We start from the raw sequence: 72,089 nt of genomic DNA, 5'->3' as shown, positions 1-72,089 counted from the left end.
TATTTTCCAGTGGCCCTCTTGCTTGCAGGTCTCAAATCCCCAGATGCTGACATAAATCAACCACAGGGACCCCCAGGTTGTATCCAAGTCCTGTAAAAATCCCCAAACCCATCTGGCTCAGCAAAGCTCAGTTTATGAGAGTCAGAGCACAGTTCCTGACCTGGGTCTCACTGGGAAGCATCTGCTGAAGGGTTGGCCTTACATTTCCCTCATATTCAGTAGCAGAAATATTTTTCAAGGTTGCATGGAAACCAAGTTCCAAATCTCTACTCTTCAGCCTGCCAGCCCTACCTGGGCGCCCATCACCCCTGTGCATGAAAACACAAGCCAAGAGGACGTAGGAGGTTTGAGATCAGGCTTTCATAGTCAATTGTGCTCTTCCTTTAGCTTTCTTTTAATGACAGCTCCTCTTTGAACTTGCCAGGCTTGGGCACCTAACTCCTCTGTCATGGTTTGTGGGTTCCCCAGGGCAGCCTGCTCCACTGGTGAATTACCCCCTAAACGTGCACCAGTTGCACCAAGTGCAATTCCTCCTGCTATTTCATTTCCACAGACAAAGCAGGAACCAGCAATACTTGGACACAGACCGAAGCACAAGAAATCAGAAGGAAACGAGAGGAACAGAGTGGGAAAGTGAAAGCACACTGCACTAGATTGCACTTTCTTTTCAGGTAACTTGGGAGCTGTATTACATTCTTGAAATGGGTTGGGTTTTTTTTTTCCTTCAAATTTAATTATGGGTAAACTTGAAAGAGTACAGTTGACTTAGATTTTAAAAGTTCATCTTCCCTCCTCTGCACCCCCCTGTAGAACAGCAGTAGTAACTCTTCACTGACACAGACCAAGACATCCCAGCTGCCTGCTCAGCCTGTAGGCAGCACAGACCTGAGCTCAGACCCTGTCCCACAGATTGGTCTGCTGCTCCCAGGGAAGGGCATTCAGGAGCAGCAGAAGGCTGCAGGAATTAGGACTTCTCTGTGAGCTGGCCCCTAGTGAGAACAGCAGCGGTGTGAGCTGCTTGGGCAAAGGAGATACCATGCTCACCTGGCACCTGCACTAGTACCTTGCAGATGAAAATTAAAACTTGGGTGAAAATTGATGGGCAACAATGACCAAATTCAAGTGACATCTTCTCTTGACCCCAGAGGTCAGGACAGAGCAGTCACAAGGAATAATTTCTTGTGAAACCTGTAGCATTTGGCAAGTCACTCCGCTGACCTCTCGGGGTCTGTCTTCCCTGTGTGTGTCTTGGACAAAGTTTGGAGTCACACCAAGATGTCATCTGGTTCTCATTGGTTTCTTCCCATCTGCAAGCACTGTTCTCATTTTGAAAAAAATTCCAATGGCTCTTTATTTCCTTGCTGTGCTTTGCCTCCCTGCAGAAGCAGCATGGCACAGCAAAGCATCCAAAGGCCCTTTGGGCAGTTACCAGCTCTGACTGCAGCCAGAATTACTGGTGGAAGACAGGAATCCCCCTAGAGCTCTCTGGGAGTGCCCAGTGCCATGCTCAGGTTACCCAGAAATGCCCCTGTTGGTGTAGTGCTGCTGTCCCAGCACGGCTTCAGCCCTGACTCTCAGTCTTTTCTCCTCCCCAGCTCTCTGTGGGTGACAATTTGAGTATATTGTGACCATTTACCCATATTTCAATCATGCCTTGCTGCTGAAAGACTTGAGCAGCAGTGGAGGTCATACAGCCATATAGGCACGTGGGCTCAGAATAAACCTGGTTGCCTGTGTGGGGTGAATTTATGACTATATGGAAATTAGCTGTAGCAATGAGACCATTCTCACATTTTTGTATTTTTCTAGCCTTTAACTTGAAAAATATTCAGTGGCAAATCATTGCAGTGAATGTTCAGAGCTAATCTCAACAAAATCATACTTTGCTGATTGCTGGCCTAGCAAATCTGTGGGTATGGCTGCTGCTCTAATTGGATTACTAATGTGCCTTTGCAAACCAACACACGTCTGCAGTGTTACATTTAAATAATACAATAAATGCTGTGTTACATAATAAATTCAATTAGGAAAAATTACTACTTGACTCACACAGAATAAATAATGAAGGGTGCATTGCACATTGTACAACCAGTATGCAATTTTTAATTTTTTTTTTTTTGTGAATATGTTCATATTTGAGCTCAAATTGGGCTTTCATGAATGCTAGGAAAAGAGAAGCACTACATTGTGGAAAATAAAGGAAAGCATGGACAATTCCACTGAGGTTTGACACAAAGGCTATGCATGTTAGCATATACACAGTAAGTGGTTCATTATGCATTATAAATGCCTTGTGTAGCAGTGGCACTGAGGAAAAGAAACTACTTTAGTTTACATGGCCACAGTCTGAATGCAGCTACCAATAAACACACATACCTTTTTTCTTTCTCTCTTTTTTTTGCTAAGTGGCTAACATCCACCCTTTAATTTAATTATATCTTTAAATCCTCCAAAAGAAAATGCAATTGCCCTACATTTTGCATAGGCAGAAAGGGGTCTAAGGTCAAATCCAAACTTTTAACTCTAAGGATCCAGAGTGGTGTGGTTTAAGCTTTGAAGTGGGGCTGCAGATGTGCAGCCTTCAAATATATTGTGTTTCACCCTTCCCTGGGAAAAAAAAAAAGGAATAAATATAGATACAGTTTACTGCAGATTACCCAAAAAAGTCTGGCAATTTAGCATGAGGGGGAAAAAAATACAGCAGGAGTGAAAAGCTTGGGGAAAGGGAGAAGCTTAGAAGTGTTCTCCAGCAAATGCAGCAGAAAACCAAAGAGTTGCTTTGCATCCGCTCGTGCGTTTATTCCTTGTCACACAAGGCTGTGACACTGCCACCCCCCAAGGAGCTCCTGGGGCACCGTGGGCTCAGCCACCCCGTCTGGAACGTGGGGAGAGGTCTTTTCCTATGAGAAATGCCTTTTCCTGTGGGAAAAGGGACCCCACAAGTCAGTTGCCCAGCTTTTACTGGGAAAGCAGCCGTGCTGGTCCCTGGCAGTGATGATCAGTGGTTTGGGAGTGTCAGAGGTGCAGATTCCCATGGCTCCAAGCCCTCCTAGTGCCAGGGCTGTGTCACACCCAGGGGTGTCCCAGCCAGCTCCCAAGCCCAGACTTGGCATGAGGATGTAGCTGGGTTTGAAAGTGTGTAACATCCCAACATCCTTCCATCAGCATCCCAAGTGTTATCAGGATCAGACCTTCAGCAGGTGATGCTTTTTCAAACCTAAGGAATACAAAGAAGTCTCCATATTCCTTTTGTACTTTGCAGACCATAAGAGTACTTTTTAAAGCCAGTGAGTCAATGCAAGATTAATGCTTTTATAATAACATACATAAACAACATGAAAAAATTACTGCTATTTCTGACAATGTGCAAATCAAACCCCAGGTTTTCTCAATGGGTATAATTTTCTATTCCATGCAAGTAAAATTATGTCCAGGAAATTTTTGCTCATAGTGTCACCCATGGGCTGCACAGGCAGTGCAAGAATTCAGTTCCAGTTTTATTGTAAAACCTCAGTATCTGAAAGCACAACATCTAAAAAATGGTTTGGGGATTGTTTGTGGGGGGGTTTTGTGTGTGTAAACATTGTTTATTTACAAAAATAAAAATAATAACATTCTACATATACAAACCCATTTTTAGCTCACTAGAATTCTACTTTGTTGGATATTCTCAGCAAAAACATTCGTTCCAAATTTCCAGCCAATTTAAAGTACTTGAGTTTCAAGATAACCTGTTGAAAAGTATTCCTGTTTATTTTGTTCCTGTTTGAAAGGGCACAGCTTGGTAGATATCTCTAGCTGAGCTGGCTTTGCTATCTCCTACTACAAACCTCAAGATTTTACTTCTGCAGCTAATTCCCCTGGTTTTGGTATTTGTTCATTTCTGCATTGAATTCTAGAAGGAACGACCAGTTCTGTGCTGTTTTCTGGTCGGTATGACTTTCCTTTTTGCATTGATTTCAAATAGCTGAAATATGAACACCAGCAAATACTCCCAGACGCACCAAAATGAGTCACTTTTCTGAATGTTTTTCTTTTTTAAGTTGTTTTGTAAAATCTAGAATCTGATTGTAAATTATGTCACGGTTGGAATTAGCAAACTGAATATTTGTTCTACCAACAGAATTACTTGACATGAATTCTGTGAAGGATGCTAATGATTCAGTTTCATGTAAAAAGACTTGCCTATTTCATTTGCCCATTCCATCTAATTTGTTTCAAATTCTCGAAGTCAGAAGTATGTAAGTCCCATTTGGAAAAAGCCCTATGCTGAACATTTGCTCCTGTGAATAGAGCTTTTAGAGGGATTGAAACAGAGCCTGCCTGATTGCTGCAAACAGAATTGCATGCCTAAACCTTCAAAACCTGAATATTTGTACCTATTTGGCCATTGCAAACCAAGGGCATGCTCATATAATTCCAATTCCAGCAAAGAAACCTAAATCACAGGGCTCAACTGGCTGCTAACCACTTTTATCAAAAAGGCCACAGAGCCACAGGGCCAAGGGTGATGGATGGACCCTTGACACACAACAATGTTATTTTGGAGGTTGGTTTGGTGCCTGGGCGTTGGCACTGGGGTGGTTAAAGCAGCTTGGCTGGGTGGATCCAGGCAGTTCCCCTTGCTGAGCCACAAGAGGTGTTTGCCAGTACTAAAAAAGTAAAAAGAATAATGGACCTAGCATTGAGCCTCTCTTGAGAAGCAGAGCAAAGTGCTGTAGCCTGTGCTAGGCCGTTCCTGGCTCTGGCCACCTTGGAACCCTTGGCTGTTCCTAAAACTGGAGTGTTTGGGACACTCCAGTTTGCTCTTTTCAGTGTCTCTGCAATCCTACTGTGATGCTTCTCTCCTCATAAAATGGATAGAGAGATTTGTTTAGACTTTCCATATGATGACAGCATATATAAATATTACAAGATGAATCAATTGCTGAATCAATTACTGGCTATATTTGCTAAGAAATCTTTATCAGTAAAAACATGAAAAATTTTCGTACCACTACAGTGAATCAGCAAAAGTAAGTGGTGTTCTGAACAGAAAGTAAGGTGCTAAAATATACAATTGGACCCCAAAGCTCAGGCATGTGTCACAAAATTATCATTCTTTTCCAGTGCTCAATGCACCTGTGTCTTCTGGGAAAAAGCCTTGGTTTCTGCCTGCTCCAGGGCACGCAAGACTTTTCTTTATCTGTTAGAAAGCAAAATGTATCTGAGGACATGCCTTGGTCTGCACAGCTCTCATGAATGTGCTTGCCTCCATCCCCAAATTTAAGCATGCCCATGGACCATCAGTACTGGTCCAGCCCCCAGCAGAAAATGGACAAAATGTTCCTGCTTTGGGGTGTCTGTGGTTTTTGGAGAGCAGCTGAAGGTCGTGGCAAACCACAGCTGCCTCCTCCAGCCAAGCCCTCGCCGGGGTGGGATCCATCCCACTGCCAGCCCCTGGTCTGCAGCCAGGGATTGTACTGCCAGGAGAGTGGTGCAAATCATCAGCAATGTGCTCTTATCCCTGCCTTCTTAATGGGCTAAAAACAGTGGAAAACAGAGAGATCATTTTCTATTTTAATGATCAAAAGGGTGTTGCCCATTATTCACAGCCTACACACAAGATGTTATGATTTTCAATTTTCCTGCACTGATCATTCAGTTCATTTGGCAGCTGACCTTCAATTGGTCATGGTTTTTTAAAAGAAGGAGGAAAAAACTCCAAACAGAAAACCCAAACACCCATTATCAGCATTTCAGACAAGTGAATGTGCTGCCTTAGTTTGCAGCAGCTAGATGTTTTCATGGCAGTGGGGGAAGTTTGGGTTCAGGAGAGAATCAGATTGTTGGTTGGGGTGCTGAACATTGCCCTACAAGCAGCTTCATCACCAAAATGGCACTTTTGCAACAAATTTCTGCATCTGTTTCTACACTGTTAGGGACACTTCACATCCCTGCTACTGAAATCAGAGGATGGCAGCAAATGTTACACGAGCGATTTACTGTCACATACTGTGCATATGGGTATTAGCCAGGGACATTTTTAACAACCAAGAGACATTTTAGCTGAGTGTTGGTCAGAAAAAAAGGACATTTTGCCATCCAGAAACAGCTGCAGCAGGTCCCAGTGCCTGACATCACTCAACACACTCCCAAAGAGCCAAACCACGCAGAGATTACCTAAATAAACCAAAAGAGATGGTAGGGTCTAAGAAGCAAGTGTTCCTGTGGCTTGAATCTGGAGTAACTTGGTTGAATTGCAGGTAGTAAAGAGCCTAATTAAATAGATGTAATGACTTAAATGCCTGCTAGAAGTCAAAAGGAGATGCATGTATTTTTCCATCACAATTTTGATTGTGTTTACCAAGTTAAGAGGTGAAATGAAGAAACATAAGTTCCTGTAAATTGTTGATTGGAAAACATATCTTTTTACTCTCTTTCAGATAATACTTCCTTGCAAAACATTAAACTGGAATAAATTTCAAGATTGAAATCTGTTTAAACAAGTGTCAGTTTTAAAAATGCTTTAATCCTGGGTTGATGGGAACTTAGGCTCCAGCTCATACCATAATTGTGAGTGCTCTTAACGAGTCAGTCCCACTTTTGATGGCAGCTCAGGATTTTTCCACTGTAAGATCTTTGAATGAAGAGGACTAAAAGCCATAAACAAGCCAATCAAAGGCGGATCACGTTTCTGCTGGTTCGTTGTGTACAGTTTGTGAACACAAATGGGTATTTTGGGCTTGGCACCCCTTCATTCACAGAAACATGGCTATGGATCCAGGAGGCAGAGACAGCTGAGGTGCAGAGGCATTGGCAGAGGTTGTGTAGAGCTGGTGGTTTAGGAGACAGTGGAAGAACCTACTGCTGGTGTCCAGGGAACATTCCTGTGTGTTTTTAATGCTGTGAAACATAATGGAGTATGAATTCTCTGCATCTGGGAGGATGTGAAATTCCAGGTGATGTTTGGAATGTTGCAGTTGAGCTACTACAAAGACTTTTGAAATAAACAGGACAAAAAATGTTGCCTGGGATGTGCATGTGAGTACTCTTGTCTTTTCTTCTGAGCATGGAGAGTGGGAGGTGAGGCACAAGCACCTCCTGGGTGAGAGACCCCCTTGGAAATGGATGGAGACCTCAGAGCCATATGTATGGAGACCCCACAAGTCCCTAGATGCTGGCTAAACTGTGTATGGTCAAGCAGAGGCAGGAGGGATAACAACTGGTGGGATGTGCTTCTGATGTACCCCATGGTCATCTGTTAAATTCTGCAGCTGAGTGATCCTTTGCTTTGCAGTAAAATAGAGAGCAGATGGAAACTGTTTGCTCTGTAAACAGTTATGAGGAACTCTCAATATATCCCCTCTCCATGACTTCCATTCTAATCAATAAAAGCCATCTGTCCAAGGTATTAAGATAAATCTTGGGAATTTTGATATTGACTAGAAAAGCACTTAAAAGATCAATCACACTGCGAGCAGAGAAATGTCACTGCCCCAAACGTGGGGGCTTGCTAATCCTGCCAGGTAACACAGACCCAGAGGGCAAACCTTTCTGGTTTATAAACCCAGGCAAAGCCCTCCCTATTGCTCTCCCCATCTCCTCAGCTAAATAAAACAAGTCCCAGCAAGAGCTGGTGCTGGGCATATTCTGGCTGCAGCAGTGTCCAGCCAGACACAAAACCTGCCAGGGCTGCTGTGACAGCCCCTGCCTACCAAAGCCCCCACAACGTATTTTACCAGCAGAAAGGATAAGGGTGGAAGAGTTGTAGCCACCAAAAATTATGCTGGGCCCAGCAGTGAAGGGGAGAGGGAAATTTTTGGCTGTTTAGCACTCATTTCACCCATGTTGAGTGTCCCCAAAATTGCTATGCTGGGAATCAAATTCCCCTGGTATTTATTCAGGGTCTCCCATGCTTCAAAGAAGATTTTCAGATTCTTCAAATCTTCACAATCTTTCAAATTCTTCACAATTCCATCCATAAAGTTCTCTACCATAGAGTGTGGTGGGAAAATCCTACTAATCTGGTAGATATTCATAATTACAGAAAATCAGAAATCTTTTGTTTTAATAATTACCCTGTTTACACCACTACATTTTGATGTTACTGCTCAAGTGCCTTCCTGATTTGCAAATATATCCCTGAGGAGTCACCAGCTACTTCAGCTCATTTCCTTATGGGAAAAAAATAATTCACTGAGCTCTGCTCTCCAAGAAGGCAACAAAGCAAATGAGTGGAAGGCAAAACTCACCAGGATGAGCAGCACCAGCAGCTCCCACAGCTGCTCCTGAGGTCTCTCAAGTGGCTTGTCCTGGCGTAGGCAGAAGGCTTCTGTGGAAGCATCCAGTCTTGGTGCATGTCAGGAGGTGGAAGAAGGCAGCAAGTTCAATGGGGACGGTTTCAGGGGAGATGATTGCCCTTGTTCCTGCTGCTGCTGGGAAGCTCATCCATGCTGCCCTCAGGTAAGCCAGGGCTGGCTGGCTCAGATGCTTGGTGACCCCTCTAGGAGAGGACACAGGGCTGCCAGCACCCAGCCACGACATGCATCTGTCTCCAGGCCCCCAAAACCCTCTCCAGAGAGAGAAAATAGCCCTTAATCCAATTGATTACAGCAGGACCCAGCCCTCCCATAGGGGCTGCATTCATATTTACAGTACCAGAATGATGAGGCTGCCTGGAGTTCCCAGAGGTGTCTCTGGGATTTTATCCCATGCTCATACCAGCTACCAGCTCAGTGTCCAGGCTGCCTGCTGGCAGGTCACTGCTGTGCCACACTGGGACAGAGCCTTCTGGGACCCAGGACATTCGTCTGGCTGCCCTGGGTGATTTGAGACCCTGGCTGGGGGCTCAGAGACCTTGGCACAAAGACACCTGTGCCTTCCATCTTAGCCCATGGAAAAAACTACCAACGTTGTGTGAAGATTTACAAGCCACAAGAGTTTGAGTAGAATGATGGTTAATATGTCACAGGGTGAAAAAGCAGAATTTTGGGGTTTTGGAATGGAGGTTCAAGAGGCAAGATGGAGGAATCTGGGCGTGTCCTGTCCTTCTTCTTCTTCTTCTTCTTGCCCTCCATCTTCTGCTGTGATGGGGGCACTTCTGGATTGGTTTAGAGTAGAGACAGACTGTCTAACATAGGTGATAGGTGTTGGAAAATTATTGTAAATAAAGTACACGTTGTTCATAGTATCAAAAGCTAACACCACCCCAAGAGCAGCAACCGACCTGCTGGACAGATCTCAGCAGGTCAGAGAAAGAAGGTAATAGATAAGGGAAAGTAAACAACCTTGAAAAGCACAACTTGACTTCTTCGGTCGTGGGGCTGGGAAAAAAGATTTTCTTGGGAGTTATGTCAACCACAGAAGCCCAAGAAGAGCCCTGCACAGGGCTGGTGTTTAGGGGATGAGGCAATTACAGGTGATTCATCAGGCATTGTGCACTGAGATTTGGGGGCTTATTGTGTCTCGGGGTTTTCAGTGGTTCCAGACACCAAGCTGGGAACTTCATCGGGATGAGATGACTGCTGCTGGCTTTTCCTGGGACTGGGTTTCATTGTCCTTCCGTGTCCAGCGGGCGCCTGGTCTCACACACACCCAGAAACACGCTGACACCTACAAAATGCTGGAGTGAATCCAGAGGATGAAGCTGGTGAAGGGTCTAGAGGGTAAATCCCATGAGGAGTGACTGGGGGAGCTGGGGGTGTTTGGCCTGGAGAAGAGGCAGCTCAGGGGTGATCCTGCCACTCTTTCTCTACAACTCCCTGAAAGGAGGCTGTGACCAGGTGTGAGTCGGGCTCTTCCCCCAGGAAACCAGCAACAGGAGTAGAGACACAGCCTCAAGTTGTGCTGGGGGAGGCTCATGCTGGACATTGGGAAGAATTTCTTCATGGAATGGGCTGCCCAGGGAGGTGGTGGAGTCACCATCCCTGGAAGTGTCCAAGAAACAACTGGACACGGCACTCAGTGCCATGGCCGAGTTGATGTGGTGGTGTTCAGTCAAAAGCTGGGCTGGGTGATCTCAGAGGTCTTCACCAACCTGACTGATTCTGCAATTCTCCCAACACCATATCCCAAAAGTACATTTTGTGCAACTGTTGCATTTATATGGGAAGATTATATAAAGGTTAAAATCCACCTCACCCTAGTCATGTAACCAGTTATTTTGGTGGAAATGACGCTATTTGAATGAGTGTTCCAAAAAAGATTTCACCTGAAATACCCTTGAAATGTGCTGTACAAGTCGTTAAAGCCCTCACCATGCCCACTGTTTTTCTCTTTGCTTTTATCCATTTTAATTGGAATCTTACCCCATTTATTCCTCTGCCTGCTTCCAAGTCCTCTGTTTCCTTCCCACTGCTTTATTCTCCCAAGCTAATCCAAGAGCTGTGTGTGACCCTGTGACCTGCTGAAATCAGTGCCAAAACCTCCATGGCCGAGCTGATCACCACACCAGCCCTAAAAATGAATCACACCCTCACATCTGCACTAAATGTCCTTGTTCCTTGTTCCCCTTCCCTCCTTCATGCCTTGCCCCGAGTGATTCCTTCAAAGGACAAAATTCTGTCACTGAGGGTAATTAAAAACAGTTCATATACTGCTAGGATTACAGGTTTAAAAATCTGAGTGCCAGGGAATCGAGGCGTTTGCTGTTTTTGGAGGAAACCAACTCCCACAAGAAACATATAACTTAATTTTGCTGTCAGATGTTCCCACAGACTCCTCTTGAAAGTCAACCAAAGCTGTATATATGTGCCTGAAGTCAGTTTTAAAAAAGAAATTACATTTATATTTAGATTGTCACCCTCCAGTCATTCAAAATGGTTCATGTGGGAAGTTTATAATGCTGTGATCAAACCCTTCATTTTGGAATTTATTGACGTTTGAGCGTCTCGGGTCTTCTGCATGAGAACTTCTGATTGCCTTTAACACACACATCGTGTTGACACCAAGAGAGATGGTCCTGGGTGACCCAGCCCTGGAGCACTGCCAAACTGGGGACAATTTCCCTTTGGGACTGTTGGCAGAATGAGAAGAAGGAGCCCCCTTCCCTCACCCCAACAGCTGCAGGTGGATGCCTGTTGGGCAAAGTTTTATGTCCATATGTCCTTCACCACCTAAATGTCAATCAGTTGGCAAAATCCTGCATGTATGGCTCCTTGGCCAAGGAAACTATTCTGCCCTTCTCATGCTCCTGGTGAGCCAGAGGAAGGAACAACAAAATACTTGGTGGGGAGGATCCAGCGCAGCCATAACTGATGTGCCCGGGTTTGCTGTGCCAAGAGAGGCCATCTCATGGCACCTCTCTGCTTTCAGAACAGTTTGGTCTCCTGCCACACATTACACCAAGGGCAGGCCTGTGCACTAGAGGCACGTGGATACTGACAGGTGAGTTCTGTGCTGTTCCTCTGTCTCCCAAAAGGGATAAATTCTCCATCCTCGGGGAGCTGTGCGCCAGTGGCCATCCCTACCCCTTCCTGGGGAAATTATGTGGGACAAGTGACTCCAAGCCTCTGCTCTTTTAGTAGGAAATGTGGCAATTTGAGAGTGTCTTTCAAATAAAGGATTTCTGCTAACCTGTGATGTCCAGGGAAGAAAAGCTATTCAGCCAGACACACCACTGCAGCTTAATGACATGGAAAGGTAAGTGGTGAAATCAATGGAGGGACCAAACCAGAAGGACTCCTCCGGGGTAAGATGAAGGGGTACCTTTGCTTTATCCATGTGCTTCAGGCTCTCCCCAGCTCACTCCTGCCTGGTCAGACAGAGTCAGAATTCTTCTCCTGCACTCCTGGCCAGAGCCTTGTGCATGCCAGGAGCTACAGCAGCCCATGTCTCATTACATCAACTGTATTTGCAATGCAAAATCCAACCAGTTAATCTGAATTGTGCAGGGAGAGAAACACTCATCCCTGAAATCTCTGCAAATCAGGTAAAAAACCATCAGCAATGGGAAAGGAAAAAGCCAATATGGACGAGATTATTCATACCCATATAATCATGTTGACTTGTACCAATATTTATTTTTATCACTCATCTTTCAAAATGTAGGTATAATTAAGCAACCCCTCATGAGCATCATCTGTGCTAGTACTGAAGAAGTGAAATATTCCTATGTAGATCTAATAGTTGATGGTAAATGTTAGCATATCCTTGAGATTTGCGAGATCATTAAAGCAGAAATTATCTCATATTAAAAATGGTTATAGGCAGTTACAGGCTGTATCCACAGCCCTTTAGAGAAAAAAAATGAACCATTGGGGATAATTTTTTAGTCATTGTTTCCATCTGAAGTGCATTACCTTTTTTCTAGCCCCTCAGAGCATTTTCAGTGATGAGAAGCCTATGGATGAATCAGAAACTCCATCTTGGCTCCCTTCTGTTGCTGGTGGTTTCCAAGCATCTCGTGACCAGCTGTGGGCTTCTCCACAAGCCTCTGAATGAGACATTTTTGGCATCCTCATTTCACATACATTATTTGATGGTCTCGTGAGTCTTTTCCAACCTGAATGATTCTGGGAGTCTATACATAGAAATATACAACAGAGTCAAGGACTTGTCCACCACAACATGGGAGACCTGTGCAGGAATGAACAGCAAATCCTTGAGTCCCAGACCAGTGTTTTAGGCAGCACATTTTTCTCCTGAAAATGATCAGAGTCCTGACCCTACAAATCTTGGGCACCTTGGCTCCAACAGAAACACAGAGCATTCAGCAGTTTCTGAATTTTTCACCAGACCAAATCCCTTGTGTGCACCAAGTTGGTGAAAGTGGACACCAGGCCACTGACATTATTATTATTATTATTATTATTATTATTATTATTATTATTATTAATATTAATATTAATATTGGAAATTGAAAGAGCTGAAAGCAGATGTTGCCACGTAAAAAGCTGGTGGGAACAATTCCTCCCCTTGTGCAGGTATCAGAATTAGGGAGCAGGAATCAGAAAAACAGCTCAGCTCAGTGGGATTGTAACAAAACATCCATTTATCAAAGCAGTTCTAAAAAAAGCATAGCTATAGGTTTTGAAACTGCTAGTGAAAAGACAGCTGCATCTCTCAGCAATTTTTAAAGCTATCCTAAAAATTACTTCATTTTTGCTTTGTACCTAGGCACTGAAAAGTCAACGAGCTTTTTTATGGTATCACGTTCCAGCCTAAGTGCATTTTGATCTACACTGCAATGCTGTAAAAAAGTTACATCAAAAGTGCAAGTGAAAACAATCATGAGGGATTGTTCACTCTTTTTGACTGGTTTCACCTACAAAGAGCAGAGACTACAGAGAAACCTGAAGCCACAGACAGGCTCTGCTGGGAAGTGCCCAGAAATATCACAGCCCTTTCTTGCCAGAGCACGTCATTTTATTTTCCAAAGCAAATGGAAACATAACCAGTGCAAAATCCTACCTCGTGCCACAGATGCTCTTGCTTGCTTTTCCACAGAGGGATGAAGATGGGTACGGCCAGCACCTACCATCAGAGAGGGCTCCTGCACCCTCTGAGCATCTCCACAGCAGAAAATACGACTTACCCCAGGCAGAGGCAGCAGCCAGTGCAGGGGGGACAATTCCCTGAGCAGTGCCAGGAGCAGTGCCAGGTGCCCAAAGCCCTGAAGCCAATTGTGGAGAGATCTGGGTGGCTCTGGGGGAATTTGGGCTGCATCTGGGGGCTGTCCAGCATCCATCTCAGCAGACCCTTCTCCCAGGGCTATTCCTGCACAGCTGAGAGGGATGGGGGTGCCATGGGGGTCTCAGCACATCAGCTGGGTTGTTTTAACCATTTCTCACCTCCCTGCCTCTCACTTTGGCCAGGTCTGCAGGACACCTCGGGATCCAAGCTCTGAGCAGGGGAATGGGTGCCACCACAGTGCCCAGGTCTCCCTGGCAAGGTGGTTCTTAGGCACCTGGATAAGCTGCAGTGCCACAGGGCCCCAGGTGTGGCAGCTGTGCAGACACTGTGACACTCAGCTCCCTGGTCAGCCTGGGCAGCATCCAGAGCACAGCCAGCATCCCTCCCCTCTGCAAGCAGATGGTTTGGCACTGGTGCCCAAAGAAGTGCTCCTGGATGCCCTTCAAGCAAATAAATATAACTCCAGCAGAGGAGATTCAAAAGCCATTTTTTAAATTAAGAATATAATTTTATTTAAGGGTTTTAAACACATTGTCTTTTCCCAACAGAAGGAGAGGAAGGCTGGTGGGTTGGCAGGAGCCTGATGTTCAGGGTGACACTGCTGCTCACAGGGGGTCTTTCAGAGAATTCCAGAATCATTAAGGTTGGGAAAGACCTGTAAGATCACTGAAACCAACCATTAACCCAGCACTGCCAGGGCCACCACTAAACCATGGCCACATCTACATCACTTTTAAATACCTCCAGGAATGGGGACTCTACCACTTCCCTGGGCAGCCTGTTCCAATAGTTGACAACATTTTCCATGAAAAATAATTCCCCAATTTCCAACCTAACCATTTCCTCTCCTCCTGTTTACCTGGCACATTTCCTCTCTGCCCATCAGCCTTTTGGCTCAGCAGTGGCACCATTCCCACTTCTGATGAAAATGTGGTGCTGACATGGAGGCTCTGCACAACCCCCATCAAGAAAATCATTCCAAGGCACTGCTGGTACCCACAGATGCCCAGGGTTGAGGGGGATTCTCAGGGCAGAGATGATTTTGACATGCTCAATTCAGCACCAGTAGCACCCCATATAGTCAGGAGAGGATCATGCATTCCCTGCATCATTCAGCACTGTCAGTCATATTTTAAAATCTTTTAAAGATTTTAAAAGTCATCTAAAATCTTTTAAAACTCCAGAAACTGCAGCTGGGTGTTATTAGCATCAGTCCTATACCCTCCAGTATTTTTCTAGTACCCCACAAGGATTTAATATGCCATGCTGGCAGCTCTGGGAGTGTGGGAGCATCATCCTTCAGAGAGCTTGCTCCAGCTTGGTTCAGTGCTTTCTTGTGAGGGCAGGAAATTTGTTGTGGGCAGAACTAAAGCACCTGCAAGGCAGAAGTTGAGACCATGAGGAGAGCTCTGAGTGGGCAATATTTGCTTTGGGAGTGGTGTGGTGTTCAATTCAAACTGCGAAGGTTTCTCTGCTCTGATTAAATGACACAGGCTGTGGAGACACCCCAGGGAGGGAGAAGTGACAGGTCCCCACATGGATTTTCTTCCCCTGCTGCTGAACAAATTCAGTCATTCAAATCCCAATATATTATCAATAGACAGGCTCATATTTCCAAATGGACAGGCTGCAGAGTTGCAAGTCACTAAAAATAAGGGTTAGAATAAATGGTGCTCTCCCCAGAGAGGGGCTGAGTGGGGAGGTGAGGGTGACACAAAAGTGGTGCTTTATTTATGGTCCCCCCTCCTGACTGATGCTTATGGAGGTTTCTTTGAGCTCCCTGGGAAATGCATTATTGGCTGCCTGCTCTCTACAGACCAGATGCATTGTAATTATTTTCTAGACTAAATTTTCTCATTTGGATCAAGATCATACTTGGGCAGGCCTCATAAAGGGATGGGCCCAAAGCAGGCACAGCAGCTCAGGATTTCACACCAGGCATCCTTCCTCTGCTGTGTCCTCCTGGAAGGGCCAAAGAGCAAGTTTTCAGGCATTATCTGCAAATGCCAGATTACTGCACTGGTTACCATACTCCCCCAAAAATCTCCTTGTTCACATTAAACACCTTCAAGCAGCCTGATGTCTTGCATGATATCCTTTGATGAGGGTAACAGGGAAAAAAAGTCCTAAGTGCATGCCTCAGGATGTGTGGGAGGTGCAGCAAAGCCCTGGATGGTTTGATTTCCTCTCATGTGCACAGGATAAATAAGCATCTAGTCACTGATGAAGATCAGTTCTCATTCTTGAAAAAAACCCAGTAAAACTGAACTTTGTAATACTAATGGGCAAGATACTCATCAGCTTTCCAAGTTTTCCAGTAAGATAATTACACTTTTATCTACAAACTACACTCCAGAGAGAAATTAAACCATTGAGAACTACTGAGAGCACAACAGCATTAGCATGGATTCATGGGCCAAATCAACAGCCAGTTAATCTCAGGGTAAAAAAAGCATTTACTTCATGCAGCTCCTCTGATTCACACTGAATGAGCACATCTCTTACAAGAGAGATTACAGAGCTAATCCTGAGTCTCTCTACAGCACAAAGATAATCAGCACTGCAGCTTTCTTATAACCAGTGTTGTATCATCCTACATGGCGCTTGATATCCCGCCACAGCAGTGCAGAAAGAGAGGCTTCTGCAAGGTTTCCCTCTCAGAAATTGATTTCCTTCACAGAGTCCCCCAAAAAAAAAAAAAAAAAGAAAGAAAGAAAGGAAAAGGAAATAGAAATTATGCCTTTAAAAGGCTACTGTAGTGGAAATTGGAATATGACTCAGGTCTGCTAGAGCCAGGTCAGCTCTGCTCCAGGGCTGTGTCACTGCACTGCAAGGGCAGGTCCAAGCTGGAGTCTCACAGGAGCTTCCCCCTCAGAACACCAAATATTTTAAGCAAGCCACCCGGCCATGCAAGTGTTTCATAGTGCTGCTGACCCACTGCCTGCTTTGCCAGTGCTGCTCATCTTCTGGGGCAAACTCAAACTAAAACCGCTGGTTTTAGTCTCAGCTGACTTTCTCTAAGTTAAAGGCAATAACCAGAGCAGAACAGCAGTGGCCAAACAAGTGCTGCAACAGCACCTTCCAGAACACTTCTGGAGAAAGCCAGCCTGTGCTGGGGCCAGGGCTCCTACAGCAGCCAGGGTGCCCCAAACTGGACCAGAGGAGACCACACCATGGATTCTGCACTATTTGGGATGCTCCCAGCTGGTGCAGTCACTCTTCTCCTCTCAGGCTTCTGTGCCAGCATGGAGAAGGGCAGCTTTTAAACCCTTGAGTTTCACTGGGGATGTTCCCACAGAGAGAGGGAACATCTCACAGAGCTCTGTGCACCCCCTGATTTCCTGCCCCTGCATCACCAGCCTTGGGTGTTATGAATAAAAAGAGCTGCCCATTTATTAAAAAAAAAAAAAAAGATTGTAGAATTAGGAGTTGAGCCAGTTCTGGTAGAGGAGAGTTCTTTGTTAGCTTCATGTTGTAATCACCTGTTAAGAGTCGGTCCTTAACTCCCTAGTGTTGAGAATTCCCCTTTTTGTCAGTACCACCCTGCCTGCCGCCAGAAGGATGGCACCCCCCTGGACGGTGGGAAGGGAGGGGACCTCAGAGGACATGCAAATAACCTCGGAGCCAGGATGCAACGGGGTAAAACCCCCACCAAACTCAGCAAGTAAACCCCCCAAAAACAACGAGCCAACCCAGAGTTAAGAGATCAAAGTGATGTCTGGGTGTGAGGAACAGAATCCAGAGCCTGCAGAGATGCTGAGACTCTTTTTTCCCCTGACCATAACCTAAAGGTGTTGGTTGGACAGAGGAGCTCAAATGTCAAACGAGGAAATTGGGAATTTCTGGTTGCTCTTGTGAGGACAGAACTCTCAGCTCTGCTCCTGGACTGGTGGACAAAGCTACACTTATCCTCTTCCTCTGCAGCACTTCTGGGAGCGGTGGTGGCATGAGTGCTGACCTCACACTGCCCTGTCAGTTCCCTCCCACCTGAGCTGATCACTTGTAATAAAGGCATTAAAAAGGGAGGAAGATCTCCTGCCCTATTTATTTCATTGGGCATTATCATGCCCATCCTCTTATACAGCAGGTACAAAGTAAGCAGGCTCCATTTTTTTGTCAACCTTTTAATGTCATTGACTGCCACCAAGGTGGGAGTGAATTGCTGTGGTGCATCCCAGTGTCCCTGAATGGAATGAATGATAAATGCCACAGCAGAATGAAGATATGAAAGATGACTTCCTGCAAGCAGAAAGGGAGTGTGAGCTTGAAACATCTATTACTGCCCAAGGTGAAGAGTCAGTAGGTACAGAAACCAAAACTCCCATGCTGCCCTCCCAGCTCATGGCAAAAAAAAGACTGCAGCCAGAGCATCTGCGCTAAAATGAGCATCAGAATCATCTTGCTGGTAATTTGGATGAACATTGACACGAAGTTTGGTTTTTCATTTTTACCTTCTTCATTAGCACATGAAGGAAACTACCTGCCATTATGCTGAGACCCTGAAAACCAAGAAAGGGACACTCAGGTCAGCAACAACCTCCAGCAGAAGGATGAGGAAGAATTACTGCAAATATCCAGCAGAAGGGAACTGCTTCTGAACAGCATTTCCCCAATCACCCAAAACCTGCAAGGCTTGCACCATGGTAACACATGCTGTCGTTCCTTGCAGGGCTTGGGACCACATTCTGGCAGCTACATTTCTGATCCTTTGTAGAGTGTTTTTTGTTGAACCACAGGCCCTGGAGAGGAGGTGCAGCACGTGCAGCAAACGCGGCACAGTTTGCTGGCTCTGTCTCCCTGTGTGAAATACAAAGCTGTGTTTTGTGTCAGGTACATACAGGCAACATGTGTATTTGTGATTGTAATATGTGTAGAAACCAACCATGGGACAGTTATAAAGATGAGTTCTAATAATGACTGAGAAAAATAAAGCATGGAAGAAGGCCTTTGAACCTATCCTTTGTTTGCAGTTAACCTTTATAAGCCTTGAGTTGATTTAGGAGCATTTGAACTAAAGCTTTAAGAATCTTCCTTTTTTACAGGAACTTTCTGATTGTAGTTAAGCCTTGAAGAGTTTGGCAATAATAACCTTCTGAAGTATAATTTTAGAATATTGCTTGCAGTAAGGATCTTTTGAAACTATAGCTTTAGAATGTATAGAAAGGAAACCTGTTTGTCTCACGCCTTAACAGAACAGTGAAAAGCAGCTTGAGAAAGGGAGATGGACATCAACTCAAGGATAAATAGCCTCGACCAAGGGAAGCTGGACATCACTCTTATGAGATTTATAGTCCTTGTAATTAAAAGGTGGACCCACATCTGGAAGCTGGACTTCACCAGATGAAATGTGTGAAATACAAAGCTGTGTTTCGTGTCTGGCACAGAAAGGCAATGTGATGTGTGTATTTGTGATTGCGATATGCGTGACACCGACCATGGGACAGCTGCAAATTCTAATAATAACTGAGGAAAGTAAAGCATGGAAGAAGGCCTCTGAACCCAGCCTGTGTTTGCAATTAGCCTGGATTGATTTAGGAGCATTTGAATTACAGCATTCAGAATGTTGCTCCTTGCTTGTAGTCAGGCCCCTTAAAGAGTGCTGCAATGGTAACCTTTTTAGGTATAATTTAAAAATATTGATTGTATCCTTGAAACTATAGCTTTGGAATATATAGAAAGGAAATGTGCTTATCTCACTCCTTAACAAAACTGAGAAAAACAGCTTGAGAAAGGAAGATGGACATCCTCTCAAGGATTTACAACTCCACCAAGGGAAGCTGGACATCACTGATAGCCCTTGTGATAACAAGGGGGACCCACATCTGGGGAGCTGGACTTCACCAGATGGGATTTGTCATTATTCTTGTGGAAACTGGACCAACATCCCAGAGGCTGCCACCACCATCTGGGGATCCTCCTTTTTGGGACACATCCTGAGAAAAACTAGATCACAATAGTGTATAGAATTGTGATGTAAACAAGTAGAAATAGAAACTGCTGAGAGAGCTTCTGAGTACCCCTACAAATACCTGTAAGTCCAAATATCGGTGTGCAGTCGGAGGGAAAACTGCCTCCACTGTACCCAGAGCTGTTTTGCTCATACTTTACCATAATTAATTAATAAATTGATTGTTGCTTGAATATTGGCCTAGTCAAGCTTCTTATTTGTAACACCTGCAGTGCCACTCTGGCTGCACCTGCCCAGAGAGAGCAGGTGCCCAGGCAGCTCTGGATGGGGTCAGGTGGGTGCAGAGAGGTTTAAAAGCTTGGACTGTCTTGGACTGTCTGCTGTCAGAGGCATCTGGGAACAACCACACAAGGGAAACCACCAGGCATGCTGAAAGGACTGACAGTCTCTGGTCTGAAGACTGCAGCAGTGGATGCTTCCCTGAAGTTTTGTGCACAAAAAGGGCAGGACAGAAGATATTGGAAAAGCTCAGTATGAAAAAAATTCATGTTCTTCAGGATATAAAGCAGCATCTTCAGGCAGGCACAGACACACTTCAGGAGTGCTGCCCAGCTTCCTGCCTCCCCCAGAGCACGTCCAGCAGCGGGTTGGAGATGGGACCAGCCTGCCACAGTGATGTGCAGCTGCCCTCCCCGTGCAGCTCTGCTCTTTGCCATGGCCATGGGCCCATTGCCAGAGCCCACAGCAACTCACAGGGGAACAGCTGCCCAATTTCTGGAGAAAGAGTGAGCATACTGAAGTTACCTACCCCCAGTGCCTTGCCCTGACAAGCCAAGCCTTTGCAGCGTGCAGCAGGACTGGATCACCAGGGGAAATGTTCTCATAAGCACAGGCTATTTATTTATTCACTGCTTTTCCCTCAGCTCTCCTTGTTCAGCACTGCAGTTTGCAGTTTTCCAACCATCCCCATAAAGGCAGAATGATCACATCCTTAAGGAAACTGCCACAGAAATCAAGCAGCTCAAAGCAGGTGCCAAGGCACCTTTTCCCCACAAAGGCAAAAGAGCAAACACATTTTCTCACCTCTAGGAAAGCACTGCTGCTGCAGCTGGAGCAGCAAACACAGCCTGTCATCTGCTTTACAGGATTGTTTCCCTCAGCTACAGGCACTGCTGCTGGGTCAGGGGACAGGGGACACTGAGTCAGGAGGGTGAGTCCCAGCTGCCACTAAAAGGGATCAGAAATTGTCACTTCACTCTTCAACAGCAGAGGTTGGTCCCTCTCAATTTGACTGGCAAAGCAGCAGGTGCAGGGATGCATCTACCCAGTCCCACCCCATGCAAATAAAAATCTCTGCTGGCAGCTGAGAGAGACACACACACACACAGAAGCTCTGGATGGTTCTCCCTGTGTACAGGAACAGTGCAGGAGCTTGGCAGGAACAGGGAGAGGAAAGGCAGCAGGCTGGGAAAGGCAGCTGCAAGGCTGGGAGAGGAACAGGAATATCTGAGAGACAACTGCTAACAAGGCTTTTTCAGCAAACAGCATCAAGAGCCAAGTTATACCTGCAAGGGTTGCAGCCATCTCAGGAAGGTGACAGCGCCTCTCCCCTTGTATTTTAAGGCTTCAGGTTCCTGAGGCCATTTCTTTTCCTTCTTCCCAGGTCAGCAAGAGGCAAAGAACTCAATGCATGACCTCACACTTCTTCAGATTCAGAGCAGCAACTGCTCTCGTTGATTTTTCAAATAAATCTGCCTCAGTGCAGAATAGCAAGACCAACTGTCTCACTGCTTCATAGCCAGAGAAATTGTGTAGTGGCTGGGTGTTCAAAAACTCATTAAATTAACGCCATGAAAACCAGTTTAAACCAGCATCGTGATCTCGCACCAAACCAGATGAAACTGCTCACGCAATCCCAGAGCTCAGCAATGAGCTCTCCCCTAGGCTCCCCTGGATCTGGAAAAGTCAGACCACGAGCCCTCCCAGTACTGACAGGGTGGCTGCCAGCCCAGAACAGCTACATGCCCTAAAGTCGGAACTCAGCACATCCCTTTGGGAGTCCGGAGTTGCTGGGACCCCTGCCGGGGGGCTCAGAGCCCCTGGCACACAGCCCAGAACACCAGGGGGTTCAATTATGGACTGTGGAGCAAATTGCCAGCTTTGCATGAAGATCTAAAAGCTGCAGCAGTTTAAATAGTGGAATAATAAAGTTGTCACAGGGTGTAAATGCAGATTTTGGGATTTTTAGTATAAAGGTCGTGGGGACAAGATGGAGGGACTTGGGCATGTCTAGTCTTTCTTCTTCTTCTTCTCTACCTCCATCTTCAGTGGTGATGTTGGCACTTTTAGATTGGTTTAGAGTAGAAGCTCACTGTCTAACATAGGTGATAGGTACTGGAAAATAATTGTAAACATGTTATACGTAGTTTTTAGTATATAAAGATAACACCGCCCCAGGGGCAGGCAGAGTGCGTGGGACTGTCTTGCTGAGCAGACCTCAGCAGGACAGGAGAAAAAAATTTTATGGATAAGATTTAATAAACAACTCCAAGACCAAAAACTGAAGAGCTTTGATTTATCCTTTGAATGCCTGGGCTGAAACAGAGACTTTAGCACATCTCGGGGTGGCAGGGCCCAGCAACACCCCCAGACCCTAAGAGCCGATGCAGAGTTGCTGTGCTCTGCAAAGCCAGGCCACCAGCGGGGATCCAAAGCTCTCCAAGGACTGGAATCTCCTCAGGCAGTGTCAGTGCAGCTCCAGTGGGCCAGGACTCACCTCAGTCCTGTTCTGCCATTTCTGATTCCAGAACCACCTCGGCTCCCGGGGAGGAAAGAGACACAGGGCCACTTGGTGACTGCATTATTATTTGAGATGAACAGGCAGAGCTGAAAGCTGGAATGAGCAGAGATGAGCCCAAATCTGGCAGGCAGCATTCCCTTGATCCCTGGAGGCATCCAACCCTAACTGGAGCCTTTGACCACAACCCCAGAGGTAAACCCAACACTTTCTCATCAGGCTGGCTACCAGGTGTTCCTGATCCCTAAAAGAGCAGTGAAATCACCAAAGGAAAATTAATTCCTTCAGTGTTTGCTCATGCCCCCTCTTTTGTTTTACCCCATCTAATGCAGTTTTCTTCATGAAGAGCCTTCTAGATGAACAGTAAGAGCAGAGACCAAAAAGACCACTTGCCTGCAGCACTCAGTGCCCAGCTTTCTCAGATGAATGAGCAAAGAGAACCTTGCATCTTTATTGAAGGCTAACACTGCATGGCCTCATGGCTCCTCAACAGCCTCGTTAGTTTCCTTTGGAACTTGGACAATCTGCATCCCCGGCACAGCTCTGCAATAAGCAGACAAGTTGTGGAATTGCTCCTGGCCCATAGGTACACTTCTGAACAAAAAGCTAAATTGGAACCAGCAAAAATAGCCACCCCGCCTGCTCAGATGAAATCACAGTACCTGTAACCCACTTTGCCAGCAGCACTGGCATATGGAGACTTAACCCTGCCTATATCCAGCAGCAGAGGGAGGGGGAAGTGTAGTGTAGAAGAGAAAAACAGTTCAAAAGATTACCTTTAAAATCTTGTTAACTTGCACCTTTCTTCCTTGCGAGTGTTGAAGGGCATGAGAAAACTTGAATCTTCTTAGCTGCAGACACATGAGACCCTTTCTGAAGCACACAGAAGGTGTGCCCCGAGCTGGCCCATCACTCCTGAGTAACACATGAGCACCTTTCACCCTCAGAGAGGCAAATCTGGCCACACAGGAACACCTCTATCAGCCTCCAACTGCAATACAAAAATAGAAGCAGCCTGTCCTCAGCACACTGCAGACAGACAGAACTGAGGCACTGCACCCAGAAAGGGAAGAGTGGACACAGAGAACAGAAAGGAGATGAGGGAAGCAGAGATGTGGCCCCTCTTGCTGGTGGCAACTCAGTGAGGACCTCCTTGGCTCAGCAGACACCTAAAAGTGCACACAGGGTCAGAGGGACAGCAGAGAAATTCCTGGAAGAGATGACCTCTGGTGGTTTTATGCCTGTTCTCTTGGTGACATGGACATGACATTGAGCAAGAGGCATCTCTGCTCAGACCACAGGGATCTCAGCATGCACAGGAAGAGGCTGTCTGTGCCAGCCACTCCGGTCTCACAGGAACTGCCCCTTTCTAGCAATACCTAAAGCAGTTTGAGCCAACATTTTTTGGATACTTTGGGGGTTGAAACAATCAAAATTGCAAAAACATACATTCTTACTTTATCCAACTGATTTTTTCATTCTGATGCTCTTCCAGACCATGCATTAACTGTGCCGTTTGTAAATGCAAATCTGTTTTTGTCTTTGTAAGCAAAATGCATTTTAATTTAATGGCCAGAAAGGTGTTATGCAGCACCCCAACCTCTCAAACAAGCCTTTAGTGCTTTTGTAAAGCAGATCTAATATGTCCCAGTCCTGGTCTAAGTACAAGCATTATCCAACAGCAAACTGAACATCACACCTCTTTTATGACTATTTAAATGTTTAAATGCAGACGACTGCAACACACTAATCCCTGACACAGCACTATAGCACAGCTTTAACAGCAGCACTGCTGTCCCCAGCACACACCCCCTGATGCAATCTCTGAACACAGCAGGAGTCTGCCTAACATTTTCAGCATGGTTTTATTTCTATCATCTCCTGCGACAAACAACTTTTCCCATTAGTCTTTCAACGCTGACAGTTTTAAATATAGGTAGTATTCTTCAGTTACAATTTAAAATGCTAAATTTCAAGGAGAAAATAAACTTGTACCAGCATGCTTTCAAACTGCCTCAACGAGAGAAGCATATCAGATAAAAATCAATGTATTCTTACTTTGCAGACAGCCTTCACTAATCATGATCAGCTCAGATGTTCCAGCTAAAATGTAATTTCACTCCAGCCCCTGCTGCCATTATGAAACCACAACTCAGGCAGGAAGAGCAGGCCTGTAGTGTATTTGACTCAGGCATTACCATTCACCACATAGCAAACAAAAGAAATCCCTCCCACCCAATCACCCACCTCACCCCTCCCAAGACCTGTGCAGGAACACACACAGAAAATTCCTGACAAACCACAGAAACATCTGGTTGGAAAAGACCAAAGATTATGGAATCCAACCATTAACCCAGCACTGCCAGGGCCACCACTGAGCCATGTCCCTGAGTGCCACATGCACGTGTATTGCCAATACCTCCAGGGTGGTGATTCCAACACTTCTCCAGGTGGTCTGTTCCATGGTTTGACAACCCTTTTGGGGAAGTCTTTCCTAATACCCAATGTAAAACTCCTCTGGTGCAATCTGAGGCTGTTTCTTCTTGTCCTTTCACTGTTACCTGGGAGAAGAGACCAATCCTCACCTGGCTACACCCTCCTTCCAGGGACTTGTAGAGAGGGATAAGGTCTCCCTTGAGCCTCCTGTGGTCCAGGCTGAGCCCCCCCAGCTGCTCCTCATCAGACTTGTGCTCCAGACCCTTCTCAAGCTCCACTGCCCTTCTCTGGAGTCTCTCCAGCACCTCAATGTCTTTCCTTCCTGAGACACACAGAACTGGACACAGCACTGGAGGTACAGTCTCACCAGTGCCAAGTACAGGGGGACAATCCCGCCCTGGTCCTGCTGGCCACACTCCTGCTGATCCAGGCCAGGATGCCACTGGCCCTCTTGGCCACCTGGACACACTTAGATGGATTTTTTCTAATGGAGCACTAACATAGAATTAGTAAATCTTCAGTGAATTAATTAATGTAATTGCATCACACAAAAAAGAATCATGGCCTAGGACAAAGATTTTGTGTACATACCGCTGCTTTCCAAGGCTCTGGTAACTGTTTGACACCTCAGCTGTTAGACTTTCTAGCACACTTCTGGAAAAACATTACACATTCTGTTTGTGCAGTCAATAACACTCAATATGAAAAACCATTTTATTGCAAACTTCTAAAAGGACAAAACGATCCCAACTAAAGCAGGAATCTGGCACGTAATGTGCTCAGAATTTTTTACAAAATAATTACAATCCAAGAAAAAATGACTACATAAATGAGCACAAGTATCATAAAATATAAAAGCTACAAGACAAGAAAATTGTAGTTCTTTCAATACAAAATATGCTTCAGGAGCTGTATCCTGTTCTTGCACATTTCATGATGTAACTTTCGTTCGAGAAATTATTTCATTCACAAAACTGTTGTTCTTTGCCAGCACATCATTTTTCAGCTGTTTCAACTTGACTTTGATGTCTTCTTCTGACATATCTGTCAGGGGCAATGCTTTCACTTGACAAAGAAAATCCTGAATTATCTTTTCACCTTCCTGAAATGGAGAGAAGAGAAGGAAAAGAAAACAGAAAAGGCGTTTAGATAGCAAGCAGGAATTTTCCAAACTCCCTATAGATACAAAGTACTGTTCATCAGCAGAAACTCAGTGCAGGCAAAAATTATGGTTATTTTTGTCCTTGCTATCAAGTTCTGAACACCAGAACAATGCACTTACACTGGTACCAGAAGTTCTTTTTCCACCATGAGCAAAAAGCACCAGCTGATCAGCATAAATACAGTATTTGACATTGTAATCTCCTGTAAGTGTTCCACACTCAATTCCAGTGTGCAGCAACATGAGGTGAGCACTGCCAGCAGGAATAGCACCAGAATGGTCATATTACCCAAACTAGTTACTTTTAGAAAGGACTGTCAATCAAAAGCAATGCTTCAACATGCAAAAGGAAAGGACACATTGTAACCAAGCAACTGCAGAGTGGCCGTCACCAAGGAGAACAGATGATAATTAAGCTTTATGCATATGCTTTTACACAAACAGGCAAAGTGGAACTTCTAAACAATCTGACTTGAATAGCAAGAACAAACATTGCAACCAAACAGAATTCAGAATCCCTGTATTGGAAACAACTGGTCCAGAATGCAGAAGTTTGTCCAGTCCTCTGCATTGCAGAATTCTACTGAAAAGTTCACTGAGTTTTCCTCTTATCATTTAAGACTGATGCAGTAGTTTTCAGTGCAGAAGTTCCCAAAAAGTAATAGCAGCCTTTTCCCTCTACACATGATGTTAACCAAGGCAGACAAATTCTCTGGGTGAGACATCTAAAGCTCTGCCATTCTGTTGCCTAGAGGGTTTATGGTATATTTTGTATTACTGAAACACCCAAGAATAAAACATGATGCTGTATTTGTCACAAGTGTTTGCTATGCCAATTTAATTTACACCAACTTAGGACCATGCAGCCAGGACCAACTGATCTAAAAATTCCTGCACCACAATGCCTGACACAGGAAGGGTAATAGTGGAGCAGCTGGAGGAGAAGCCTTCTGGCAGTAAAAAGCAGAACAAACCAGATATTGTTCATCTAAAGCATCAGATCCACTTACTGAGCCAGGAACCACAAATGCAGTTGACCTCTGAAATTGAAAATAAAGTAACAGGTAACAGCCTCTGTCTAGAGCAAAGGGTTTTTAAAGGTAGGAAGTGTTCTGGATGTGGACTAACACTTCAAGGCTTCCACACACTGGAGTAGCCCCAAGGCTGCCAGAAGGAGATGAAGGTGGTACAAGGCTGTGGAGTTTCAGGCTGACTGCTGGGACACAGAACCAAGCTCAGCAAGCAGGTTTGCCTGCACACAGCAAGGAGGACCCAGCTACACTGGACAAAAAACAATGTAAACCACAAAGCAGCAGCACTGGATTTCCCAGGAGGCTGCCACAGATGCCACTGTCAGGACTCTTAGTCCAGCAACAAGACAACAAAGGATATTCCGTGAAAGCTTCCTGCAGCCTTTGTTTTCCTCTACACTACTTGCAGAGGAAGCTTCTTTAAAGAAACTTGGCTTTGTGACACCTGTAAAATCAGGTGTAAATCAGCCATTCCAGGTAGTGACTGCTGTGTTCTTTGGTATGATCAGCTTCTGAGATGTCACACTTCTCATGGGACAGGAAGGGCACAGAGGAGAAGGCTGGATATTCAGCTTCACTCTGGTGTGAACAGATCTGATCACATTGGGCATCAATGAACACTCAGACAAGGGGGAGCAAAACCAGCTGTGACCCAACTGCAGAGCCAAGAATATTCTACATAATGGTAATGAAAGCTGTATCTTAAATCTGTTTTTTTAGATAAAATTCTTGCCTACATTAACTTGAAATTAATCTAAATCAAACTCACTACCCCTGAACGTCTCTTCAACTCCTAACAAACACTGTAGCCAAGCCATTTTGCAATGGAAAAATACATTACAGGGTAATTATCCTCAGGCTTTGGGGGAATCTGAATCCTTAAACGATTTTGCTTCAGCAATTCAAATTTTAAAAAATATTTCTGACAGCAAACCTCTCTTTCTCTGTATAATTTCTTGGCTGGTGGCTCTCCTTCGGATTCCTTGGACTTGCCAATGTTTTGAAACTCCTCCAGCTCCAATGCTTTCTCTCTTGCACTTTCTATCACATGTTTTGGGAAAGCTGCCAACTCTGCTACATGTATTCCAAAACTCTGGTCACAAACACCTGGATGCAGAAAAAAAACCCAGTTAAGAATTCTTAGAAGACAACATGGCTACACAGAGATTCTATGGACATGCTTGTAATAGTTCTCTGTTCTGAAAAATTAAGTGTGTGACATTATTTGGTTCTCCTCAGCACTTTCTGATTTCCCTTTTCTAATAAAAATGATAACACAAAGAATATGCTCTTATTTAATTAAGCTCTATTAGAGCAGTAATTACAGGGCTCCAAAGTGCTTCAAGAAGAAATGGAAAACTCTTCAGGCAAAGAGAATTTCCCTCTAGTATTTGAATAAAATCGAACAATGATTTTTATTAAAGTATTTTGGCACAGTCTATAGAAGAATTTGCATGTTTTTAATAGTTATCTCTGATATTTACTCTATACCTGTATAAATATATGTGTGTGTGTATAGATAAACATTAAATGTTGTATTCTCAATCATCTCTCTCCTCCTTTGCATCTGTACCACATAATTCCTGTCTCCAGAAGTCATCTTTAATTATATCAAAATCTCTCAACTGTAACTTCACACTTATTTCAATTAATACACTGTTTATAACATGTTTGAGAAAAGTCCTCTTAATTGCTCAGAATATGTAAATTATACACAGTTACATAAATCAATTTTCACTTCAGTATCAAAAGCCCTCTGATAAAAATCTATCAAGTCTTATTTGTTTACATTATCATAATTCCATTTGTCCTCCCACAGACATTGCTACATCCTTTTAATTCTGGTCTCCAGCAAGGAGTTAAGAATAAATTAATTAGTTAACAAAGCAAAACAGCTGTCATTTTGCAAGTGCAATCATCTATTAAATACCAGGTAATCAAATAATAGGTGAAGGAAAATTTAGTGCTTAGACTTTTTCTGTTTTATTAACCCTGTAATCTCTCAGGTTTCTTAAAGGAAATGAACCCATTTAAGCAGGAATTAGTCTTCTTGGCTTTGTTTTAAAAAGACACACCTGCCCAGACCCAGAGCTAACTCAGTTCTCAGCTCAGAGAATCCTGAGCAGAGGCCTGGAGAACAGTACTTCATGTGTCTCCTCTTCTGGTGAGTTTGTCACTCCTGAAGCACAAAGACATGGTTGGAAACACTGGATAGAAGTTCCCTGTCATGCTTTTCAGGTCTGGTTATACATTTCAAACTACATCAAACCTGCCATTTGTTTCAAAACACAGCTGTATCTGAGCTGCCTATGTGCACATCCCTGATGAAGCAATATAACAACCCCAAAAGGGAAAGAGCACAACACTAAATGCAGAAACTTAGGTGAGAGATGGGTATCTGATTGGAGACCAGGTATTTAAAGATGAAGATTTCACAGTGTTGCATCTCCTCTGACAGAGGTTTAAGTAGATAGATAAAAATATTTGTGTCTCCATGCTCAAAAGCACTTCCAAGAAAATGGATGGAATGAAAAGACACTGTGTGTACAAAGAAAAGATGTGTATGGCTAAAAATGGCAAAACTGATTGAAGAAAAATATGAAACTGGGCTTCTACCATTCTTATCACAACCAGAATGGCTGAATTAATACAGGTTTTAAAAACAAAAGGAGTGGGTTGAAGAAAGAGAACCCACCCAACTGGGAAATATCAGGGGACTTTATTGTAGGAGCTGCTGTTCCAGAGGATGTAGAAGGTTTTCATATAGTGTGTACTGACTCCCTCCTCAACCAACATGCTTAAACTAAGGCACCTAAAGACGGCTTGTTGGCAGATTCTGTACATCACCATCTCTTGCTGCACAAAAACCACTTGGTATCCATGTACACTTGCAGCAGTTTAGGACTATTTTTATTCAGTTCCAATGCCACACTAAGTCACCTTTTAAGCACCAACTTGAGCATGAACCTTCACTTTGTGGAAGGAGCTCAACATGTGCTGGAGAAGATGGGGAACAGCAAACTAGGAAAGAATGACAGACACCTCCTCTCCAGTGGGCCTGGCTGGGAACCAGAGCCAGAGCAATTTGGAGTAATATTCAAGCAAAAACTGGGCATTCCTTAGAAGCCTTCCTTACTTCTGCTCCTGCTGTGATTCCCCTTGCTCAGAGCAGACTCCCACAGCTTTACAGAAAAGTATCCAAAACCTAACTGCAAGATTATAGCCAGAGGGGAACACAAAATTAGAAGTGGTCATACATGTAATCGATGGGCAAGAAATGAAGTAATTTAATGGATTTAAAACCAGAAGAAATGAGTAAGAAATAGGCAGTTAGCAATGTCATAGGAGTAAAACCAGCAAGGTATCAGATCAAGAATAGCCAGAGTGTTCTACAGTAACCCTGCTCTACCCATTCAAGTGTTACCTAAGTCATTCCTTCACTGTGGAACTCAGAAGAGGAAAATTAAGAGGTACACAGAAGGAGTATTCTGCCCACATTTGAAATCAAAACCTCAGCCCAAAGGCTGCCAACCAAACTGAAATACTCTAGTGAGAATAATCCAAAATCACTGTAGAGTTCAAAACTAAATGAGAATGCCATAAATGGGCACACCTCGCAAGCCAGTTACACCTCTGCTTTATTTGGCAATAAATACAGGCTCTCTGGCTGAAGGGAACAAAAACAAATGATGGGGATACAGGGAAGCAGGAGGAATAGATTAAATTTATACCTAATTAAAAACTGTTTAATTTAATACTGAAAGGAATAACTGGATTCACTAAAAGACTTTAATTAAATACATCTAACTGAAATTATACTAACAAAACAGGCTACTTCTTGTTTTATTGTGATGCCATTTGCTAGAAATTACCCATATGATTTTTCCTACACCAAACTGCTGTATAAATTGGGCAACATAAGACTAAGTCTTATTACAATGAAATAGACATTATTATAACTGTCAGCACATAAAAGGTGAACTCATTCCTTTTAAAAGAGCAGTTTAAGAAATGTAAGTCTCTTCCACCAGCAGGTTAAAGCAGCGGTTTTAGGAAAACAGAAAATAACCTTCTGGAACCCTTTTCTTTGTGTTCGAAAAAGAAAAAGGGAGCAACTCAAAAGCATCAACCCGAGTGGCAGAAGTAGCTAGACAGCTTAAGAAATAATCATTAACATCATCACCTACTGTGTTCACACATGGACAGAGCTCCTGTCACACACACTGTCTACGGACAGAGAATATATATATAATAAACCCCAAGCCTGGAGAATGACATGAATTTTGGGGGGGATTTTTTCTTCCATTAATGCTGGAACCCTGGTTACTGTGAATTTTAGACTTTCTGTGCTGACAAGCACTGACCCCCAAGAGAACACTGCAATTAACCTGAAGCCATAGAGAAAGCTTCCAAAATTGAATAATAGAACTAGGATTATAAATGTGTAGTTTGAATAGAAATGTGTAATATCACGTAGCAAAAAACTTCGAGTTTTAAGATTTTGAATATAGTAATGTATATAAAACAAAAGTTTTAGAGAAGAAGCTAGTCCTTCTTCTTCACCTTCTTCTTTATGAGTTTAAGTAATGTTGTGTAATTATATAAAAAAGTCCACGCTGAGGGTCACAAGTAGTTAGTTATTAAATTAAAAATAATTTAAGTGTCATTTCTTAATTAAACCATTTATCCTTAAAAGACCTTTTAGAAAGAGAAATAGAGCTCCATTTTTTCATTTATTAGTAAAGCGCTGCAGAACTCACAACTTATAAGACTGTAGTATAAATAAAATCTAACAAACACCTAAATCCAAATAAAAAACACTATCTCACACATTTAATCCCAACCTTAACAAAAAAAAAAAAAATCCACACATGAAGATTTTTCTCTCTCAGGGCAACACAAAGCTGAGACCCGGCCTTACCTTCCTTGACACGATAAAGCATGGTGAGTGTGTCATCGCTGGTCAGAGCAGTGACATGGAGGTTATTTACTGTTGGCACGTGGTCAGCAAGAGCTGTGAGCTCATGGAAGTGTGTAGCAAACATGGCAAACCCACAGATTTTGCTGGCAATGTATTCTGAGATAGCCCAGGCTAAGCCAAAGCCATCGTAGGTGGAAGTTCCTCTTCCCAGCTCATCAATGATTATCAGGGAGTTTTCAGTTGCTGTCCTAAAAACACAAGAGCATTTGTTCATGTTTGATAGCAGCGTGAACTCTGGATATTGGAGTATCACAAGTTATGCTGTGGATGCAGAGCATGGAAGAGGCAGTCCTTATTAACAAATATAGTGCAGACACAGCATCACACAGATCATCCCACACTAGGTTCTTGGTCCCATTTAGACTTTGGCCTCTTGGTAGCAACTCTGTATTGACCACTGGAATAAACAGAAGGCTACTTCCATAACTTATGTACCACCTAAAAAGAACTTGAGATTCTCTATTGTATTTGCATTCCCCTCAGATGAAGGAAGGAATGATGAATTTGACTCCATGCTCTCAGAAGGCTAATTTATTATTTTATGATACTATATTATATAAAAGAATACTATACTAAACTATACTAAAGAATACAGAAAGGACACAGACAGAAGGCTAAAAAGATAATAATGAAAATTCTTGACTCTCTCCAGAGCCCCAACATAGCCTGACCCTGATTGGCCAAATGAGTCAAAATAATTCACACCAGAATCCAATGAAACAACCACCTGTTGGATAAACAATCTCCAAACACATTCCAAAGCAGCAAAACACAGGAGAAGCAAATGACATAATCATTGTTTTCATTTTTCTCTCAGGATTCTCAGCTTCCCAGAAGAAAAATCCTGGGCAAAGGGATTTTTCAGAAAACATGAATGTGACAATTCTCCACTACGATCCCCCAGAAAAGAAAAATCTCAAATGCACCTCTTTTAGAGCACCTCCTTTCCCATCAACCCCAACCAAGACAGCCAAACAAAAGTACAGGACTTGCCTGAGGATTGAGGCAGTTTCCAGCATCTCAGCCATGAAAGTAGACACTCCCTTGAGCTGGCTGTCTCCTGCTCCCACCCGAGCCAGGATACAATCCACAATGGTTATTTCTGCAGACTCACAGGGCACAAAACACCCAATCTGGGCCATGAGAACAATCACCCCTGTCTGTCGGATATATGTCGATTTTCCCCCCATGTTAGGGCCTAAAGAAAAATTTTTCAAAATTAATTGGGAAAGCATCATCTTTTTGCAATTCAACAGTTCTTTTAAAGGAGAACAGGCTCTAAATTAGAAGAGTGTTTAAATTCATTACTCTCCTGCCAGAAAACAGCAGCAAACTTGTCCAACAGGTGCAACAGGTGGCTCGAGGGCTAACAAGGCTTGCTTGTTTGTCTTAGTGAATGCTTCTTTTTCAAAAGAAAGGTGATCACAGAAAATCAGGGGCCTTCCTAAGTTTTGGGACTTTTCAAAAGTATAAGCAATCATCTAAAACATGCGTTCACACCTAAAACTAATAAGCTTTAAATTAAAAAAATTATCAGTATTTATTTCTGCTTAAGAATTGTAATAATTTGTTTTCACCTCAAGCAACTATTAAAATTTCTCTATAAAAATGACACAGCTTAGTTACAGACTGGGTAAAAGCTAATGGGTCACTCAGAATCAGCAAACCCAGATATTAAGCAGTTAATTGTAACTGAAATACAAATTAAATAAAAAGCATGATCCAGAAAACTGATAATTAAAACCAATTTTACACTTTTGCTAACCAGAAAAAGAAGCGCGTTACTATGCATTAATTCAGATGTTTGATTTTTCTTTTTGATTATGTTAGAAGTGCTCATTAATCATTCGCTAATTTCAGATCTTTGCTACTCGGAACGTATGTTAAGGACATCTGGATGGAAATTAGGATTCAATTAAATCCATAAACACTAAAAAATGTTTTACTGTGTAGTAAAATTATCTTAATTACGCCAGAGAAAAGGGTAAAAAATGGTACAGTCATTGAAACATGTTTTGCATTTAAAATCTTCTTTAATACTTCACAAAGAAAACACTAACAAAGTACAATTGATGCCTAGTGGAATTTTCCAAATCACTTTAGCAGGGTCAGGCTTTCCAGGTTGCCTGGCTTGTGGAGTTACATTCACTAAGGTCTTACTTTAAGGAAGGACTAATTTCTATTTTCTACTGTCCAGCAGCCTCCTTTTTCTTCACAAATGAGCCTTTGTAAATTAGTGATCACCTTTTCCAAACAGTGCATTACAACTAAAATGACAATAACCAATTCCATTACCGTTAGTCTGGATGATGAGAACTATGCCTGTGTGTACAGAAACATATAGAAGAACCACAGTCAAAGGTAACATTTCACATCAACACTGCGGACACTTAAAAAAAAAATACAATAAAAAATAGCAATAAATAATACAAATACCCTTACAAATACCCTCCTTTCTTTTCCAGAGCTAAATCTTATTCCCCATGCAGAAAGATGATAACTCAGTAGCTGCTCGCCCTTGATGACAGAAATTGTTTTGACAAAATTTTATTAGGTTGCCAATTTGTTTTGCCTGTTGTTGGTTTGTTTTTTTCTTTTTAAAAAGACATCATTATTGGAAATACTCAGAGACATTTACAAAGTAAATAACAAACAAAGAAGAGAACAGCAATATTTACCAGTAATAATGTGGAACATCTGCTTGCCCTTCTCGAAGGTGATGTCGTTGGGGATGAAGGCCACCTCGTCCTGCACCTCGATGCAGGGGTGCCGGGCCCCTTTCAGCACCATCCTGCCCTGGCCCTTCTCCAGCACCACGGGCCGCACGTAGGGCACCGGGGCCCCGTTGGACACGTGGGCAAAGCTGACAATGGCATCCAGCTGGGCTATCACATCGTTCATGGTCTGGATGGGCTCTGCATAACCTGCTTTGCAAGAGGAGATGGAAGTGCAGTGCCATTAGCTATTCTTTTGCTCCTGCTGAGAAGGTACCTTGAAGCCTACACTGAGTCCACCAAGTTAATTCATCTGCAGTAACAATTTTCTTCAAGAGCAAAGTCACCTCCTGGGAGAGTCTAAAATGCAATCCTGAAGTTCCTATGCCTTGAATACCAAGGAGACTTCTTCCGACTAAGAAAAGGCCATGTTGATTATTTTCCCTCATCTGGAAATCCAGTAAGTTTCCTTCATGAATAATACACGGCACTCTGATGCTCATGCAAGCAAAGACACAAGGGACACAGCACAGACACTTCAGACACAGCAGCCACCTGTGTTTGTGCGAATGATGGGAGGGAGAGGTCTGTCAGATACAGAGCCTGTGACACCAGGCTAGATGGCCCAGCATCCCCAGTATCAGCTTTTGAAGTTTTGGTGTTTGGTTTTCTTCGGTGAAAGGGATGAGGGACTGGATCTACAGCCCAATTTCCCCAGTGTCTCTTCTGCTTTTGGTGAAGGATAGTAAAGAATGCCCTGTAAGGAGGCAGTCTTGGAGCAAAATATATGGAAATAACTTAGGAGACCAGTAATTACTATTGAAATATAAGCAGTGACTAACTTGATCTTACACAGCATATCAATGTTCTTAGACCTCAGGTCCCACTCCTTCAGCTCTCTGCTGTCCTTTACCTCTTCTGCCGTCTGGGTGAAGATGCCCTGAGTCAGAGAGATAGGTGGAGGATAGAAGTGGCTTTTATGGCCTTAATTTTGTTCCTATTATGGGATTAGCATTTGCACACACCTCATCACTGCACATCTGCAGCAATGCCAGGGAAGGGTCTGGTGACAGAAGACAATTCCTATTTCAAACTTTCAACAGCTGTCTGAAAGCCACACTTTGCTTTTGACATCAATTCTTTGGGCTATATTACAATTTGTCTCTGTGAAAGACCCTCAAAGAAACAGCAAGTCCTCCCTCCCAGCACTCCAGACTGTGACTCACATCAACAGTGGCACACTCACCTGAAGCAATGTTAATGATTTCCTTAACAATTGCATCCTGAGCCTCTTCATACTCTTCCCTGTTCTTTATATATTCATCATTGATGGCACTCAGTTTGCTGGGAACAAAACGAGAGTATTTAAAAGCTGTGATGTTCTGCCTTCACCTACAGTGCCAAACTTTTGGCCTCCTCATGAGAGTCTATTCCAAGTATTCCCAGCTGTTTTAACAGCAAGGCTCAGCACAAAGACCACAAAGCAACTGACCAACACTTCATTCACACCAAGGCAGCCTCAAGATTAATTCCAAGTTTAAGATCACCCATAAGGGCCAAACCAGAAATTCTAGCATCAACACATGACATCATCTATGTTTGTTTTAGAACTGCTGTGTGATAAGAACTAGTTCTTCAAACTGAATTTCTGGCTATTTTGCTACATTTTGCTGCTAAGCAACTGTGTAATTAGCCCAGAGTCCTACAACAGCCTTATCAGATCTGAAGGCATTGACTTCTTTCATTTAGTAAAAACCTAAGTTAATTACTGTCACTATGAACAGGTTCTGATCTTCAAACTAAGGTAGGCTGAAATAAAGACAAGAGTTTAAACAAGTTTTTGTTCTTCTCAAGCTTGTCTCCTAAACAAAGAACAAGAGTCTTCAAGACTGAATAAGAAACACACTCAAGTAGTGTGCCCACACTACAGGCAGAAGTCAGTCTTGTGCTTCAAGTACCACCTACAGAAGCAACTATAACTTAACTAAGCACAGAGAAGTCTTTTTTATTAGTGATGCATGGGCTGTATCTCTAAGAGAAAGCAACAGATGACAAAGTACAGGTTCTAAGTACATCTTCTCAGTTACAGAAAAGCCTAACTTCATCATACATTTAGATTCACAACATATTTGGAACCAGAAAAAGCTGGTTTACATTTCAGGGATGTTTTTAAAAAAATATCCTCCGAGTAAATGTTAAAACAAAATGCAATTAAGGCTTACACTTTGTTCATTTAAGTAAATTGGTGTGAAGTACACCAACATATTGGCTGGTGTGAACCAATATGTTTGCCCTCCTTTTCAAAGATAAGGATTTATAACTATGGAAGTGAGTGATTAACAGAAACCAGTCTCTACACCATCAAGAAGCAGAACACAAGCCAGCAGTGAGGCAGAGAAGGCCAAGCCCATGCTGGCTGCTCTAGCTAGAGTGGACTCAGCATGTAGAAGGAAGTCATCCTCCCCCTCTACTCAGAACTCCTGAGACGACATCTCTGGTTTTGGGTTTTGTCTTCCCAACACTGAACCTGGAGCAGATGGTCACCACAAAGGTACAGAGCTGGAGCACGTGGCACACAAGGACAAGGCTGAGAGAACCTGGGGTCAGCCTGGAGGGAAGAGGCAACAGACTCTCCTTGGAGGTGCAGAGCAAAAGAAGCAGATCCTAAGATCCCAAGTTTCTGTGAGGAAAATTCTCATCAGATCTGATCAGGGAAGTTTTCATAAACACTAATTCAGCACTGGAACTTGTGCCCATGAGGCTGTGAAGAGGATGGGCACTTAGGCAAAGCTTTGGGCTACCCCATCTAACCTTCAGATAGGATCTAATTTCCAAGGGGCATCAGCTTAGAGTGAGGGATAAGAAGCAGCCTCCAACCTAAGGTACTACCAATTCTGCACATGCAACTTTCTACTTTGCTTCCTCTGTGTAAAAACACTGAAGGACAGAGAAACATCTGATGACTGATGCAGCCCCAGCTCCTGCTAAAACACTCTAAAAGAGCTAAAATTCAACAGAAAAATATAGACTTTTCAGCTGATCTGTGTCAGAACTCCTGTCCAGACAAGGACACACTGAAATAGCCTTAATGCAATTAGCTTGAAGACTTACATTTTACATTTACATTTACAGCTCAATTAAAAGTGCCACAGAACTGAAGTTCAATACACACAAGACTAACAGAAATTAGAGAGGATTTGGAACAAAGGGGAAAAAAAAGGTAATCAGCAACAAAATTCTGCATGTCACATTTGGTGATAAACATAAATAGCTCTTTCCCTACTGCAGCTTGTGTCTGTACAAACACTCACAGTAAAAGCAATTATGATACTTGCTGCAGCTAAAACAGAGAAATTAGCCCAAGTCAAAGAACCAAAAATAGACAATAGTTGGCAACATAAATGGGGAAGGCAGCTTTTAACATAAACTCTATGCCAGTCCTGTTCAATATTTCAATCTGTGAGCCATTTAAAAAGGTGACAGTTTGTAGGGAATCCAGTTTATCAGCATAATTATAAAGGAACAATTCTATTACTTTTAGAACAGCCTTAAAAAAACACCAATACCATCTCATACCTGTTAGTAAACTTCACACCATTCTTCTGTGTATCAATGATTCCATATTTCGAATTGTTACGGAGAGCTTTTTCCTCCTTACAAGTTACTCTAAAGTGATGCCCAAACTGTGAATTTGTCTCCAGTTTGATACTTTTGCCAGCTTCCAAACCTTTCAGATGAAAAGAAAGAAAAAGAAACCAGCTGTATTATCACAAATCCTGCAGCCTGTGCTATTCCTGCTCACCAGCCCTCAGTTCCATGATTTAGCCTCTCTTACATGACCTAATTGAGTGGACCTGCTTTGGTTCTGTACTGCTATGAGAAATACCCAGACCAAACCCAAATATATGGATTCATTCTCTGCTCTTACTTTAAAATGCTCTCAAACTGCATATTCAAATCAAGCTCTCAAAATGCAAGGACACCCTGCATTGCTGCTGTTAGCACAGCACCTCTACTATCATGATCCTTCTGCTAACACAGCTCTGTTACAAGATTTCTAATTCTATCCCTACACAATCTTGACTTTCCTTCTTCTCATCCAGGTATCATCTTTACACTAAAAAATATCAAAACAAAGAAAAAAAAGCAAGCTCTTAAAGGTGTAACCCAAAATAAGTATAGTGTTGCCAATTTTCCTTGGCATATTTCCATTAAAAGTTGGTGGCTTTTTCTTTTTCTTAAAGTTACTCTTTCAATGCCCAATTCATCAGCTGCACATGGAATTTTCTGCATAGGACAATCAACACTTTAAATGTCTCATTTGCTTATGAATTACATTTTGCAAGGAACACCAAAAGAAAGCTGAATGAACACTCAGAATAATGCACCGAGGAGGGGGGAAGTCTCAGTGCAGGTCCTCAAAGAATGCAGAACAGACCCGGAGCTAGCCAAGAGTTTGATGAGTTACAGTTCTACGGAACGGATTCTGCAACAAATATGATCATTTCTGAAATAATTTAGAATTCTATTAAAAAAAAAAATAAGGGCAAGTTATAAACCAAAAATCCCTTTGTTTTCAACAGCTTGTACTGCAACAACCAAAGCCCAACTCAATAATATAACACTGCAAACATCCTTTAACCCTTTAACTTCTTTATACCAGTTTTAATCATCTGATTGCAAAACATTTCACAAAGGAGACATGAATGAAAGGCAGTTACAAACCCTACCTAGTTCTTTGGCTGCAGTCTTTAGTAAGGACTGCATTTTTTCTTCCAGTTCATTCATCTTCTCTCTCAATTCTGTTAAATTAGGATCAAAAGAAGCCTTGACAAGAAATTCATGATTCTCCACCTAGAGAAAAATAACAAGAAAAAATTTATATGAACATAAGCCATAAAAAAAAATCTGTCTGATCATACAGAGTGAAATGAATTTACTTAATAATTCACACTCAATTTTTTATACATATATTATGTTGTCATGCAATGCTGTTTGTGATAGTTGGTGTCTGGTTCAACTGCAAAACAAACACATCTCAAATACTTGTTTTCTCACATAATGTACTTCATACACGCAAAATATACCAATTTAACAGACTCCTTTCTGCTGAAATGGAGTTGTCTGCAGCACATTTATTTGCAAACAAATGACTGAGCAGTAGGAAGGGCAAAAAGGGAAGCCAGAGGGAATGAAATTGTCATGTACACGATCTGTCTGCTACCCTGGACTTAGGCAGCTAATCAAGACAGAGCATGGGGTGTTTCAAAACAAGAAGCCTTTGGAAACTGAAGTTTCTGAATCAGTAATTTCTGCCCCAAAAGAGACTCTAGAGGCTTAGGAAGGAACCTACATAGTGTCCCCAAAAACCCGACCAATTTCAACCCAGCTCTTGAGTTGAAAAGCAGAGACACGGTTCCTTCTAAACTTGAATTTTCAGAAGCAAGGATGAAGCATTTCATCTTTTTGTTGCATTTCATCTTTTTTCTCTCCCTTCCCTGTGCCTCCACTGCCAGGTGGCTATGTACCAAAAGCACTACCAAACTTTGAAGTTGCCCTGACTTGAGGAGGAGGTTGGAGTAGATGGTTTTTCAAAGGCCCCTTCTGATTCTGTGATAAATAGGAATGGAAGTGACAGTTTCTCAACTTTTATTACAGCTAGGTAAATGAATAACCATATCCCACGCTTTTTGAACTTAGACGTTTCTTTTTATATTAGAATGGATTATTGACACAATTTAGTTGCTATGACAACCTGTCCTTCAATTGCACTCAGAATAGAACTGCCTATTTTATTTGAACTCCCTCAAAATCCAAGAGGAATTTCAAGTCAAAGTTCAGATTCTAGTGTTCCTAGGGACAAGGTTTATTCTGCTGATAAAACCAGTGTTGGCTTATCTACAGGCATTTTCCAGTACCTTGAAGGAGGGGAGAAATCAAACTTAACATGTCAGATTCTATGGGATTTGACTAAAAATAACTGACTTGTTATTCTGTTTAGAAGGACAACAAAACATTTTTAAAGTAGAACCTGAAAAGAAATTTGAAGAGCTGGACTATGAAGGGTGAAGGCTTAAACAGCTGTTACTTTTAAAGAAAACAAGAGTCCCAGGGCACACAAACTGCATCAACAGATGGTCTGTAACTGGTATAAAGCTATAAATTTCTTCATTACCATACATCACAAATTACAGCAACATGTCAATCAAACAAGTCCTTCCATGAACAGTAAAATGCAGTTGATGGATGCACAACACAATACAAAGAAAGAAAAGGCAGCGCTCCTGCCTTTGGAGAAAAGTATGCATGTTCAAAATTTTTAACCCACTGCAGTTCTCACAAGTTCAACAAATGGCCCTTACTGCCTTGTCTGGCACATGTTTAGGTAGTTCTCTTATTTCTACAGCCAGCTGAGATCTTCACTTAGGATAATCCTAACCCCTGTTTAATAAAAAAAAAAAAAAAAGAAACTCCTAAAAGACTCCCCAAGTAATAAACATACCCTGGGCTACATTCTAGATTTGAGACATATCAATGTAACTTTAAAAATACAAAGTAGAGAAATGACAAAATTACTTCTCCACTTTTAATATTGATGAGATCTTTAAAAAATAGTTTCAGGTTCACAGCATCAATGCACCCAAAGCATTTTTTCACTGGCTAGATAATTTCAGATAGTGGGTGAATATCCTGTTGAGTACCCTGATATTTAATAACAGCCTTCATATATTTCTAAATGCAACATATATTTCTATATACAGTTAAAATATCACTAGCTACTTAATACAGATAATCAATTAAATTTAGTTCATATAGAGCAGATTGCAAAGCTCAATAAGCAACTTTAATTGCTGAGTAAACCCTGCCTACACAACATTTCATACCTTTTCCATGTCCAATGTTGTTTCTATCATCTCCAGAAACTTTGAGAAGTCAGAGCAGATATCATTAAGAGGTGTTATAAATACAGCCAACAACAACATCTGGTGAGCTCCTGTTAGGAACAAACAAAAAATTATCATTCCCAAACCCCCACAGATTTACCAGAATTCACTTATCCAAGATAAACAACACAACTGCAAGGTTAATTTTACAAAGATGGGCTAGGACTATTTCACTGAAACACATGTACCTTTTTTAAAATTGGCATTATCCCATCTACATTCTGATTGAGCTTGTACCTATTCTGTCACCTTTGTTCAGAACTGGGGGTATTAATTCCCTTCTGCTGTGAGTAAAACAACAAACAACAGCATAAAAGCAAACCCATTGTCTGAATATTACCAATTCTTGCACATAAGTTGACATGCCTTCTGCAAAAAATGTAGGACTTCTCTCCCACACTCACAGCTTTTAATTCTTCTTAACAAAGTATTACATAATACTGGGAATATTTGGTGATTACAATATGGACATAGAAACTGCAGTGTATGTTATCAACTTTTGTTTTCCACAAAAAACAAACCCCTCATATTATAACCAGGTCTTTACAGTAACTTCCTTCCACTAGACAGGAAGGCATCAAAATGAACAGAGATACTATGTAGCACCAAGTCAAACTGCATAGAACACATACTGGCTGGAAGTCCACGGAACACCAAAAGCATTGAACACCAAGAGCAGTTCACAGCTAAATTAACATGCACAGATATTGCCAAATTTGTGAAGGAAGTATTTTCTTCAGGTACACATAAGCTACAAATAAGCACCTATATCCAGCAGCCAGCTGTGGAAACGTTCTGTCAGTAAATGCATGTTTACATCTTTGCAGCCACTTCAAGTTATCATTTAATCACAGAAAGATTAGCATTATTGACTATATGATTTACAAAAATGCCTCAAGATGAATCCAATACCATGAGCTTAGACTCACTGAGTTATGTACAGAATCATGTTGCTGCCTCTAATGCTTACAGGCAAGGCTCTGCACATTAACAGACAAACACAAAATTAAGCTCTGGATATTCCAGAGCCTCTCAATTTCTTACCAGACTAAGGAAAAAGTCCTAGCCTTTCCTGAGAAAAAGTGCCATAGAAATTTATAGAAGAAGTGCCACAGAAATTTATAGAAGTTACATAGTGAGGACACGATTACCCAAGTGAATCTCTCCTCTCTAAATTGAAATAGAAAGAAAAAGTTTGGTTTGGTGTCTTTTTCTACCATGCCTTTTTGCTTCCCCAGTCTCTCAAACTTTTGAAATGAAAGCTCTAAACTGACTAACATCTATTAATAGAGAAAAAAATTACATATTGTTGAGAGATTACTGAAGTTGCAAAAATGGAGTTTTCTGCTGACTAAAAATCTTCAAAACCAAGAAATATGAATTAAAGATTGTTTTCAATTCCAAATTTGTTGCTTGCTCTCTTAATATCTTGATTTTTTCCCTCCTGTAAGAAGACACATCTAAACCAACCTATTAAATAAAAGCAGTCAACAGAGAAAGAGACTGAAGAGCAGAAAAAGTTTCATGTCCATTCTTCAGAGTGGGCTTAGCAGTTCCCAGTGCTCTAGCTGACAGAATACATGGCACACACAATTAAATGAGCTTCAATATTCTTGAATCAATGAAAAACAATTGTGCTTGAACTTAAAGTAGCTATTTTAATTTGTTTTCTTGAGTAGGGAAGTTTCACGATGCCATTTCATTATTTAAACTTGAAGGGTGTACCTTGGACACTACAGGGAGATGTCACATTCAAAAGTTGGAATATATTAAAATTAGAGCATATTAATTTATTAAGTAAATAAAATACTGATGTATTTACATACATTCATTTATATGGGTCCAACTGATACACTGCAAAATTTATTTTCACTTTTAATCCAACTTTAACTTGGTATCCAGCACTTGGGGGAAGTACAACAGTGGAGTCAGCAAATAATGGGGGTTTACAAAAGGTTCTTTGCACAAGCTTTTCTTAAAACACCTGGCATTGCAAGAATATGAGCCAGAAACACCACTGAAAAATTCTAAATTAAACTCCAACATTTCTTGCACCTGTATTCATTAACTCATAGAAAAGATGCATAGTAAAAAAAAAAAAAAAGCTCTTTTGCACCTACTCCACACTATTAGGATGGAAAGTAACCACTGAGAGAAAGACTAATAGAGCTATGCACCATCAAAAGCAGAGATGCACATTGATCACAGAGCCTATCTGTGCCCAGGTGCAGTTTTTAATTTAAACCATAATTTACTTACTGAAGCACAGACAAGTGTTTATTACACATGTTAAAGACTTGACTGTTAATATGGTTTAAAAATGTTGTCTGGCAATTAAAATAAAACACTAATCTTCAGACTTGAAGCACACAGTTAGTTTGGCAGCAAAATGACACTGCTCTATCCAGGCAAAACAGACAAATCCCAATGACTAAGTGCACCAGTCATTCTGATAGTGCAATGGAAAGTGGGATAAAAGGAAAAGAACAATGGAAATTGGGATAAAATACAGTATAGGTTTTCTACAGGTAGATAATATCTGTCTGAAATACTGAATGCCTGAGACAAAGGGGACTCTGCAGACCTAATCTGGGCTCTTCTAAAGCATTCAGCATGGTGTCATACGAGGTGCCAAGGTGTAAGATTTATGCCATGACCAGAGTGCAGATAAAGAGGACATCACCCACTTGCAAAAGATGAACAAGCTGAAAGGACATCAGTTCCTCCAGGGCTCACAGAAGCATTTATCTTTTTAAGATGTGTGAATTCATATTAATGCATAAAAGAAGGTTGCTTATAAATGTAACTAAAATATACAATATGGAAGCTATCAGTAGCTTATACTGGAATCAGATAAATCAGAAATAGATCAACACCTTGAAAACTGGGCTAATAGAAATGAAGTAAACTGTAACACTGAGTAAGATGACACATTGATAGATAAATGTGTTTCCACTATGAATAAGGAATAATCACTTGGATATGACAAAGGATGGGAAATAGCCAAGTTTGATCACAACAGGGTGTAAGACACCAGTGCAACAGTCTGGGAAAGAAGAGGACTGAAACAAGCAGTAAGGGATATTCAGTCACTGTATACAGTATGGTAAAAACACACCTGACACCCAGTACACAATTCCTCTATCCTGCATATTTACAGACTTAAAGAGTGTTTGTTTGAGATGGGAAAGAAGATGCTTCAGCAGCTTCTTGAAGACAGAAACCTTGTAAGGACCCAAATTTCATGCCCCAGCAATCTGAGTAATGAGCAATTGCTCCCTTTTGCCAGCTAGAGCAAAATGATTTGATGACTCAGAGTTCTTTCCCATCTTATGCAGACTTCTTATGGCCAAACCAGAAAAAAGCCATCTTCACTCATCACCCCCCTCCTCAGCTTTCACCATCCATAAAAACAAGGATTTCAACAAAACAATGCTTCATTTTGAGGGAAAGGCATTCACAGCTGATGGCTTTGTGGTTGTTCTATATCCCCATAGCTGCTCTATATCCCCACAGCCATTCATAGGCAAGGGAGTTCTGAAACTGGCACATACTCAGAATTGTCAAAAATCTTTCTGACTTTCCATCCCTTGATGAGTTACAACATTCTGTACAGTCAGAAACAGAGAAATTACCAGATCCAGTCTGAATCACTCATGTACATTGAAAATTACCAGACCATTCATGTACTTTGAACAGGTGGCACAAGTACAAAGAAAAATAAAAATAACACACCACCTATTTTAAACTATCTTTAATATACTGCTGGTGATTGCCCTACTAAGTCCAACTGATTCATGTGTAGAACAGGAAGAACCTTTTGCAGTCTATTAACTTTTCCATATGGTGAGCTTAGCATTTGCCTTACACAGATTGCTCCTCAAAACTCTAAAAATGGAATTGTTTTCCTATCCCAGGGGTATGACACAGGAACTCTGTTGATCCAAATGGCAACTAATGTAAAAAGAAGTGAAGACAGGAAGCCAGCATTCTGAACTAACACCTCAGTACAGGATGGGAATCCAAGAGCTCCATGTCAAGGCTAAAACAAGCAGAGTCTGTTTGGAAAAGCAAAATGGACACAACTGAGGCAGCTGGAGAGTGACAGCTCTTTAAAAACAAAAGCAAAAGAGTTACATCTGTCAGTGCCTTCAGAGTTTCAGATCTTAACTGCTCTTGGAAATAACACAGACAATAACCAAAAATTGATTTATTTTAAGATTAATATTGTAGAAGTTTCATTACTTGAAGCTGTAAAACTGTCGTACAGAAAAGTGCAAGACACTGGGTAGCTTTATTTTCTACTCAAATAGAGGAAAGAAAGTTTTGTAACCACACCATTTCAAACAACATTTGTTTTTTAGTCTTTGGTGCTTGCTTTACACAGAGGGAATTTCTAACAAATTAATGGGCTTCAGTAGAAATGAGCTTTCTGGTAGGTTAGAACTACTATTGCTAAATTGAATGCTGATCATATGTTGCATTTCCTTGCTAATACACAAAAAAGGAAAAAATATAGCAGCTTTTGTACTTTCTAGACTTGCTTGTCACAGCATTGTGCTTCCTACTAATGAGGACTGGAGGAAATCCTGCCATGTTACTAGTATCAAACACAGGAGCATTATGATTTAAAAAAAAATCATTTGAGTTATACCACTAATACTTAAACTGGGGGGATTTTGTGTGTAATTACAACCCAAACTGGATGACAACACTACTGTATGAATGCCATCTTGTTTATAAGATCACAGCACACAAACAGTTGGTCAGGAATTCCTAGAGGCAAGTCCAGGTCAAAGATTCCCACACCACCACCCAACAGTTCAAGCATCTCAGCTACACACTAATTGGAACAGATTTTCCTGCAAAGATTTGGCTTTGAACATTCTTAAGTATCTGATTGGCATTTTGTAATTTCAGCTCATTTAAAATTCAAATGTGCATAAGCTTTATTCCTGCAACAAAAGCACACAGGGAGAAAAGATTTAGAAAATCTTTGGATCAAATCTTTGGAAATCTATGCTCTATTTCTTTGCATCATCAGTGCACCACAAAGCACTGGGAATAGATGGGGGTAGCAATACCTTCATGTTTCTCTAGTGCTTGTACAACATTAGGCAGTTGATTGATAGCCTGGAACATTCGGTAACAGTCTTGTAAGTTTGCTGCTTGTCTCTGGAATTTCTTTGCCAGCCGGTTGAGGTCTGGAAAGCGACGTAACAGATCTTCCTGAAGGCACTGACGTAGCTCTGGATCCATCACAAAAGCTTCAACCAAATTCAACCTACATGAGAAATTCATAATCATGATTAGCATGGCATGATCTGTAATTCTTTCACGTCACCAGTCATCTGACAGTTTCTATCTGTATTTTCTCTGTGGCTGTATCCACTGGCCAGTTTCCTTGTTAAAAAAAAAAAAAAAAATGAAAACAGGATAACACATGAGCTGAGAAAGCAAGGAGATTTAACCCTTGTCAAGCTTCTGTAGTTTTGAACAGTTAGGGTTTCTAATGAACAGCACTGGAGTGAAATTGCTGGTATTTGCAAATGTTCCAAGTGCAAATACCAACATCTATCCTGTAGGTAAACTGACTTTGAGATTAATCCTTTCACTTCACTTGCAAAAAAGTCTTCCAGTAGTCTATGGAAGAAGAGGTATTAAACAGGGAAAAAAACCCCACTGCTGGCAAGGCTAACATGGACACTGTGCAGCTGTGCAAGCCTGGACCATGGGATGGGAAGGCACCTCTGGGTACTGACCACTCTACCCCTGCTCAAAGCAGGGCTGTCACCGACATGTTTTATGAAAAATCCTTTCCTTTGGATTTTTCCTCCTGAGAAGCTGAGAGGCCTCAGGAACAAAATGTAAGCAATGATTATCTGCTGCTGTGGAATGCAGCAGGTGGATTTGGGATTGGTCTCATGTGGTTGCTTCTAATTAATGGCCAATCACAGTCCAGCTGTCTCAGACTGTCTCAGTCAGTCTGAGCCTTTGTTATTCACTCCTTTTCTATTCTTAGCCAGCCTTCTGATGAAATCCTTCCTTCTATTCTTTAAGTATAGTTTTTAATAATATATATATAATAAAATAATAAATCAAGCCTTCTGAACATGGAGTCAACTTTCTCATCTCTTCCCTCACCCTGAGACCCCTGTGATCACTGTCACACAGGGCCACAGCTACAGCCAGCTGCACATCCTGGGCATCCCCAAGGATGGTCCCAGTGTCAGCCCCTGGAACAGAGCCCTTGTGGCTGACCTCCATGGGGACTGCATGCCCCTGAGCCTGGCAGCTGGGTGAGTCCTCAGTGCACCCCACTGTACTGATCAGTGATCCTCTACTGACCTAGTCCCTGCTTTGTGAGATGCAGCAGGAGACAGTGAGAGCTCAAACCACAAGAAGCAACATTTCCTGCTCTTCCCTTATCCAACCACCTACTTTATCTATTGTAGAAGGTTACTGGGTTAGCCAGCTACAATTTTCCCTCTGTAAATCCATGCCAACTACTCCCAAACTACTGTTTGCCTCATGGCAGGCACTGGGGGACTGCATTCTTATCAATGAGTGTCCTGTCTGCCAGCCTCGTCACCACTGACTCCCAGCTTGCCTTCCCTTGCTGTTGCTCCCTGACATCTTGGTGTGGTATTTTTTTGGGGTTTTTTTGCTTGGCTTTTTTTTTTTTTTAATTTTAGGTATGGGGGCTTTAAAATAGTGAAATAAATATTAGGTGCTCAAAGCAAGCATAAATCTCAACAAAAAGTGACAGAGCATTAAATTGTATTTCTCCACTAGAATGCAAGCACACTTTCATACTTTTTTTTTGGGTCTTTGCATCAGTTAACATTGCCATCTCTATGCATTTTGCATTTGCAGTTAAAAAAAGAAGTCGAAAATTGTTAATTTTGGAATGCTGGGAAGGTCAGTGTTCTTTGATCACACTTTCAGAACACCAAGGAAGAGCTCTCCCTCCTTCAGAGACCTCCCCACATTACATACTGTGCTGATATCTGGTTAGTAATATCTATCAATATCTTTGCTTCAGCAGAGAAGTTAATTTTATCTAGAGACATGCAAGCAAGGAAAGAACAGCTTCCACCACATTATTCCTGCTGGTTTGCTTACTGGCAGAAAAATGCATTTGTTTCAATTACAGTAACATCTGCACTTGCAAGCTGCATTGGAAACGACAATTTTTTTGTCATTCTGACAGCAGTAATCTCCGCATTACACACTGCAGTGCTGTGCAGAGTGCCAGACACTGGCAACACTACACAGGGGTTAACACAGTCCACTGCCTCAGGTAATTAGCAAAGACAGGAAACAAAGGCTTTGGCTAAAGCAACACAAGAGGTAGAGAGCCCTGGACAGGTCTGTACATTTCTGTATACAAAATACTCCTTCTATTTCAAAAAGTATTCTACCCCCACACTCCAGTGAACTTTCTCTATTACACCAAAAAAAAAAAAACCCCAATGAAAAAGATGAGAGAAGGATCCTACCTCTACATTTATCCATTCCACTATGGCCTTAATACATAAATAGAGAGATTGACATTACTGACACATAAGGGTGCTTTACTTCCAAAAGAAACATTAAAGTTTCAGCATGCACGCAGAGCTTGTCAGAAACAGACAGGAAAACACTGAAGATACCTACTGCAAGAACACAGAACAGGACTTGTATGAGAAACATCATAAAAGCCAAGCAATTTGGTGGTGTTGGTGTTTCTGAGCACGATTTCTAGCTTTCAGACTTCTGTCAAATGGTTTGGAGGAATAACAAGAACTACACAATCTCATCACAGCAGATCCACTGCCATGTTTGTCACAAATCCTTTCCATTTACCCAGCACACCTCACTTAGGGCTCACAGCACAAACTCTTCTCTCAGAAGTGCCAGCAGCAACCAGTGACCAACTGCAGCTTTTAAAGACCAGATATTGTTTACATATTGAGAGAAAAAAAGCAATAAGAACTGAATCAAACTAAAGACACCTGATACAACTGCTTAACAGCCTGAAAACGAGCCCACTAACCAGATGTGCTCCTTCCCCCCTAAGGGATCAGAGAAGGAACCAACTCACCAACATGAACCTGCCCACAGGAACCAAGCAGCTCGGTCATTTTTAGTCCTGTACTCTGGAAACAATTCCTTTGGCAAAAACAAAGCAGGGTTTATTATAGACTTCTCCATTTAGCATATCCATGTATTCCTACTGTTACCTTCCTTGGTCTTCAGCAGGTATAGCCATGGCAAACACACAAGAGGTTGTACTGTCCTGATGTTATGTCCTCTCACTTCCCAGGTATTATGCTGTATTTGTAAACTTATTCATTATTTCTCCATTATCAAAATAGCACCACACCATCAACCCATAAAGAGGAACTAGCTGCAAAGACCTTCAAGTTTTATTATGAGAAAAATGACATGAATTTCTGGTTTAAAACCACCTTATTTCACTTTTAAAAATCTCAGTATTTCTTCACTTTAAAAAAGCATCAGGAAGAAAGCAAGACACATGGGAATGTTTATCCATTATCAAAGTGAATTTTAATTCAGAGAAATACCATTCCTGCCTGCAGCAGGAAATAAGACTTTTCTGGGTTTATCCAACCTGCTTAAACTACTGAGTACTCCGTGATTTCAACTTTGAAATTTCATGTATAAAAAAACTACTTTTTTTTCTTATTTTGATGACCAATTTCACACATGCAAGAATGTGCAAAATTCAAGTTCACCATCAACATCAGATGCTATCTTGCCCTCTCATGGCTCATGTTTAAAGTCAGAGAACTTAGATTCTCTTCCAAGAGGTCCTTAGAAAATCAGTAATGCTAGCATACAGATAAATGCAGAGAATCACTTCTGAAAACTTACTAAATTCTGCACAGCTGCTGTAAGTCATTCAAGAACAGCTTGTGTAGTCTCGAGCTTATCTCTACCAGGATCTAGGGGTTTTTTCCCCATTTGTGCCTTTTGCACAAACAAACCCTTCACCTTCATCCCACAACTCCCTCAGCTTGTTCAACAGCCTCTTGGATAAGACCTGTCAAAGGCATTTTGAAAGCTCTAATTTATTTTTTTCCCCTCCTCTTTTGTCCAAAATGACAAGTTCAAAGAGTTCTCAGATCAGCATGAACAATTTTCCTCTGCCAAAACCATGATAATTAGACTAACATTTCATGACCTTCCTGATACTGTTCTACCTTCCCCCCTACATTTGCCAACCACAAAGATACATCTGACAGGTTTGTGTTCATGCCACGTTTTGCATAACAATTTTCTGTTGGTAAGAACACATACAAGGCTGCTGAATAGAAAGGTAATGCAACCATAAGCCATGAATAATGCTCACAAGTAATAATGAAATCAAATGACAGGTTGTTTTTTATATAAAGTTCAACAAGGGGGGGGGGGGGGGGGGGGGAAGGAAATACAAAAAGAAACAAATTTTTAAAATCCAAGAAAGCGTAACCAAACAACAGCTGACAACACTAGGTAACTTCATTTCTGCCACACAGCCAAAAGGAAAGGAAAATAGGGCAAAACTTTCCACCAGAGATCTAAGGCAGAGCAGTCAAGATAACAGAAACAATTATAAGTAATGAAACCACACTAGAACATAAAGGAAATCTCTGTTTCAAAACTGTTATTTAAATCTGCAAAACCAGAGAACAAGACTGCAGCAAATGTAACTACTGAAACTCAGCACAAGTGCTTTCCTTCAATTTGGAAACAGTAACCACCTTTTACTCCTGCTAAGCACAACCATGGCTGTTGACCACTTCTGAATTCTGGGCTCTCACAAGTGTCATTAGGCTTAGTGTGCTCTGGGAGACAGAGAGAGGAAAAACCCCACTCATCTCCATGTTTCTGCTGGATATTCCAGACTCCAACTCAAAACATTCCATCCTCTCCCCAGTTCTGCTGTTAATAGGAGGCATCGCTTGAACCAGCTTCTGACAGAAGGCCAATGTACCCCACACACAGAAAAAAACAACAAAAATCTGGTTTTTTTCAATCTAATATATGGCACACACTTTCCTTCACACTGCTTCCATTCCACTGATGTCTGCATCACATCTGACATCAGAAGAGATTGCTGCTTCCCTGGCTACAGCTGTGCAACATTTTTCATCACCATTTTAAGGTGCCTCAACACAGATGTTGTCAGGAAAACACTAACCATGCCAGATTTGTATATAGATTTTTATGAAGAAAGAAAAGAATTCTGAGTGTAGAAATAATAACTAAACAGACTAAAATAAAAGACCACAGGTTGAAGGAATAGAGTCTTTATAATGCCTGAGCAGGATTGGCCAGCACCATAAAAACCCCAAAAACCAAAAAAAAGAAAAAAAACCCACACAAAACAAAAAGCAAAACCAAAAAAACAACCAAAACACCAACAAACCAGTGTGCAATAAGATTTTTTAAAAAGCACCTAAAGTTTTAATCTCTCCTCCAGCAACATCCTACAAAACCCTGGACAGCTCTGCACCTCTCTATGCATGCAAAAAAGAAAACACTTCCCTCAAGCACCTCTGCTCAAAACTCTGAGGTTTTTTTCTATCATTTCATGAAACAGGGATCCATATGTAATCACTAACACATATTTAATAATGAGTAATAAATATTTAGTTATTACTTCAGGTTAGTGACTTTAAATCCCAATTACTCATAGATGTTTTCAGGAAAAAACTGTACTAAGAATTCCACATAACACATGGGGAAAGTGCTAATACTGAAATAAACTAAGAATGCCCTCTCTTACAGGAGAAGCTGCCTTACTTTAAGAAGACTTTAAAGTTTGCAACTCCCCTGACTATCTAACAGCTGAGTCTACTGAAGAGCATAAATTCTCTGCCTGCTAAAGGATTTCTCTGACTGCAGATTAAGACCAACTTTCCTGTCCAACTGTTCTACCTGATTATGCAGAATTTTAATCAAGAAATACCACTTACAAAAGCAGCATATTAAGGACTGCTTTAAAATATACTGAGACTTTCATCTCACCACAGGTTTCAGAATATGCACAGCTGTATCAGTTTAATTTCATGTTTTCCTTATGCAAAGGAAAGTAGAAAAACACCTCACCTAGGACTATTTTGTTTCCCTCAGGTTTCTTTCAAACTCAGATGTCTTCTTAACCCAACGTAGTAGCCAAAGCAAATCCTCCCTGGACATGCTTAACCTAGACTTGTAAAATGATAGCCACCACCTTACCTGTTCTAACTGGGTTTTCTTTTTCACACAAGGCACACAGTATTTTAACCCCCTGGAGGAAGCACAGACTACAGCAAGTTGCTGTAGTAGACAAATACTTCAAACTCTTTTTTCCAAGCAAAATTTTTTTTCTAACCAGAAATAAGCAAGGCACTGTCCTTTAAGCTCTCTTTATAAACTTCTCCTGGTGACCAAGTCGTTCCCTAAACAATCATCTCTCTCCCAAAAATCAGCCATAATCCAGTCTGCTGCATTAAATTCACAAAGCTCTTTTCATGCCAAAGAACTTCAGTATGCTTTACAGCCTTAAGGCAGACACCTAAGATTGGCACATGGGAGCCTAAATCAGAAATCTGAACCCTGATAACTAAAAATTACTTTAGTGATTCAGCACACAGCAGCATAAAAATCACACTGACCATCCCAGGTCATTTTGCCTCAGACAATCAGAGCTGCTGCATGCATTTATAAAAATAACATCCAAAATTTCTCAGACAAGCACAAAGAAATAACAATGCAAAATAGCTAGGCAACCCACACATGCTTTTGGAAGTGCTTAGTTATGCATAAAAGACTTTTTTTTTTATAAAACTAGAGCAGTCTTTGCAAACAATTAGAAATAAATGTAACACAAACCCTGAGGAATAAAGAACCTGCAGCTCTAGAAAGACTAATACCATCAAAAGCCATTTTATTTTAGTCATACATCATAGGCCTAGGATCACTGATCTCAGTCCCCACTCAGCTCATACTGGAGCCTTTGCACAGCCAGAAGTTGCTCTGGTTTCTGGCTTGGAAGGGGCTCACAACAGGCACCAGTTCCTCCAGTACTTTGAAGACACTAGATCTGAATCCAGGTTTCTGACTCTCCAAGAACTCAGAATGTTGCTTTCTGGATGAGTTGTACACACACCTCTCCAGCACTTCTTACACATGAGAGAGAATAACCCAAGCAAGGGGTCAGATTCTTACTGCTGTTTTAATGAACTTGTACCAATTCCAAAATTTTGTGTCTGAACACCACAAGCTGTTAGCCTGAGCAAGCTCTCCTCCAGCTCTCCCAGATTTGCATGAACACACAAGGGCCTATAATTCAGAAGCAGACAACCCAGACAATCCCAAGACACCCAGGTGGGAGGCTTGTGCCCAGGTATTCAAGACTTCTTCCTACTGTCTGCCAAAAAAAGAGCAGCCTGCACCTCCACAGGGACTCCCCTCCATGCTAAATGGCTCAAAACCTTTCCCACCCACTCTTGCCTGAACAGTGTCATTGTTTCCTCCTGCCACTTGAGCACAAAGTTGGTTCTGTTTCCTCAGTTTCTGAATGTTTCTGTATTATCAAATCACTTTACAGGTTCCCTCCCTGAAAACCACTGTCACGACCTAAACACCCCCAAAAAGCTAAACTGAAAGATAGCTGCTTACAAAAGCAAACTTTGAAGATGACAGTGAAGAAGTAGAACAATGTATATTCTTCCTCAATCCAGAATTTGACGTGCATTACAGTTTTATGTGAGGGATGTGAAATTGGAGGCTTTTTACAAATGAGAAGATATTGTATCATACAGCAGATGAACAGAAACAGCAAACCAGGAACAAAGAGCCCCAGGGGGATGCATTTCACACTTCACCTGTAATGCCTGTGTTCTTAGAGAGACAATGCTGGCACCCCAGGAAGATTACAGCATTCCTTGGATTCTGATCACCTCTGTAGCTTCTTAAAAGATTTTGCAATCATTCACAGCTCTAGACCCAAAATGAGTACCAAAACTTCCCCTCTGCTGAAACAAAGAAGCAGAGAGACCAAAGAGGAGCTGGCTCAGGGGTACAGCTGGAGCTGTCCTGCTCTGTCCACAGCCCAGCCACGAAGCAATTGGAGGAACAAAACCTGGGAGAGGCACCTGTGGCCACCTCAGCTTGCGACTGAGGGGGATGCTCCCAGCTGCAGCCCCCTCCTCAAACACACATCTTCATTTGCTGTGGCTGGGTTTGCTCTTCACCTCTGGCTCCCCTGAAGCACCTCACCCTGGGGTGGCCCTGCCAGCTGTGGACAAGCCCAGCTGTGCCCTGATGTTGGCCTAGAGTGGCTAGGAAATGATGCCCTCAAGCCCCAGTCCCAGCAGCACTTCCGAGCTGGCAGAAAGCAGCACTGCCACCAGGAGAAGTGTGAGGTAGGGCTGCTAGCCACTGCTCTTCTGCCTGCCATACTTTCCCCATCAGGTTTTAAATGAACTAAAGCAAGGATCTATCTGCAGGCACGGATCTGGAGCCCTCAGAAAGCATTTAGCACTAACAACTGCCTTTCACTCCATTGTAACAGGGCAGCTCTCCTCAGAACCCACTGTATTGTCCTTTAATCTTAAATGTAACTCGAAGAGTCCATGAATATCCTGCTTTTCACAGCCCTGCTGAAGTATAATCCCTTGTAATACGGAGTGCAAGGTTTGAAGAGCAGCTTTAGACCCTAGGAGAGCCACAGAAATCAAACTGCACACACTTTCCAGAGCTCTTGGTACACACTGTGCTTCTAAGCAGCTGCACAGATAAGGCTCCCTGCTGGTAAACCTGTAATATTAAACAATGTAACAGAAAGCCACAGTCAAATATCAGTCTCATGCCTTTTCTAGTTTCCCTAATTAGTCCCTAAACTATCCTACCCTGATAACAGTAATGGATATTTCTAACTGCAGAATAGTCCATTTACAGAGAAATTTTGTAATTCAAATAAATGCAGTCTTCCAAATAAACAGAGTTCACACTCCTCTATATCAGTTATATTTATATAACATAAAATTAATATGGATCAGGGAAGCAACAGACTCTTTCCCACCCTACATGAATTTCTGAATACACTATTTGAGTATTATGTCAAAGGCTAGAGAGCAAATTAAAGGCCTGGGATTCTATCAGGGGTACCAGGCACAAAGTAACTATTTTTTATAAAAATCAAGCATGAAAATTTTTTACAGAAATCAAGCATTGAAAACTGCATGTACTGACTATGAGGCAAGATAATAGAATAAAAAATAAGACAGGATTATCAGAAAAGCAGTTAAAATGACACTGGGTTTTTTTCCCCACAAGATACTTATCCAAGTCTGATGTTACCAATAATTCATTATTTTTGCACAAGTGCTTATGAACTTTACGACATCAGCAGGTCAAGCAAAGTAAAGAAGAAAACAATTCTTCAACAGAAAAATAAAATATTTGGTCTTACTTCTTGTCAGCAAAGTACCACTTGATGCAATTAAGACTTTGCTCCTGAAGCAGACTGCAGCAATATTTACAGGGGCTGAGGGAAGTGAGTGCCTGGCATCACGCTGAAGAACGTGAAATAAAGCAGCACCACAGCAGCAGAGCTCTGCTTGGCCTCCTCCAGCCAGAACTAAGGAACAAGTGCAGGACTGGGAGGCAGGCACAGAAATTCCAAGAGAAGAAAGAAGGAGAGAGAGAAGGAAGGAGAGAGAGAAGGAAGGAGAGAGAGAAGGAAGGAGAGAGAGAAGGAAGGAGAGAGAGAAGGAGAGAGAGAGAGAAGGAGAGAGAGAAGGAGAGAGAGAAGGAGAGAGAGAAGAAGAGAGAGAAGAAGAGAGAGAAGAAGAGAGAGAAGAAGAGAGAGAAGAAGAGAGAAGAAGAAGAGAGAAGAAGAGAGAAGAGAGAGAACAAGAGAAGAGAGAGAACAAGAAGAGACAGAACAAGAGAAGAGAGAGAACAAGAGAAGAGAGAGAACAAGAGAAATCACCTTCCCTTCATTCTCAAGGCAAGGCTGGCAGTACAGCCCATTAACCAGCGCCCTGCCCACGGCCAGGAGCTGCAGGCAGCTGTGTTTCACAGGAGAGCAGAGGGGACCTGCAGGAGCATTTCTGCAGGCAGGAGGTGACCAGAGCTTGCCAGGGCTGCCCCTGCTTCCCTCCACGTGAGACTAAAGGCCACCTATGCCCTGCAGCAGGGACACAGGGACATCTCCCTGTCACTACCTTACAGCTGGGACTATTCCACATTCCCATGGCAGACCAGCCCTGGCTCTACAAAGCTCAGGTCCTGAAAATATCAGAGCATTTAAAACAAGGAGTACTGCTCCTGTCTAGATTCTGAAGAAACTTTCATACACCTGTTCATCCCAATAACACCGACACAATCACCCCAGCCATACCTCAAACCAGAACCAGGTGTCTTTTATTTCCCACCCCTCAGCCTGGGTGTGTTACATACAGTACCAGTCACTATCTAACTGACAGACAAGGAAAACAAACCATTACTTTCTTTTATCAAAAGCTGGATTTGCCAAATAAGAACAAAGTACTTTTTAATTATTACCAAGAACTGCCACTCAAACTAGTTTTACGTAACAGCACAAAACTAAAGAGATTTGATTCCCCTCCCCTCCTCTTTCACAGCTAAGGAATAACAAAATTGTTGCCCCTAATGAATTAAACAGCTTACCAGAAGAGGAACTGGCATAAAAAGGGGAAATTCTCACCTTATAGTGACAGACTACTTCACAGAATGATAAACAAAGTGTTCCCAACTTTAAAAGCGCATTTTTATAGAAAAAAAAAAAGAGTATCTATCAGCAAAGCTGAATTTTGAATATTCAACACAGCAAATCCTTTCCCACCTCAAACCCCACTGCAGTCTTGCTGGACTAAGCAGTCTCTTGCCCTCAAGGAGACAAAAGAAATATGATGATAGCTCATAAAACAACAAATGTCAGAGATGTATTTTTTGTCTTCTCAAGGTTTATTTCCATGCATATAGTCTTTTTCATAAAATTTTCATTGTCTGTTTTCTGTAGGAGCTAAAAATATTCTAATAGCATCTTCACAGCAAATTTGTCAGGCAAGCAGCAGGTTTATTGAGCAACGGCAGTGCACAGCTCCATTTCACACATTCACTATTCCAATCCAAGGATAGGCAGATATCCATTCCATCCTCCTGTAGCAAGTCTGGCAATCTGACTCACAACATAAATCAACTGGCATCATCTCTAAAGCAGTCAAAGTACCAACAGAAGGCAAGCTCAAGTCAGATTATTAAATCTGAACAAATCCTGGCTTCTGGTACTTGCTGACCTGCATTTGGGATGTTCATGAGAATAGCAGCTTGTGGACCAGCTGCAGAGGGGCAAAAGGATTAATTTAGGATGACAACTTTCCTCACTTTTTCACAGACTATTTTTAATCAGGTGAACAAGCCAAATCAAACTGATCTTTAGCTGGGAGACAAAAAAAAAAAAAACTAAGTAGGAGGCATGGAGTGCCCCTTTTGGCAACTGCTGAGTTTTTCTGGATTATCTGCTATCCAACATGACACCTTTGGTTGTTTAAGCATGATAAACTCCCCATCAAAAGATGAAGGAGTCAGCTACAGGAACACCAGTGCCAATTACAAGGGAACAGGTGGCAGTCCACAGTCAGGGGAGCATTAATGAACCTTTTGATTTAAAGTGATTTTAAGTGCAAGCCATCCATTAAACAACTCAGGGCCACAGGCTGCTGCATGGTGCACAAGAGTCAAAAACAAATGAAAAACTTTCACACTAAATCCTGAAGACCCAAGAAACCCAACATACAGCACACAGAGAGTGAGCAAGTGTCGAGGACACGAAGGCAAAAAGATCCTAATTTGAACAAAGACAAGAACAACACAGTATTTAGGCTTGGAGACAAAAAAACTGCCTATCTTTTAGGAATCCCTCATAAACCTCCATTTCTTATATGGTAACAAAGAACAATGAAGAGGATGGAGCAAGGACTCACCAAATACCACCTTCATTAACCCCACAGAGTGAAACTGCTCCACCCAAAACCTGCCAGAGCAACCCAAGATGGAAAGCAGCAGAGTCTGCTGCCCAGCGCAATGCCTTAAACCATGAAAGTTTTCTGCCAGTCTTGCTTTTTAATTAAATATGACATTTTGGGATACAGTGATAAAAGTGTATTACTGCATGGTCTTCAAAGACTAGAGTCAGCTGAGGAAAAGGTATTTTCATTATTATATTTTGTGCTTTATTCATTACAAGTTTCCATACATTATTAAAATTAAGAGGTTACATTTATTACACTACTCCATCACCATTAGTACCCTTTTAAATTGCTAACCTGTGCATTTCTTTAAGCTTGTGCAAACTCAGAGCATACTGAACAAGTTCTATTTCTTAGCTGTTGAAAAACAAATATTTCTTCATTTACATTCATTCTGTACTGAAGAAACTCAAAACTGTATGTCAACAAAACATTAAAGACTCTTATAATCCTCACACATGATAAATGAAATTAAATTACAAACCAAGACAAAATTTTCTTGCCAAGAGCTTCCATTGCAGTGTCCTAACATGCCACCTTTCTAATGTTCTTGGACAGAAATTAAGCAAAGCAGAAACAGTAATGTGGTCACTGTTCTTTCCCAGAGAACAAACCATATTTCTGTGTCGTGTTCAAAACAGTGACTACCAAGGACACTGTTACAAACCTGAGAGCTTTGCACCTGTGCATGTCAAGTTTCCATACATAATGGAAACTTAATGGAATGAATACCCAAACACAAATTCTCAGCAAAATTTAACTATAGCAGTAAGTGCCATCCATCTCATTTTGGAAGGACAAGAGCCAAAGAACAGTATGGCAGCCACAGATTCACATTTCCCTAAATAAATAGCAGTTTCATTGTGTCTTACAAGTCTGAAAACCCATCTGACATTTCAACCAAATTTTAGTTTCATTTTCATTTCTGTTGAGCCTCAAAACTCAGACACAAAAGAAATGACTAAAAGCTTAATCCTTCTATTTATTTTGCACCAAGTGAAGACTTGTCAGGAAGAAGTGGGTGAGCTGGAAGTATCAATGAGGAGATACTATGACTACCTGCTCCAGTGCTGCACCACTCAATGCCACCTATAATTTACATATCTGCAACACTGATGCTGATCCCTGACCCAGAAGACAAACTATCTGGATAACAGAACACAAACACCAACATTGTCTTTCCCACACCTGAAGGTGTCATGAAAGGAGTCTTTTTTTCAGCTCCTCAGACAAGAAAACTAAAGATAAGTCTTTTTGCAACACAACAATCTAAGCCTTTGGATAGGTTTTGATAGCCTGGGATTTTGATGGCAATTCCTTCCTAGAGACATGGCCTGTGTAAAGCGTGCTTGACTAGTAGAGCTCCAGTTTAATGTCTCTAGGCAGCACTCAATGGCAAACTCAGTTTTACAAGCAAACCCAAATGAAAACAGAGGTAAATTAGTAGTTTTGAAAACAGTAAACATAGGTGAGGAGGGTTAAAGAAGAAGCATTGAGAGCTTCAAGCTCCAAACATTTCTCTAGGGAACTTGGTGATGGTAACTTTTGGAATGACAAAGGTGACTTTTTTTGAGGCTTACTGGAAGTCAACACCATTTTCATGTAACTGGAATGACGACTTCTTTCATGGGAAATATTTATTGCACCATGATCTCCATGACAATAAGAAATCACATTTCTGTCTTCAAATCTGCTGAGATTCAGTCTGCATTTCAGAAGCTTCCCTAGAGGCATTAGGAGCACTCCCGGTGCCCAAAATGCATTTTGAAGAGGTCATTTAGACAAAGCTCCAAGCTGGTCACATCTTCCCCTCCCTCAATGAGGACACAGGCCAGCACACACAGCTAATGCAGCTGCCTGGCTGTGCAGAGGTCCTGAAAAGCACTGAAGGTCTCTGCAGAGCTGCTAACCAGAACGACAAGAGCAACAAAGCCTGTCTGCAGTGCTTTGCAGGGACAGCTGCAGGTTAGGAAAGAACACAAAAGCAGCAAAACCTGAACAGCAGAACAATTCCCACTGGAACTGCAGGCCTCTGCTTACAGCCCTGGCTCAAAACAAGGCTAATTTCAGCCAAACACTGAGCAACAGCAGAGATCCCTCCACCTCTCTGAGCATGCATTCCAGAGTCTGACCATCCCCATGCCTCACCCAAGGTGCTCCAAGAGAGCCAGAGCCTTGGATTATGTTTCTTCTTCTTGTCTCAAGGCAACAAGCTAGTGCTAGGTTTTCTTTATTTTTTAAATAAACTGCTACTTAAATAATCATGATGCATGAAAATGTTCTACAAACTTGGAAGTTTTACCCTTCTAGCCATTTATTCACTTCAAGCTTCCCAAATGTATTACTTGCTGACACTGCCAGAGACAGGGCTTGTTTCTACAATGTGGCCTCTATGCAGCATGATATTCAAAAACAGAGGAGGAAAGCTCAAAATAGGCTTGGATCAGAGCAAGTGATGTTTGAGTACAACCTTTAACTCCTCTGAGACCCCGCACCTTTTCCATGGGCCACAGGCACATAAGAGGTTCAACCACAGTATACATAAAGCATTAAAAAGGTGAGCTGGAATCTTTTATTTATGGTGTGTATAAATGTCAGATAAAGTTTATCCCAAATAGAGAAAAAAAAAAAATTAGATCTATTCAGCATGAACTCTCTTCTCAGGACATAACAGAACAAGCACTATTTCACACTGTGCCACATTCCTCAGACTCTCCAGTAGCTGGAGAATAAACATGACATACTGAAGCTGCCTGCTGTATTGCAGTCAATTTGGTTATGCAATTAATACTTGTATTTGCACATGCTGGCTCTGTGACTACATTTTAATTTCAAATATGCTGACTATGAGACAAGGAGTGAGAACCTCATGTACTTGCCTTCTGAACACACCACAGAGGAGAAGTAGAGCTGTATTGTGTATACTTATGACTGATAATTATTTTTTTAATCAAGGAAAACCAGCTGGATACTGGCAGAACCCCAAGTCTTACAAGACAGGCAGCTATCAGGAGCTTCTGTTTTCTCAGCTCTCATCAGGAGCTACTCCTGGTCAGTAAACATCATTTTATCTGAAGCATGTGCACCATGTACTTTAATTTGTGCTGTTACTGTATCAACAGTTAATATGGACTGCTGATTCAACTCTGTGTTCCATTTATCCATGCAGGTTAACAACACACAGCAGATTACAAACTACTGAAAGAAGTGGATTTCTTTATCTCCAAAAGATGACTTGCACCACCTGCAGGTCTTAGCAGAGGGTTACAACAGTCTAACTTGTTCGGAAAAAAAAAAAAAAAAGGTAAAACTTTCAGACACCAATTTTACACTACTGGGACAACAGTTAAGTCAAACACCTCCTGTATAAGCAAAACAGGAGGCTTCCTTCAAAACAGCCACTGAAGATCAGTCCAGCTTGGGCAGTTCTGCTTGGTTTAAGGAGTTTTGCTCTGGCTAGTGTTAAATGGGATCCTTCAACATGGCACACTCCAAGCTAAGAAACAATCAGTAGCTCCCCTTGATGACAAAGAAGATGTAAAGGAACACCAGTCCAGGTATTTCCTTCTCAAGCCACTTTATGCTCTAAACTGTGGCTTGCAATCCTTAAAACAACCACAATATACTGTAAAGTCTTCAGAAAACAACTTGGCAACTGCATATCTTTTAAAAGATATTTAAATCTGCCAGTACATCTCAGTAACAGCTTCTCTTATCATACTTGTTCCTTGGGATTAAAAAAAGAACAGTCCTACAACCTCTGAAAAGCATGAAGTTTGGGAGGATGAAGCTTACAAGTAAATTTCATTGCTTGTATCTCAGAGAATTGAACTTATCCAAATAGTACTTGAAAGCAAGATGCATTCAGACAGAATGCAATAGAATATAAGTGAAAAGGCGTCTCTATGGTATTTCAGTGCCCATTAGTAGAGGTTAAAGCAAAGTACTTTTAACAAATTGCATCTCCAAGGTCTCTGCAGCTGGGCAAGATACAGGAGGTAATCAGTGGACTTCTTTCAAATTCCTAACACTTGAATATACTGACCTTTACAAGCTTCAGCAAGAGCTTAACTCCATTTAATTACTCCCCTCCTCCTTTAAATACACCTCTTCCTACATGCAACCAACATCAGCCAGAGAATCACAACACAAAACACAGAGGTGACAGTAACTCTACAAAACAGGTCAAGTTATATTTTTTGCCTACAACTCCACTCCAGTTTTATAAAGAAAACACTGTCTCTTCCAAACCTGGAAGATTTCTGATGTACAGTAATAAGCAAACATGCCACAAAAAAGTTAAGATTTCTAATGTTTACTTTGCCATAAGAAAATCATAATATGGGAGTTCTAACTTTCAAAATTTTAAAAACCACACAATGATAAAATAAAATTTCGTTCAGATATTAGGATCCAAAACTGACAGACACAGATGATCTTGGGTACTTAGTCAAGAACCAACAATGAAAGCTTTTGTGTCATACGCAGAAGTAAGATACAGCATTCAAAAAACCTGGGAACAAATATTTCAGCGTCACGTTAACATTTTTAAGTGGCCCTGATCAAGTTACTACACACCATTCTGCAAATGATGAGGAAAAGTAGAAAAACTTGTTGAGAGAAGCAGAATAATTCAGTCTCCAGAAATCTAGAGAGAAAACTATCATCCTGATTTTGGCTGGCACAGAGTTCATTTTTTCTCAGTAGCTGGTGCAGAGCTGTGTTTTCGGTTTTGCCTCTCCTCCCCATTCCACCAGGGAGGTGAGCAGGCAGCTCTGTGCTTAGTGCCAGCTGGACTTCAACAACTACTCTTTGCATAACTTATTTAAATATCAGCACATCCAAGCCAAGATTTCTTTTTTTGGTAGTAGGGATCTGTGCCCAACAGCATATACAGACATATCTGCAATGCCTTACCTGAAATACGAGCCTTAGAGAATCTATCAAAGTTAAAGTCAATTTTCCAGTCTCTTCTGCTTTGTCAAGATACACTTTAACACACATTTTGTAGTGCTGATTGCTAGAGTTGCACGAAATATGGGTTTAGATCATTAAAATACAGTATATATAGGAGTAGTTTAAAAAAATGTGTAACTTGTATTTGCATGGGGAACATACTCAAGATAAACACACACGGTAGGAACACAGACTTTGCAGTTTTCCTCTCTGAAGGGTTAAGAATAATCTGTGCATTCCCAGCAGAGGTTCACCAGATTCTCTAAGGCTTCTTATCAACTGATACTGTTATCTACTGGCAGGGCAGCCACACTGCCACAGAGGGCAAGATCAAAGCACAAGGAAGAAAAAACCCCCACACTTTCTAGGCATGATTGGAGTGACCTACTGTAAGCAGAAGTAGCTTTCTTCTGGGAACAGGAAGACATCACAACTGCCTAATGGTTTGGGTGTTTTGTTGATTTTTTTTTTTTTAACTGGTAAACTTGAAGTGGCATCAAAATATTATTATACAGACTGAGCATTTGCATATGAACAAAGTCAGTAAGCGGCTGCTGCACTGCCTTAGCCTGTAGCACAGCATCATTCAGATCATGTAAACATATTTACCTCCTCTTTAAAATGTATAATTGTAGAAAGCATTTAATTTAATAGTAACCTGTCAATTTGCATCTCAAGGAAAAATATATTTTGCTCTAAGTGCAATGCATTACAGGGTAGCACACAAAAGACTCCAACCACTACTATTGCTTGGTTGTAGCATTCTGTGCTTGAAAAGAAAGGGCCTTATATAAAATAGTTGCTAAAGTGTTTAAGTCTATTAAACACATAATATTGTTACCTTTCTTCAATTCTGGTCTTGTCCATAAGTGGTTGTTTGATCCACTGATTAACTAGTCTTTGTCCTTGAGGGGTTCTGCACTTATTCAGTAAACCAGCTAGAGACTGTGCAGTATTTGCATTTTCCACAGAACTCTGGAAAGAATGAGAAAAAAAAAAGATAAAGGAACAAAAGGAAAAAAAAATTAGTTACTGAAGTTTACTGACACCCAGTGAATGACACACAGCTATTTAGGAATAGAACATGCTTTTTTCCCACTAAACTTGGCACCCACCAAAAATGGTAAATGAAACAGCGCAGCATGAAAGTACTTACACTCTGGTGCCTGGAACATGGGAAGGAAGGAGTAGGTTTGTCTATTTTGGAACCAATCCTGACTGAGCAACAAAGTTAAAAGCGTTCCTAGTTATGGGGCAGTTTGCACTTTGAGTAGCAAAAGCAGAAATACATCTACATATTTGCTAGTTTGCTCTTCTTAAGGTCAAAAATTAGGGGTCCTGTCCATCACAAAAAAGCAGCAAGAAACAGGACTTGAGTTCAAGGGGTTTGGTTTGAGAACTCTGGGGGATGCTGGGGGAGAACAACACAACAGAATCAGGCAATGGGGAAGAACATTTACTTGAATTCTCTCAGTCTTCCCCAGATCATCTCTGCAGTGCTATAAACACCTCTAAACTTAGCTCTGTTCAAATTATAGTTCATTACCCACAATCCAGGTTTAATATTAGCTGGACTCCAGACAGCCTTTTGGGCATTTTTGTTGTGGTTTGCTTTTTGTACAAACAGCTACGAAGCAAAAATTTTGGTTAATACTGAACAAACAAGCTTGCTTCAACTCCTGACTTTGAAATTAAAATCTCAACCCCCTCCACACAAGAAAAGCTGCATTTAAAACAGCAGGCAAGCAGTCAACCAGGAGCAGGTCTGGATGCTCCTGTATGTAGAACTAGAGTCACAACAACAGGAAATGAATGCCATGAGAAGCAATACTGACACATTCAGCTCCTGGAATATCTAATATCTAAAGTGTATGGGCCTATTCTCAGTGTTCTGGGCAGTATGACATACTAAAAACTTCTGAATGTAAGAAAGTGTCCCAGAACACATGCATATATTATACACAAATTACCTACTTCAGTACATCCAATATTTAGGGTTACATTTCATACCACCAAATGCATCTGCAGCACCCTAAGATCTTTACTTACACACCTCACAGAGCAACTCAAATTACAAAACAATTTGACTTTGCTTTACTGCTGTCCAAAAACCTCCACACGCACATCCTACCATGGAGGCAGCTTCCTGCTCCATGGAAAAACCTTTGTTCCAAGGCTCCCAACAGCCCCTGAAGACACAGCAGCATATCTCCCATCACAAAACAAGTAACACCTGCAAGGACTTGTAAAGGAATGTAGCTAAAACAGAACTTCCTAGAACACCCTCCATAAAGCTTGAGGAAAAAATGTAATTTTTGCTTCATTCCCTAGAGAGGCACACAGCAGCAGGAATTTTTTTTAAAAATTGAAAAAATTCAGAACACCTCTCTTCAGGGGCTAACCAGCTCAGATGCTGAATATAGAAATTCCTCCAAAGTAAACAGGGGCCATAATCTCTTATCTTCCTATAAATCTGAAATGCAAGCAGATTAGGTCCAAGCAAAGATTATTAAACAGGAGGAGAAAAGAAAACAGAGGAGAAAAGCTGATACAACATAACACTTTGAGTTCAGGCTTTCCTCTAACTGTAGAAATGGGCAAAGCAGAAAACAGACTTGGCAGGAGGTATGAAGGAGTCTGTCAATCTGTCTGGATTTATAGAAAATGTGTGTAAAAAGGTAAAACTGACATCAAAACATGACAGTTAACATGACATGGTGCTATCAGAATGTTCTCACGTACTGTCCTGTTCACTGCCAGCCCTCCCTTCCTGACACCAGTGGCATTGCTCCTGTCATGTGTTACATGTTCCAATAACACCATCTTGAGGTTTACATTCGTTTCCCAAGAACAGCACTACTGTGGCCACTTCCTACCTCCTTGATGATCCTTTCTCTCCTTCTGCATTTAAAATAAACCAACAAGAAACAAAAATTAAAAAGGTGGTAAAAGTAAATGTTTAAAACACACATTGCAGGAGTGTAACTAAGAACAAAGCTAAAATGCAGAAGTTGCCATTAATCAGGATCTGGGAATTGCAATTGGGCAGTCAGGCTCATTATCAAGCAGCTAAGTAATTAAGTATTTTGTAAACCAGTTACTAAGTCAAGTAGGTATTTCTTACCTGAAAAAGGTTGAGGGCTTGAACAGCTGCATTGTCTAGAACCATATATTGACTAAGATCAAAAGTAGTCAGTTCAAACTGTCCAAAATTAGACTCGTCTGACAGCAACTCCAAAAACTTGATAACAGCTGACAAAGACGAAACAGCAACCTGGAGTTGTTTTAAAAAAAACACATCACATTCTAGTTAGAAACACTCATGAATCCAAGTGGATTTGATAAATGCTCCTAGAAAATTACAGCTGGGGAAGACTTTGAGCCATGCCAACTCTGGCAGGGCTATGAGAGACTCATCCTGTTTGACAAGACTTCATTTCCATAGGACGTTCTGCGGCACCGCAGCGTCTTTCTAGGCAGGTGCAAGAACAACACACGAGCCATCTGCATAATCTGATCAACAAAATGTGAAGTTGCACACCTTGCCAGCTTCCCAAAGCTGTTATCAGGATGCTTCCAGCTCAGGAACACAAACAAGTTATACTGCACAGATAAATGAGATATGCTGGATCATCTCAGGACATGGTTTCAGGGTTAGTTTTCAGCCAGAACAAGCATCTGCTCTGACTCACTGCACAGCACTGCTGAGTGCCAGCACAAAAGAGAGGCAGCAGCATGACTGACTTGTTCAGCTGCAACACACTTCAAACAACTCTAATCTGTTATGAAATGACACATTAAGGGAGGATAATTGTGAACCTTACACCTGTAGTGAGCATCAGCAGTGAGGGGTATTTTCAAACTTGTTTATCTCAACAAATTGCCTCTTGTTTGCAGCTAAGAACAAACATGCAGGCACTAAATCATCTACTTAACTGTAAGACAACACAAAAACATTATCATAAACATTACTCTGTTTTCAAATACCAATTTTCCTGCCATGCAAAATAGCCAGAGTATTGTATTTCAGTCCTTAGGCTAGATAGATTATGAACAGGAGGCACCTCTCCTGCAGCCCATTTGCTTACCTATTAGAGTTTCTCCTTTAAAACCATAAGTGAATGGTTTTTTCCATTTCTTCCAGGAGCTCTGGTATCCAGCTCTGACACAGACCCAAGCTGAGCAGAACTGCTGAACATTTCAGCAAGAATGTGGAGGAGATCAGCTCACATCAGGTGCACACACCACTCCACTTTTTAAAAAGAGCGGCACGTTAGACACTGCTCACCTGCTTTTCCATCTCTGGCAGTGCTGCACTGTTCAGCTGCTCTTCCTTTTTTGATTTCAACAAGCGATTGAGATCCTGGACAATATCTTTTGTTGTGAAATCTGCCTTCTTCCTGTCTGTAATCAGGATTCCTCCCCTCTGAATGACCTATTGTTCACAAACACACACAGTTATCCATTAATTTCAATATTTAAGGAACAGATGTTGACCACAGAGAAGCAAACCCTGAAGTGATACTTATTTAATGTTAGGCTGCAGGGTGAGGAATGACAGACAAGATTTTAGAACTTTTGTTGATTAAGGGGCAAATAAATCAATAAATAATACATTTATAAATACATACTACACATAAATCAAAATTTCCTCAAATTAAGATATTGGTTCTTGGTTTTTCCACAAATCAGAGCCTGGCTAAAAAAACAGATCTGAGCTTTTTAGAGATTCTGTCTGTCAGCCACAGTTGTTCCCTTACTTGTCTGAGTTTCCCCATCTCTCCTGCAGTCTCTCCTCCTGGCAGCACACACTCCTTCGGGCCCAGTTGAACCAGTAGAGCTTCAAGGTTGGAGAACTGATCATTATCTGGGAACTCACAAACACTCAATTTTCTCAGTGTAGTGTCGACATAGCCCACTCCTACTACTCTCTGTCCATCAGCAGCAGACAGCTTCACCCCCACAACCCCAATGGCTGTGGACATGTCATTGTTGGCAAAGAGAACTTCCTCAAACTGGGCAAGATTCCCTGGAGAACCCTATTTAGAAAAAGAGAAGTACTTATTAAAAGAATTGTACACACACACTTGCTTTCTTTCTTTCAAAATAACAACTGATCAAACTAAGTACTGCACAGTCCACTCATATAAAATACACAGCTACTCTGGTTTTTTAACCATTTGAATTTTACATATCACCTACACAGAGGAAAGCACTTCAGGTTTCCTTTATTTCCCAACCTATGGAAAAGACCACTTTCAGCCTTAGAGCAGTAGAAAATACAGTGATATGCATAACACCTATATAACCAATATATAACAATCAGGTGTGAGTTTTCATCATCAGTCCCTCAAAATCCCAAAACTCCAAAAAAGCTATGGGGCTTTTTTCTTTCACCTCACAACTATAAAGAAAGCTTGAAAATGGTACCTTGTAAGCTAAATACCAGTCATTTTCTTTAACAGATTTGCTCCCTGCTTTGTTCTTGTAAACTTCAACTCTGTAATGACGAACCAGAAGCAGGTCCCTCACAAAAGATTCAAAGTTCATTTTACTAAGCACAACACTCTCAAGCTTCTCAGTTCCTACCAAAAAAAAGAAAAAAAAAAGAAAAAGAAAATTATGAGACAGCTGAATTTGTTCATAAAGCTTATTTTCTTATTTTCTCTAACCAAAATCCCCAAGAATAGAAACAACACAAATCCACAACATTCAACTGGTTAATACTAATGAAGAAAGCATACTCTCTCTCCAAATAAAAAGTGTTCAATTCCTAATTTCATTTAATAATATATATGTAATATAGTATAATATATAACATATAATATTCATATTAATATATACAAAAGGATATGTTCCTCTCACCCTTCCCCTCTCACAATATTCTTGGTTTATTAATTAATATTTCACACATTTTGATTTAATGAGGACCAGAAGTCTGCTACAGGTTCTCCTGCTGTCCATCTTTTCTCTCCTGGATAAGCAGCTTCTGTTGGCAGAAAGACTGCCACCCTATTACACTCACATAACACGTGTGCCAAGACATTTCCCTTTTGTCATAATTTATCCAGTAAAAACAACATATCATCAAAAAAATTAAGTTTACATTAAAACCTAACTTAGAAAGTGCCTAATTGAAAAATTTCTTCCTTCTGCTCCTGTATGTGCAAGCATATTATGCAGCTGAACAAATTTAATTCCATGCAGCTGCCCAGAGGAGCAACACCACTTCTACCTCCCCAACTCCAGCAGCAGCCTACTCACAGAACAAGGTAATTCCACTGCTGAGCAAATGGGGGGATTTCAGGTGAGTACATTAAGCTTTCTGCCAGGCTGGGAAGTGGAAATAACTCAGACTGGCATCAGACACACTGGAGTTAGACACCAAGTAACCACAAGCAACAGGGAGTATCACACCTCTCTTTTAGTGGCATGCCTTAACCACATTTGAGGTTCTTCCTCCCTTTCCATCAAAGATGTTAAACAGCAAACTGCCACACCCCTAGGAACTTATGGGTTTATTTCAAATAGGATCTTTTCATTTTCTTTCCCCAAACATCTAGTAAATTTTTTTTTTTGAAACAGGTAAAAACCCCCTCATTTTACATATATTCTCTTTCCCAGTGTGGAACTGTCCCAACCAAAAACATTTTTCTTATTTTTTCAGTTGAAACAATACAATACACTAGCAGGGGGTGAGAAGCAGCTGAAGTTCATGTGTACTTTGAAATCATCCTGAAAGCAACAAGTGCAGTTTTATGCTTTTAGTTGGATATGGTACATAAGAGTTTAGAGGGTTTAAAACTGGAGCTGGTAGTCATGTGATTACACCTGCAAAATAACTTCTAAATTGAATACAACAATAATATTGAAGCATGCTTCCAGTCTGGAACACACATCAAGCTTTGGGGAGAGCTGGGGTATTTAAATGTCGGGGTTTTTTACCTGTGACCTTATCAGTCACAACAGAAAGGAAAAAACATATGAGAATGTCATGTTTTTAACACTGTTGCTCGCACACACACAAAAAAAGATTCATTAAATGAGGTTTATTTTGCAAAATCTGAGCCAATAACTCAGATAACACGATAACTCAATAACACATCACTGTGCTCCTCGAGATTTAGGACAATACTAAGGTATAATACAATACCTTCGACAAAATAATTTATCTTGATGCTCTTACACCCACATCTGCAAGCTGCACTGCCTTATACCAACTGATAAACGAAAAGCAGCGGGGTGGATGGAAAGGAAATCTTACGAAACACACAGAAACACGTGAAAGTGAAGAACTTCCCTCAGCGATTCCCGGCTCCATGAACCAGAGCGGGCACGGAACACGGGCACGGAACACGGGCACGGAACACGGGCACGGAACACGGGCACGGAACACGGGCACCGCTCCGCATCTCCCTGCCCGCATCCATCCGCCCGGGAGGGCGGGAAGGGACCGGCAGCACCGCCCGCCCTGGCCGGTCCCAGCCTGAGCCCACGCCGCCCGCGGAATGCCACCGTGAGCCCGATCCGTGAGACACCCGCAGGCCTCGGCCTTGCCAAGGGGCGCCGCCTGCCAGGGCCTCCCGGGGCTTCCAGCGCCTGCCCGGAGCATCCAGGGGCCGCCACCGCCACCTCCCTCCGCCCTCCGCCTCAGCCAGGCCTGGCGCAGGCGGCCCCCCCCGTCCGCCCGCCGCTGTCCGTGGGCCCGTCCGTCCGTCCGTCCCTCCCTCCGGGCCCGCTCCCGGGGCTCCCCCGCACGCCCGCACCCACCCGGTGCCCCCGCCAGCTGCCGGATGACGGCACGGGTGCGGAAGAGCTCGCGGGCGGCCAGCCGCGCGTCCGCGCCGTGCGCCGTGTAGTAGTCGCCGCGCTCGAAGAAGCGCACGGTGGTGTCGGGCTTCTCGGGCAGCGAGAGCACGGCGCGCACGAAGCCCGCCTCGGCCCCCGCGCCCTCGGGCCACACGGCCTCCCGCGGCGGCTCCACCGCCATCTTGTGCCGCCGCTGCCGCCGCCTCCCGCCAAGCACGCCGCGCGCGCGCCGGCGCGCCGGCAGCGGCGCCCAATCGCTGCGCGGTCCGCGCCTGGCGTCACGGCCCTTCCGCCCAATCGCTGCGGCGTCCGCTGGGCGCGTCACGCCCGCCCCGCTGCCGAGCCTCCCGCGTTGCGGGAGCGCGCAGGCGCGGCCCGCCCGGCGCGCCGCCGCTGCCATGGCAACGCCGGTGCCGCATGGCCGGGGCTCCGTGCCGCCGAAATTCATCTCGGGATTACAGAATTGTGAAAAGTGCATATTATATGGCTCTAGGCAGATATTTACTATATGTATTATGTTGTATTGATTAGTAGTGCTGTATTAACATTTAAATAGAATGGTAAATGTAGTTTTGTAGTTAAAAGGTAACTTTTGTAGTTAAAATAGGACCTACGTATGTGGGATATTTTTTTAAGAAAGGAATGAGGTACTTGCACCAGATAGCAGCCGCAGGACACCTAAATCTTTCAGAGAAAGAGAATTT

General features: G+C 42.0%; 1 protein-coding gene across 3 annotated transcripts; it reads right to left on the bottom strand.

The window, feature by feature from the left end:
* Positions 1–25,277: 25,277 nt before the first annotated feature.
* MSH2 (mutS homolog 2) lies at positions 25,278–71,577 on the bottom strand. 3 transcript variants are annotated; one of them, XM_084202992.1, is made up of 16 exons: positions 71,347–71,577; positions 69,007–69,161; positions 68,337–68,615; positions 67,865–68,011; positions 66,701–66,850; positions 64,418–64,551; positions 46,672–46,871; positions 41,528–41,637; positions 39,374–39,497; positions 38,220–38,370; positions 35,890–35,987; positions 34,608–34,856; positions 32,923–33,127; positions 31,870–32,117; positions 27,883–28,055; positions 25,278–25,857 (listed from the first exon to the last, which is right to left on the bottom strand). In XM_084202992.1, exons 1-16 carry the CDS (start codon positions 71,564–71,566, stop codon positions 25,687–25,689), a joined length of 2,814 nt encoding a protein of 937 aa, XP_084059118.1. In that variant the 5' UTR covers positions 71,567–71,577; the 3' UTR covers positions 25,278–25,686. The 3 variants fall into 3 exon arrangements, with proteins under 3 accessions (XP_084059118.1, XP_084059119.1, XP_084059120.1); XM_084202993.1 differs by having other exon boundaries at positions 34,608–34,853; XM_084202994.1 differs by lacking the exon at positions 27,883–28,055 and having other exon boundaries at positions 25,780–25,857.
* Positions 71,578–72,089: the final 512 nt, after the last annotated feature.

Source organism: Fringilla coelebs (genome assembly GCF_963513975.1).
Source record: "Fringilla coelebs genome assembly, chromosome: 3".
NCBI lineage: Eukaryota > Metazoa > Chordata > Aves > Passeriformes > Fringillidae > Fringilla > Fringilla coelebs.
The sequence above is the reverse complement of the archived record's forward strand: the minus strand, read 5'-3'. Positions and strand labels throughout refer to the sequence as shown.

Coding starts and splice junctions, on each gene's coding strand:
- MSH2 (XM_084202992.1), bottom strand. CDS start 71,566: ATGGCGGTGGAGCCGCCGCGGGAGGCCGTGTGGCCCGAGGGCGCGGGG. Junction 69,162..71,346: donor GCAGCTGGCGGGGGCACCGG/GTGGGTGCGGGC, acceptor TTTTTTTGGTAG/GAACTGAGAAGCTTGAGAGT. Junction 35,988..38,219: donor GGTGTGAAGTTTACTAACAG/GTATGAGATGGT, acceptor TTTTGTTCCCAG/CAAACTGAGTGCCATCAATG.